The sequence below is a fragment of the Eptatretus burgeri genome, chromosome 6 (genome assembly GCF_056783735.1).
Source record: "Eptatretus burgeri isolate ZD-2024b chromosome 6, Ebu_testis_v1, whole genome shotgun sequence".
Classification (NCBI taxonomy): Eukaryota; Metazoa; Chordata; class Myxini; order Myxiniformes; family Myxinidae; genus Eptatretus; species Eptatretus burgeri.
In genome coordinates this window covers 33,771,609-33,843,697 of record NC_140966.1, presented here as the reverse complement: position 1 = coordinate 33,843,697, position 72,089 = coordinate 33,771,609, and the positions used below count along the sequence as shown (strand labels likewise).

The window sequence follows — 72,089 nt, the reverse complement described above, 5'->3', positions numbered from 1 at the left end:
AACCAGACACGGATTGTCATCATGCACTCTCTGATTTCGTGCCTTCCAAGTATGTGCGGTGGTGGTCGTATGGCATTTTAGCTGCCGGGGTAGCTATCGTTTCTTGAAGCGTGACTGTGTCGCTGATGTAGTGCCCCTCTTCCAGTACACACACTGGAACTGGTACTCATTTTGCCGACCTCGGAAGGATGACAGGCTGAGTCAACCCCCTGGTGTATTAATTCAGCGGCCGACGGGGCTTGAACTCAGGACCCTAGGATCCCAAGCCGCCACACTAACCACTGAGCCAACACCAGGCTCTCTGTGCGGTGATTAACACCAAACATCCTTTCAATAATCTGATCTAACCACAAACGTTTCAGCTGTATCTCTGAGCTGGCTGAGACTTTCGAAATGAAATTTTGCACCAATAATGGGAATACACCAATAATGGGTTCACAATTATTTTGGCATTGACCTAATTTTCAAGGTCATGATTTAATTGTACACAATTTAATATCTTTCACCATAACTCTAAGGCTTGTCCGATCAGAAGGAAATTGCCTTCTCTTGATAGCATGGAGTATAAGGAGCATTTATGCTTCATTTACATCATACCCCTCCGGGTTGAAGGTCAAGTTGAAATGATGGTCTGAAAAAATAACTTTTTTTTTGTCATCCCTCAATGTTGCCCATGCAGAATCTCAAAGTCCACTTGGCCTTCCAAGATTGACTGATTGACTCATTCATTCATTCATTCATTCATTCATTCATACACAACCTGTGGCTGCTTGGCTGCATCATTTTCTGGGGGCACAGCTGTGCTGCTGATGCGATGCCCACAATACCAGTAAGCTGGTACTCATTTTGCAACTTCAGAAGGATGAAGGGCCAAGTCAACCCTACCTGGTGTTAATTCAACAGTAAAACAGGGGCTTGAACTCAAGAGCCTACTGTAATATCTTAAGCCAGCCACCTTGATCATTAAGTCAACACAATGCTGCCTTCCAAGATATTCTTGTATCATAATAGTGTACCTGTACTGAAGTGTAATTGATAAGTGTCTTTGACCTAAAAAAAAATTGGATTGTGACCTAATTAACAAAAAACACTTTTTTGATCGTAACTTGAATAATTTTCCTCCGAATTTCATGATGTTGAGTTTTGTGGATAGATTGTAGATGGAGATGGATTTTCTATATTTACAATCTATCCCTAAATGTTGAAGGTGAAGGTCATATGACAGTTACAAAAAAAATATGGGCATCAATGAATCGCGGGTACTGGGCGAGGCTTGATCGCTAATTAATTGGCAATCGCTTTGTGATCGTAAATATCTAGTTATTGTTGCTGTTTTTGTTATTGTGCTTATTATTATTATTATTTATATTTGTTGAATTGCACACATTGCAGTCTCAGAAAAAATAAAACCTGGGTTGATATTGCATTCCAGATTATAGAATATGGTACATGTGAAAAATAATAATGAAGAGGGAATTTTAATTACTTCATTTGGTTCAGGTGATGTGGACAATGCTGCTTTCTTTAGGCATTATATTAGTTATTATGAAAGAGACCAGACCAGGCAGGAGAGCATACCATTAATGAATGAACCATATCGGTGGGTTTTTTTTTTCTTGGCAATCCTGTCACACCATGATAATTTTCATGCCTTTCAAAAGCTTTAATGTAAATTTTAACACTGCTATTTTCAGTTGGATTTCAAGCAACTATCTCAAGAATGAATAGCAAGTAGTGAAGTGTATTCATAACTGCTGCTAAACCAGACATGGATTCAGGAAATGAAAAGTGGGAGTGCTGGGAAAAAATATCAACACTCCCATTTTTCATATCGGTGTTGGGGAGGAGAGGGGGGAGGGTAATGGGGTGTAGAGCGGGGGATGGGAGGCTAAATCGATCCCAGTGTCTGAACACCAACTTGCAAGAAATTGCACACAAAAAAAATCCCATTGTACCTTATCCTGAAGAGCATACACAGAACCGCTAAAGACTCATTTTACGATAAAATAAGTTTGGTCCAAAGATAAAGAATGAACAATTTTTTGAAATGATTTATTTTCTTATTTTGCATGCATTGAGAAAGCCAACAAAGTAAATTGAACAATCTTACTGAAATACGCAATTTAGAGTCTGTCGGTCTGACGGTTTTTTGACTGAAATACATTCGGTGGTTACTTATCCAATCGCAACTAAACTTTACAGAAGGACCAAAGGTCACACGATGGAGGTTGTAGCTATTTATCATCACCATCACCATCCCCAAGGGGTGCACCTTGCACGAACTCCAAGTTGAGGTGTATAATTTATCATGGCTTTCACAGGGAACAGCTTCCGGACATAAAATGATTAAAACCACAAACGTTTTAGTCAATTCTGTCCAGCGTACAATTACATTTTTTTAAAGTCGCTATTAAACTGGAAGAAGTTTGGAGGAAACTCGATGTGATTAAAGCATTCTCTACTTATCACGTCTCCCTCAGATTAATGGATCAGAGCTGTCTCGACTTGCTAGGCCTCGAGGTAAGCGGCAACGATCTTTAGCTAACAGCTGCTTACATGAGTCTTTACGCATGAATGATGGAGGTTGTGGCGATTTAACTTGCCCCCCCTCCCCAAGGGTTTTTTGTAACGTGTGATATTGCCCCACTCGATACCCTCACGGAAGTAAATTATAGTTTGAGGAATTTAGAATGGTGACGCACAGTTTTCAAATCTTCACGGTGATTCTTTCAATGACCTGATCTAACATGTCATGCACCGTCTGATCCTTTCAATGACCTGATCTAACATGTCATGTCATCCTTTCAATGACCTGATCTAACATGTCATGTCATCCTTTCAATGACCTGATCTAACATCCATTATTATATGAAATGTTGGTGTGCGTCAGTCAGTCGTGTGTGTGTATATGTGTGTGTGTGTGTGTGTGTGTGTGTGTGTGTGTGTGTGTGTGTGTGTGTGTGTGTGTGTGTGTGTGTGTGTGTGTGTGTGTGTGTGTGTGTGTGTGTGTGTCCTCCATAACTCCAACACCATGAAACCGAGTGGCCCCAAACTTTGCATGCACACAAAGGGAACTCAAAGGTGGCGCATGAATGAAAACTTGGTGTTTGGGTTGTTTTAAACACCCCTTTTGGAGATAATTAATGGTCTTATTTAATTATATCCTTTATCAAGGTGCATCCTCACCCACCTCGCTCTCCCTCACTGGGCCTTTAAATCGGTATTTTCTTTGGCCTGCTCAATAACGCCTTGACTTGGAACAGTCTGCAATGGCTTATTAATGATAAAGCGCTCAAAATGTTTTTGTTTTTCACTTTCCTCACTCACATCATCGAATGCCTGATCGTCATACCTACGGATCGCTTTTGTGAGTGCTATAGTTTTCAAATTAGGAGCTTGGAGCGATTTCATGCATTATATCATGATTCAATTTTCCATGATCGACTCTCATGGACAAATTAAAGTATATCATCAAAATATAATTTGAGTTTGGAGGATCGGATCTGTGGATTAAATAACTCAATATCTGGAGTGAAATCTGAACATTTTAACAAATTCACAATTTTTATAACTAAATGTATTTATTCAAGAAAAACATTCAACTTAACTTTTTCTACTGTTCAGGCAATTACATTGAGTGAAGAAAAGCTTAAGGAATGTGCAGAAAGTGGTGTTTTGGGTTTTGTGGGTATGTGCCATTACCAATCGGCTTGCTATCGCTTGCCAAGCTAGCCGTTCCTTGTCAACCATTTAATTGGAGTGCTTGCTTGAATGCCTAAGCCACTTGCTGAGCACCCTACAGGTGATAGCAGTACAGTTTGTGTCCCAATCAGGATGTGCAGTCGGCAGTTGCAACAAGGTAGAGGTATGTAGACAGCACACACAAACGTGGTACAAAGGGTAGATGTGGATCTACAAAGGTACTCTCTGCAGGAGTGTGGGCTTGCCTGCATGTTTGGTTATGGGCGCCATGGTGGCAGAGTTTTGAAGTAGTGAAGTGTGTGGTGTACCACACACTCCCGTATCTTATGATGATGATGGGTGGTGAAGGTTTTAACTTTTAACTTCAGCAGTATAAGAGCAATCACGTTTTCCTTTGTTCTCGTGGCTGTTTCTAAAGTAATTGCTTATTTTATTTTATATGACTCAGGTGTGCTTTAGAAATGTTATATGGTTTCCCTTTGTGAGTTTCAAAATAAAATACCTTTGGTAACACCAGATTTCTGAGCCATTTGCCATCTTAACATATTTTCTAAATTACTGAGCCCAAATTTTTTTTCCACCCATCACATGCAACTGGTGATTAAGAATAATGTTTATGCACATCTCCTTGAAGCGTTTATAATGCAATGTTGTTTTTAAATTTATTTTTTGAAATTTCCACAAAACAAGGGTGAAAGCTCCTTCAGGTTTTTGTGTTGTATACAGTACATACTATAGTCGGTCATCTGACCTTCCAAGATCTACTATAAATGGATGAGAGGTGTGTGTGTGTGTGTGTGTGTGTGTGTGTGTGTGTGTGTGTGTGTGTGTGTGTGTGTGTGTGTGTGTGTGTGTGTGTGTGTGTTGCTCATAAAAGCATATTTTCTCTCTGTGAATTCCCCTACCCCCCACACCTCTCTCTCTTTGTTCCATCCTCGCTCCGCCCCCTCCTATCCCCCCACCCCAACCCGGACGTGTCCAGGTGGTCATTATGTCTGGACGGTGTTTGTCTCCATGCGGTGTTTGTCTCCAGATGTGTTAGGCTGGTGTTTGTCTCCACACATGTCGGCTGGTGTTTGTTTCTGGACGTGTCCGGACAGTGTTTCTCTCCGGACATGACATGTCCTGGCGGTGTTTGTCTCTGGGCAGCATTTATAGTATGACCATTAGAAAATGGATTTCAGACATTATATTGTTTAGGCAGAATTATTTTGATGAGACAGTATGAATCGTAATTAATGTTCCATGGACTTCCACCGCATGTCTGCCTTCCCTTCCCCTCACCTCACCTCACGCTGCCTTTTTCAATATATCCATCTTCTCAGTTGACACGATTTTAATAATTTTTAGGTTTTTGAGGTTTAAATAAAGACCAGCCTTTTCACTTTTCTTTTCCTGTCTGCAGCAGTTTCATCAAGTCCTCTTTATTTTCTGCTAACAGAGCGATATCATCAGCATACCTTTGGTTGTTGATATATCTTCCTCGATGTCATCCACATTATATTTCCGTCAAAATTATTTTAACCACAAATTAATCGATCAATTCCATCCAATGATAATGGCATAATGATATTATTAACACAAGGCTGGCAGGATGACCTCGAGCACTCTCCTGTAAAGTGTCTCGCCTGGGTTTGAATCCTGAACCAGCTGTCATCCTGGTGTTTCACAGGCAGGGTGATTCATAAATCTGTGCCATTTTTGGATGGATATTAAGTTGGTGTCCCATCTACCAGCATTAGTTGATGGACTTTAAAGATCCCACTACAGTGTCCTTCACGAAAAGTAGGTGAGCTATCAGTGGCACCCTGAACAAATTGCATACAAATTCCTGCGTTAAACTTGATCGAATGTCAGGCCTGGCCAGCCAGTTCGTTAAAGACTTCGGCCAAGCTTCCCCCAGCCAACGCCACAATAACGTGGGAATAATTGTGGCTATTAAACAATAAGGATATTAACAAACCGCCATCTGGTAACATATGCCTCGTGTTGGCTTAATGGTTAGGGTGGTGGACTTGGGATCCTATGGTCCTGATTTCAATTCCTGCTCAGCTGTTGAATTAATAGCAGATGGGGTTGACTCAACCTGTCATCCTTCAGAAGTGGGAAAAATGAGTCCCAGCCTGCTGGGATGATTGAGCCATTTAAGTATCCTGTGTCCGAGTGGCGACCTGACAAGGAAAGGATTGTGCCCAATAGCCGAGGAGACTGCTTTGGCAGCACCAACGCTCTGTACAGAGAATGGTCCCAATGGAATTGGAATGGAATGTATCTGGTAACTTCTGTTGATAATGCCACTCATTTGCAGTGAACCTCCAATGCATTCAACTATAATGATAAAAAGGTTAAGTGTAACAATTTTGGTTGAATATTTATTCGGTTTACCCTCATTCAAAAGCATTTTGGTACGAACGAGTGAGTTCCCTCATTATGGCTGTTATAAAATACCACCCCTCACCAAAACAGCTTGCAACTACTTACCAACATCCTAGTGCACTGATATAGTGAATTGAAAAAAGTATGATGTCAGATTTCAACATTTGAGGAAGCATAATGAGGAGTTACAATCACACCTATGCAATATAGTTTATATAAGCAGTATTCTGTTGTAAAACAACTGACTCATGCTTATTGGAAATAAGGTCCTTATTATAGCAAATGGGTTTCCATTAGTGGCAGCTTTTTCGTTTCTTCTCTGAGTGATCTGTCTGCAAAGCTCAATAAACTATTCTGGATTGGTGTCTGTTGTCTTCCATTATTGCATGTACTCTTGTTTGTGTCAAATGTTGTTCATAATTGTGTACTCATTGCTGTGTTTTTTTTTGTTTGCCTGTTTGGTAATTTTGATTTTATCTGTATACCTCCACTAGTTGGGCTTACTCACCCCCTACCCTGACTCGCACACCCGCTTATCATGCCCCCTCCAATCGTCTCTCTGTTCCAATTCCCACTATTGCTCATACTTCTTCCACACACCATCTTTTTTATTTTATTGAAAAAGGACCCTTGCCTCATGTTTTGATGTTCCATCTCATTCCTTGGTGGCCATGTGGTCAACAAGCCTGTTTCTTTGCTAAACTTTTCTTTTGTCAAATTTGTCCGTTTCCATACTTTTTCAAAACCACTCCCTCATTTCCTTCTTTCTTCCAAAAACGACCACAAATATATAACAAAAATGTCTGTCACTATTACTCATGAGTTCATTCCTTAAGTAATCCAGTTATAAAGCAATTTCTCTCATCACTTCCCCTTTTCTTGCTCCTCCACTCTCACTCCATCAACTCCACTCTTTCAAATGAAAATGTTAAAATGTTTTATTTTCCAATGCTCCACTCCGTTTCAAATGTCCTCATCTCTGATCTTATTCTTATAACGCTGTCTTTCTTCATGCCTTTAATAACCTTCCCACTATCCCAATCCTAATGTCAGTCTTTGTCCTTCCCTTGCAATAATCAAATCAAACCTGCTTTTACCTGAAATTCCAGATAAGGTATTGTCAATCGTACACTGTCCCTCCGTCCATCTCCTATTTTGACTTCTCCGGCCAAACTGCTGGGTCAGTCTGGCTGAAAACTGGCAGCAATGTTCTGCTCCTGACTGGTAATGAGGATTGCAAAGCTCCTTCCGGTCACGTGACTTTAAGTAGGTCAAAATGGCCGACCAAGTAAATTTCTTTTATTCGTAGGTCAAAATGGCCGACCTAGTAAATTTCTTCAAAAATCTTCTTCTCCAGACCCACCAGTCAAAATTCTACCAAATTTGGGTTACAACATTAGGCCAGGGTAGGGATGTTAATTGCGGAGGTCATTCTGATCACGTGACCAGCAGTGTGTCAACATGGCCATTGCGTAAATTCCTTCAAAAATCTTCTTCTCCAGACTCACCAGTCAGAATATCGCCACATTTGGGTTACGCCATTAGGCCTGGGTAGGGATGTTAACCTGTGGAGGTCATGCCAATCACATGACCCGAAGTGTGTCAAAATGGACGACTTGGTCAATTTTGGGGAAAATCATGTAAATTCTTTCAAAAAATTTCTTCTCCAGCCCCACCATTCAGAAAACAACCAAATTTGGGATACAACATTTGGACAGGCTCCTGATGTTAAATTGCGGAGACCATGCCGATTACGTGACCGGAAATGTGTCGAAATGGCGGTCATGTAAATTGCTTCAAAAATCTTCTTATCCAGACCCACCAGTCAGAATGCTACCAAATTTGGGTACAACATTAGGCCTGGGTAGTGATGTTAAATTCTGGAGGTCATTCTGATCATGTTCCCGGAATGTGTCAAAATGGCCGCCTGAATCAAATGTTTGGAAAAATTGTGTAAATTCCTTCAAACATCTTCTCCAGACCCACCAGTCAGAATGCTACCAAATTTGGGTTCCAACATTAGGTGATTGAAAGTGTGTCAAAATGGTGGAACGAGTAAATTTTGGGGAAAATTGGGTAAATTCCTTCAAAAATCTTCTCCACACCCACCAGTTAGAATGCTACCAAATTTGGGTTACAACATTAGGCCAGGGCTCAGATAAGCTCCAGGTCCAGTGGTCCTATTTTTTAAGAGTGCAGTGCAGGATCCCTTCATGTCAGTAACCTCCCACACATCATGTCCTTCATGCCCAGGTCCACTGACACCCGCTAAAAGAACCCACCCACCCCCCACTTAAATGTTCCTCCACCTTATGTCCTACATCTGTGCATCCCCTAAATCCCACTTTTGCTGACCCATGCCTGCCTCCTCTCTCTCCACCCCCCCACCCCATCCTCCACCCCCCCTGAATACCAAGTCCACTCTCTGCTGTCCCCAACCCTACAACCCACCCAGCCTCTTTTCACATTCCCCCACACCTATTCCTATGTCCACATTCCACCCTTTCTCCATGCTTCTCCACCCAGTTCCCACATTCCCAAAGGCCAACAGTGCCTTCCCTGTCCCTAACTGTGTGAACCACAAATATTTTACGCCTCTGCTCCAATCTGACAGGTCTCCCAATCCAGCCCACCACTGCTATACCTGACATTGTCTGCTTAACAGAATCCTTCCTCCCATACAGGATGTCCCTGATTCATCTGTGTCTCTGGCTGGCGAAATCAAAAACTCCATTTGTCAATGTACTGCTCTCATCCATCCAAATCCCCACAAGTACCCTTGGCTTCCCCTTTCTCTCTGAAACCACATTTTGTTTGCCTGGCACTGTACCATCCTCGTAACAGTGATAACTCCATTTACATCTTTCTCTCCCTGTGTGTACCTACATGGATCAACTTATAACCACCCATCCCAACTATCTCTTCCTCAAATGCAGCAATTTCAACTGTTACCATGCCATTTGGCTGGGTGTTGTTACCTTTTCAACCAGTCACTACAGTGAAGCAAAATACTTCAGTGACTCCATGGGCCTGACACAATCCGTGAACTTTCTGACCTGGATTTCTGTCAATGTCAAATCCTCCCTTCTAGACTTGGTAAAAACCAAAGTTACTGATAATATCTCCTCTTCTCCACTAGTTCAATTTATTCATCTTGTCAACTGCTTGTGGGAGTCAATGCCACCCTGGCTATTATCAGAGAGCTGCCTCAGCACAGGAGAGTTTGGCAGTTAACTCAGGCTGACTGGAAAGGACTACATATGCTGCCCTCTCACTTCAGAATGGGTCTTTCATCTCCACCTCCCCTGATATTAATACAACCTGGGAAATCTTCCACAAAAGCCTGCTTTCTATTACGCACAGATTAATCCCATATCTTCTGTAGGTAGGTATCGTACCCATTTTCTCACCCCTGGTATATTGAGCCCTGTGGTTGGTACAATACACACTTGCCTTCAAACAACTTTTCTTATCTTCCTGGAAGGCAATTCTGACCAAAGGCAACCTCACACTATTCCACCAAGCCTGCAAAAAGTGAGAGTCACTATTGGGAAAGCCAGAAAACAATATCTGGCCATCTCAGGCCTGAACTTTCAAACCTCTGTCTTTCCGAAAATTACCTTGAAGTACCACACACTGAGCTTCAGGATTTTTAGTTCAGCAAGCTTATGGTGTATCCTTGTGTTAAGAATGATATTTGTATCCCTTTATAAACCCACTTGCATTGATAGTTCTTTCTTAAAGGATCGTACTGATTTGGCAGTTACTGTCTTTCTGCTCTGTTCACGCTATCATTTTATGCAGTCACCTTCTGTCTATGTGGAAGTTGGTCAACGTCACTGCAATACACAAACATATTGCAAAAACAGATCATCTTAAATGCAGGCCTATTAACTTATTTCCAAACCAGGAGAACATATCCGGGCTAAGAATTTTTTGTAATATCATGCTATATCTTGTTTTTGGTGCCATCTCTCCATGGTGAAGAATCACTTTAGAAATTTAAAAAACTTCGTGTATCCGGATCTGGATTGGTATCTTCACTAAAATCGAATAAAATTGTCCTCATCACATACCCAACCAGTGCACCAAGTTTTGTCCAAATCTGTCCACAACTTTTTGAGATATGCTATTTATCGTTTTTGGCCCCATCTCTCAATGGTGAAGAATCACTTAAAAATTTGAGGAGCCGGATCCGGATTTTCGCCAAAATCTAATCAGTTCGTCGTTGTCACAAACCCAACCTGCCCATCAAATTTCATCACAATCCGTCCACAACTTTTTGAGATATCCCACACATAAACAAACAAGAAAAAGACATCGTGCAGAGCATGATACTTGCAAAATCCACCCCATGGATACATCTAATTTTCCATTTCATTAAGATTAAAATTGACAATCTCAATCAAAGCTCAGGTCAATCAGATGAAAATTGATTCTTTTTCAGATTGAAATTTAAGATTTTAGAAGTTTAACCTTGAGTTGACCTTTTGACCTCAAAAATAGTTGGCTTCCCAATTCAGTAATGCACTATGCAATTGCTGTTTAATTTCCAAGTCAATTGGATGAAAACTGATGATTTTTCAGATAAAAAGTGATTTTAGAAATGTGACTGAGTTGACCTTTGACCTTTGGACCTCAAATAGTTGGTTGCCCAATTCAGTGACGCAATATGCAAATCCTGTTCAACTTTCAAGTCAATCGGATGAAAATTGATGATGTTAGAAATTCCACCTCAAGATGACCTTTGACCTCAAAATCAATAGACTTCTCAGTTGAGACTACCTCTTCAACTTAGTAAAGTTTCATGATGATTGGTTGAGAATTGTGACCTGTAGATGATTGACAAACAGACAGAATAACAAAATCGACTGACCAATATACTTGATTTTGCAAGTTACAAACAAATCAAAAATCACTCGTAAAGCGATACTTGGCACAACAGAACAAAGTGGAACGGCACTCGGTAGAGCGCATACCTCCGCCGGGCTGAACAGTTTGTTTTGTATCCCACTGATGAGCTGGATCTGAACCAAAATGTAATCGGCTTGTTCTTGTCATCGAACCAACTCATCCACTGAATTTTGTCATAACTCGTCCACAACTTTTTGATATATTTCTACAGTTTATATATATATATATATATATATATATATATATACATACATTGCCCGATCTCTCAATTTTAGAAATTAGGATTGTTGAATCTTGACCTTAAAACTAATTTGCAGTTGAATTCATTGACCTGATAAGTCGTTCGGATGAAAATTGAGGATTTCAGAAACTACACCTATTGTTGACCTTTGGTCTCCGTTGACCTTTTGGCTTATGCTGACCTCAAAAATACATTGATGGTTGTATCCAGTGGGCTATGAAAATCCTGTTCAAATTTAAAGTCATTCAATGAAAATTGTCAATTTAACAATTTTGTTGACCTCAAAAATAGTTGGTGGTTATATTCAAATGCTCTTGAAATTTCAAGTTAATCAGATTAAAATTTAGCATTTTCGAAAATTGGCCTATGTTGACCTCAAGCATTGGTCATTGAATTCAGTGACCTGATATGCATATCCTCTTCAAATTTGAAGTCAATCAGCTGAAAATTGATGATTTTAGAAATCTGGAAAATTTGTTGACCTTTGGCTTCTGATGATCATTTGACCTTTTGACCTAAAAAAAAAATGATTCTGTCAGACCATTAACTCTGCCATGAGGTGAAGTTTTGTGAAGATCAGTTTAAAATTGTGACAGAAACAAATGGAAGCAATGAACATACTTGTCAAAAAAAAATTGCCAAGTTAACAGATGGGTGAAAACAACCTCCTTCCACCTTCAGTGCCGGAGGTAATAAATGTAACGTCGTGGAATCCATCATCCCAGTTGACATCAAATCATTCCCCCCTGCCTCCCCCCCCCCACCAAGTCAGATCTAATCTAATATTTTCGATTCAGACAAAGTCACTCAAACCTGGAAATGCTGCTTTTATTCTCCCAACAATGGATTGAGGTTCTCTATGCCAGACATGAGATCAGAGCCATCTCTGGACACATCTCAAATTTTACGGTTCAGCACACCACCTTGCTCTTCAAACTTTCTGCCTACAGCATCAAAAACCACCTCCTCTCATGGCTCTTACTGATTTCATCCACTTTCTTAGCACATGGCTCTCAATGGAATCTTCTCATCTCCTCTCCCTGTCAACGCTGGAGTGCCTGAAGTCAGTATCTTGGGCCCAGCCCCAGTCTTATTGCTCATATTCATCAACAATCTTTCGGATTCTCTGGAAAATTCTACTTATCTCTTTGCCGATGACTCCACAGTCTGGAATAACATTTCTCCTTCTTCAGGTAAATAGGCAGCAGTCTCTTCCCTCTCAGTAGATCTTGTATTGGTCAAATCACTTATTCTTCCTCCAAAGGTCCCTGTGTTGCATCCCATGCTACCATGCTGTTAGCCACCCCTCCCCCCTCCCCCTTTTCCACTATGCTCTTGTTCTGTTTCATTCCCGTCTGTTCTGTATTCCAGCTCTTCCAAGAGCCTCAACTTCGTTTACAAAAATAAATGAAGTACAAATTGTAAAATGTGCACATCTGTCAATAGTAATCTTCTGGAGTTTTTGACAATTCTCAACTTACTGAAACATCTTTCTACCTAAAATGATGTTGGAGGCAGTGTTACACTAATACTGAGCAACTTTTCTCCCCATTTTGCCCATGTTCTAGCTGGCTATTCATCAAATACAAGTTAATAAGCGCATACTAGTATCTTGCTACAGTTTGTAATGTGGTCGCTTGGTAAATCAACATAAATTGTCAAGTTATTGGTAAATCAAGATATGCTAAAAATCTCCTTTCCCGCATTTTGGCATTTAAACATGATTAGGATTTGGAATCATCAACTCCTTTTAAAAGAAGTATGATTGGAATTGCAATGATTGTCAGAAAATATTCCGGTTTGTTGGTTTTGTTACCAGAATATGGTTTATTTCTATCTTCTGTTTTTTTATTTTTATTTATTTATTTGGAAAACGGTTTAGCTTTAGGCAATACCATACATGGAATAATTCTGAACTTCCTTAGAGAATGGTTTCGGGGGAGTGGGGGGGGGAGGTAGAGTACATAATGTAGTAATTATTTTGATGACCGGAGAGGGGGCAGTAGCTACCAAGCCAAAATAGGGGATTGATCGTGCTTGTGTTAAATCCATATTCTTGGAGAATGATTTTGATTTGAAACTTGCTATTTTTGGAGACCTGACAAATACGTTTTTGTGCAAAGGACACCACTTCTCTGTTGATAGCAAATAGCAATGCTAGTTCGATAGGACATGGGATGTTGAACATGATATGGGCACATGCCACCTCTGAATTTGATGTTGAAGGTCATTTTCAAGGTCAAAAAGGTCAAATGAGGTCGAATTTGACATTTCATTTACAATAGATTGACAGACTTATTGAATGATTTAAAAAAATATATAAGTGCATCGAATGCGGTTTAAGGGTTGCTAAAGCCATTGCACACACTTAAGTGATGGAAATCTGACAGCCTAAAAAATCACAAATAACATCATCATTAGCCAAAAATAGACTTTTTTTTTTCTAAATATGTTAATTTATCATCTAACCAAAACTAATGGATTCAAACTTCCTCATGCATTCTTCTTTTCATGGTACAATCAAACTTGAAAATCGGCCTAAGAATAACAGATATTCATGTTTGAATTGACAAGCAAGATTATTAATTTTGCAATTGACTGGCTTTGACACCAATACAATTTTTTTTATTCCAGACCCGAGGCATCAAAAAGCTACATATATGCATTTTTGCATTTTTGCCTCCTTCATCCCTATCCCGTTTAAAATCCCATGCCGCTACGGGCAACTTGTTAGTATTTCTTTATAAACCACCACCTCTTGGTAGGAAATGGAAATTTATGAGATCGTGAATTTGTCATGTAACTTTCGCCATTCGTGACTGTATTGAGGGCTATCGTGATTGTGAGGCTGTTGTGATTTTGTGAAAGGTATGATGCATTTGATATTGCTTAAGCTTGTAGTAGTGGTAGCAGCAGGTAACTGTATCGTTGTATGTTTGTTTTTCCAAACGTTTGGCCTTATAGTCTAGGCAATATGTGACTCAACCTAGAACAAATTGCAACAGTTTCGCAATAACGTGTTTTTGGTACCTATACATATTATGAAAGACATACTAAAAGTATAGGTGAATATATTTAGTGGAACAATATTTAGCAGCCATTTTAAAAATGGCCGCTGTCGAAAATTTCAATATTTTTCATATTCTTATATTTGCTTTTGTAGGTCATTAAAAGGCCATATATGATTAATTTTGCACTGCAGCCTATGAACTTGGGTAATTATCTTATAGTTAGAATAATAAAATTTCATATTTGATATTCCCTTCATCAGCATAAATCCAATATGGCAGCCAATTTTTGCCATTTTTCATGATTTTGCTCATAATTTTGCAACCTAATCATTTATAATGTTACTTTTATCACTACTTCTAGGGTTTCATGGAAGGTGAATATATCTAGATCAAAATTAACCCATTTCAGAACTTCCTTACAGTACAGTTGGCCCATTCAAGGGTGGCCGAAGTACGGCAGTACTCGTGAGCAAAATCCAGCTTTTTGGACGACCGCTTTGAAGATATGTGAAAAATTCTGGTAAAACACCAAATTTGCCACAAATGAGCTTGAGGAATTGCCTAGTGATTATTGATATAGTACCAAGCGTGATTTTTTTTTCCAAGAAACCCTTAAGCGCGAGAATCCAAAATGGCCGCCACGCAGATCAATTATTGTCATAACTTTGTAAATATTTGTCGCAACGACATAAATGAGGTGTCCTTCTGTATGTTTTCAGACCGAAGGAATCTCATGAGACCAATGTTTACTTCATAAAATATATGTAAAGCCAGATTATATATATATATATATATATATATATATATATATATATATATATATATATATATATATATATATATATATATATATATATATATATATATATATATATATATATATATATATATACACACACTGTACATGTTATATCAAACATTTTATTATCACACCTGTTGTATATTTTAAACTATACAGTGCAGTGTCAAGTTCAACCAAGAAAAGCAAATGCAAAAAGCTTCCCAATAAGACTTTTTTGTTCATAAACATGTTGTGAAAACATACTTTAAGAAGTATAGGTAAATATATTTAATGGAACACTGATTGCTATCCACTTAAGTATGAGTGCCGTTTGATCAGGTTTATGATGAAATACTGTTATACTATGATAAGTAAAGTCAAAACAAATAACGCCACACGCTGTGGTAATGTTTACTACACATAAACACCTTTTCTGATATAGATGTTTATATTGATGTTCTGGGAAAAGGGTGGTAGTGCAACCGAACATGTGGTGTTGGCATAGGAAGATGGTTTGCCTTTGACAGTCTTGCAATAATCTATTCTTCCTCAGAGTCAGTGTCCGTGGCTGAGTGCGTAATATTGGCGCATACACCTCTACATTCGCCACATGCCATAGAACAGTCCAGTCCATTTTTGCGGCATGTACATCGCCTTGCAGTTGCACCTCATTATTTCGATTAGATCTTGGGGAGCAGGCATCATGTCGGTGAGGATAGGCATCATTTGCCCATTGTTGACTTTCCAGCCCCACTGTTCAGCAGGTAAATGACTTGTATCATCGGTCCATTCTTGTACTTGGTGATAAACCTACAGACTGTGATATTTGATGGACCCTGATGTAGGTGGCAAGGATTGAGGCTGTACCATCTCTTTTCGAGAAATGGTTTTGTCATAGAATTTGCGGAGTCTCAGATCATTGAGAGGTTCTCCTTGGCGTCCTTTGTACAGCGAGACCATTGTGTGTTCTCCTGCTACTACAATTTATTCTTTTTTGGCATCTTTTTTCATGAAGACAGATGCTTGTTTTGCAAAGTATGAGCCTTTCTTGATTTCTAATAATGGCACCTTTTTTCCAACGCTGAACACTCGAGACGTTGTGTCTCAACCAGCGATGGCATGTACAAAAGGTAGATAGTCACATACAACATCACCGAGCAACGATCTTGTTTCTCTGATATTCCAGCAGCGTTGAACTTTTTGTGAGTGTGTCTTTTGCTCTGGCCTAAAGAAGATATTGTGTGACGTGTTGATTGCATGATGACAAAAGTACCAACAGATCTGTGTCATCACCAATTAGTACCATGTCCATTCTTGCAGATGATGCGATAGCTGTTTTGACAATGAGGAGGTCGGCAAAATATGGCAGCATGTCATATAGGCTTTGTAGGTGTAGGGCCCAATTCCCTGTTCTCTCCCCTGCGAGGAAGCCTCGTAGCAGCTTAATCATATGGAGATACTGGAGCCAAAGCTTTGATGTCCACAGAGATTGAAGATTTTCCTTTTTGCTTGCAATGGTATCCTCAAACCTGACCAGTACTTCGTCTGTTTCAACTTCAGAAGCTGGTATGGATCCCGTGAGCAAACGTTTCATCAGCTCGGTTAACATGGACATCTCGTCTTGCTCTGACTGCTCCTCCCTGCTGATTCCCGCTGAATTGTTGTCACAGGGTTGGTCACCAACTGACATGGTGTCTCTGGATGTAGATGGCTCCTGTGTTGATTCGTCTGTGGGGATGTCAAGGCTGAGTGCTTGAGCTATCAGAAGTGCATTGAGACCAGCATCTACCAGGAGATGCCCCCTCACAGCTCGAGATACTGCTTTGCCAGAGAGTATATGTCCTACTGCATTGTCAGCATAGATTACCTGAAGAACTTCACGCAGCCCGGACCCTCCCATTAAATGACCAATACAACCCAAGAAGCTCATTTCAATGTGGAAACCTCCAAGACGAACGACCACCGAGTTTAGTGGACTTGTTTCGGGCTCGCTTTCCACAATCATGTTCGCTTTCCACCACAGAGGCTGGTCAAATGTTATTATTGGGGTGGAGTTGTATCTTGCTGCATGCAAACAGACAAACTTGAGGGTTGAATTTCTGCAAGACAAATCATTCGGATCCATGTCTATCATGGGCAGGAACATGACGGATGATTCTCCAGGGTGTTCACCTTTGTACACCATCTGCATCAATCCGGACCACAAAGGTGTTGCAGTCTTTAGCATCAGTGATGCTTCCCACAGTAGATCAAGCTTTGCATAGGGTTTCTCCAAGTCTGGATTTGTAAGGTGTTCGTAGTGCATTGATTCCATATTTCTGTTGTAGGTAAAGTGCTCCATGTTGATACACCAACAGCTTTGATGTCTTCGTTGGTTACATTGATCCTTCTGACTGGTTTGGTGGTGGTCGTTTTTGGTGTAATTCCTATAATAATGCCCATGCCATGGAATGTGTTTTTACCGTCAATGGTTCTGATGTTGTGATCAACATTATCTGCTGCATACTGAAGGAAATGCTCCGGAGTGCAGTTTTGTATATCTGTTCCCTGCATCATTGCTGCGCTCCTTTCAAACTTCTTTACTTCGGAATAGGAAAGGCAAATTCCATGTCGATGGAGCGTATCAATCAAAAATTTGGACTGGAAATGATGATGCAACTGGACGCCTAGACCAACCTGAAGGGGTACTAAAAGCACACGTGGACGCGTGGCTTGCATTATAGCCTGCCCGATTGATGCCAGCTTGGGTTCATTGTGCTGTCCAACGAACAATGTGCTGAGAAAAGTTTGTAAAGACCTAGGAAGGTAATCCATCCCCTCCTCGGCAGATGATATTTCGCGACAAGTTAGATAGGTATCATTGGACTGCTTCACATCCTTGATATCCTGTTTAATTAGCTTTGCTGCGGTCTCAATGATGTGGATTGTTTCATCCAACACACGGTGTTTCTGTTGGTAATGGAAGTCCTATAGGATCCGTGCAGCAGTGCTTACAAATGTGACTACATTGGGTTTTCCATTTATCTCTGTGAAGACAATCTTATCACCAAAGTGTTGCTTTATCTTAGTTTTCATGTATTTGCAGCTGTACGGGTCGCATTCGCATTCTTCTGGTTCTGTGTATTCTTTCATTTTCTCAACCAGGTCGTTGACAGTTATCTGTTCATCATGGTTTCGCTCCAAATAGTCGACTACTTTCAGAAAAGCTTCATTTTTGATCACATCCTTGGGTCGACCGCTCATTCGAGTGTATTTCGATGCTCGTGGACCATCCTTTAGCACAAAGATTTGAGGAACGTGTTTTCCCGTTCTAAAGTTGACACTGCACAGTTGGTGATAGGACTGCATCTGCTGCTGGTAAGTCTATTGCATACAGCACACGGGCACGAACCGTATCCACCCAGTCATTAGTGAAGCTGTCACATGCTGTAAGAACTTTGGCCGAAAAATCCATCGACCTGACTGGAATGAGCTTCCATTCTTGTTTGCGACCATCATATGGATCCGAACAACCGCAAAATAAACAGTCAGTCTTGTAGTCGAAGGGTGTCTCAGTTGATCGAAGGGCAGATTTTGGATCATCTTTACGAGGTAGACTGCCAGCTTGTTTTCTTTTCTTTGCACTGATCACATGGGGGTTTATATATTCTCTTCTGCATTTAATGTGGACAATGTCTCCAGGGTTTACTGTAATGTCACTTTGATGACTTTCGCTTGCTCTGAGAATACTTTCACACCATTTTGCTCCCAATGTCACAATGGGCTTTTCATCTGTCACTGACTCCTTGCAAAATACACATGTGCTCATCATCCTGCAATACAAGTAAGCATAGCATAATATTATGCATATTGTGCAAGTCGATCTTAAGATTTAGTATCTTAACAGCTCTTAATTATAACAACAGTAAAATGTTGAAAATACAAAATAGTACCTTAAGTATTCTTAACTATGTCGCGCTTTGCTCCACGTGGTTGGATCAGACTTCAGCACTCCATGAATTCAGTATGTCTTCTTGCACTCATTGTTATTGAGTAAATAATAAGTGAAGTAAAAAAAAATGTGAGATGGTTGTTGGTTTACATAAATTTTATCAAGTAAACAATGGTTCCATGAGGTTCCTTGTGTCTGAAAACATACAGAAGGACACCTCATTTATGATGTTGCGACAAATATTTACAAAATTATAACAATAATTGATCTGCGTGGCGTCCATTTTGGATTTTCACACGCTTGTTACGATATCAAAATTCACTAAGCCTCTCCTCAAACTTGTTTGTGGCTAATTTGGTGTTTTACTACAATTTTTCACATATCTTTACAGCGGTTGTGGTGAATTGAAGGACGTGACGTGTGATCACATGTCGCACGGCTCGAGCACGGAATAGATAAAGCTAAGATTCCGCTCGGTCGGGGGGATTGTCCCAGGGGCATTGTCGTTTACGGCGGCGGTTCACTTGGTGCTCGTTGAATGGTGAGAATTGAGAGTATATCGGACTCCGTGCTTATACTGATTTATTTTGCGGTGATTAATTGCACGTGTATACATTACTGCTTATGTACTCCTTGCTGCACCTGTATTCCCTGATGTGCCCGTAGAAGTGGCTTCAATCAAAAGGAATAAAGCCTACACTCTGAAGGTTCTTCTCTCGCTTTCATTTCAATTTATTCCATTTGGTTTTCTCGGCTCTCTCAACCAACGATGGACAAGATCTACAAACCGGAGAGGTTCGACGCAGACCCAAACGCGACTGACTCAGAAACGAAATGGTCGCATTGGTTCCGTTCCTTCTCACACTATCTGACCATCATCGAAGAGGGAGCCGACAAATTGGCCGCCCTTGTGAATCATGTCTCGCCCAGCGTATACAGGCTCTTCTCGGAGTGTGACACCTACGAAGCAGCGATCGACGTGCTGCAGGCGCTCTACGTGAAGCGCAAGAACGAGGTGTACATACGACATCTTCTCAACACACGCAAGCAAGCAGCCGGGGAGACAATCGATCAGTTCCTGCAAGCTCTGAAACAGCTGGGAAAAGACGGCAGCTTCCGGGCCGTAAACGCCGAGGAACACCGAAATGAAGCGACCCGAGAGGCATTCATCCAAGGACTCAGGTCAGCCCACATACGGCAACGCTTACTGGAGAAAGCGCAACCCACTCTTGAAAAGGTAGTCGACCAGGCTCGAGCGATGGATACGGCTCAGCAGCAATCTGAGTCATTTGGGACACCGATGCTGCTAATGAACGCCGCTACGGTGGAAACTCAAGGAACCCCACAGACACAGACACAGCCTGACACAGGGGGTGGAGAAAAACCCGAGGAGTCGGATACCCAGACCTCGACAAACTCCACAGCAACTACTTCGGTTGGTAAATGCTTCTTTTGTGGGTACAAAAGACATCCCGCCACAAATGCCCCGCCAGAGATGCCACATGCATGAATTGTGACAAGAAAGGGCATTATGCCAGGGTATGTAAATCTACTCTAAGGAGAAATAAACCCACTTCTGCGGCTCTCTACTCACAAAAGAAACTAACTGCAGCCTCACCGGGGAATCTATCCAAGGCTATCATCAACGTACGAATTAGCGGGCATATGGCTGAGGCTCTGATTGATACCGGTAGCTCTGAAAGTTTCGTCAACAGCTCGCTAGTGAAGGGCAGGAAATGGAAGATCCACCCGACAGACAATACGGTATGCATGGCCGCTACATCACTACAGTCCCACGTACGAGGGTACTGCAATGTTTAATTGGACGTAAAAGGGTACACGCATCGGGATGTAAGGGTACTGGTGCTTCGTGATTTATGCGCAGACGTAATTCTGGGTCATAATGTCCTCAAGCAGCACACTAGCGTCGAAATACCCTTTGGAGGAAGCAAACCTCGTCTAATTTTAAATGCTTTGACCACCGCAGAGGTAACGTCCCCCCAGCTGTTTGCTAACTTGTCGCCGGTATGTAAACCGATAGCGATCAAATCGCGGCGATATACCACTGCTGATATGAACTTCATCACTTCAGAGACCAAGTGATTACTGGAAGATGGAATTATAGAACCGAGCGATTCGCCATGGCGCGCACAGGTGTTGGTCACCGCCAATCAGAATCATAAGAAACGAATGGTTGTCGATTATTCCCAAACGGTCAATCGTTTCACCCAACTCGATGCCTACCCTTTGCCGCGCATAGACGAGATGGTCGAACGCGTGGCCAATTATAAGATATTCAGCACCATCGATTTGCGAAGCGCCTATCATCAAATTCCCATCCGAGAGGAAGACAAACCTTACACCGCATTCCAGGCAGGTAGACGCCTCTACCAATTCAGGAGGATTCCGTTCGGTGTCACGAATGGAGTAGCTTGCTTCCAACGAGTTATGGACGACATCATCTCAGATGAAAACCTCAAAGACACTTTTGTTTACGTGGACAATGTCACAGTGTGCGGTAGGGATCAGGGGGAACATGATATGAATCTGGACAGATTCTTGAGCATTGCTAGAAAATATAATCTGACCCTCAACTACGAGAAATGCATATTCTCGGCAAGGTCAATTGAACTTCTCGGCTACACAATAGCCGACGGCACGATTAAGCCTGATCCTGAACGATTGCGCCCACTTCGTGAGCTACCCCCACCTCAGGACCTGCAGACTGCGCCGGGTGATCGGCATGTTCGCTTACTATGCAAGATGGATTTCCCAATACTCCGAGAAAATACATCCCCTAGTGCATTGCAAAAACTTCCCACCAGATGCCGCTGTTGTAAAAGCTTTCCACAGCCTCAAATATGATATCAGTAATTCCGTGGTATTATCGATCGATAGCTCGGTGCCCTTCGTGGTGGAAACAGATGCTTCTGATCACGCGATAGCTGCGACGCTTAATCAGTCTGGGTGACCCGTCGCGTTCTTCTCGAGAACTCTCTCTGGAAGCGAGCAGAGACACTCAGCAATAGAGAAGGAAGCGTACACTATTGTCGAAGCCCTACGTAAATGGAGACACTATTTACTGGGAAACCATTTCACGCTCGTCACGGACCAACGATCCGTGGCATTCATGTTTGATGGGAAAAATAACGGGAAAATTAAGAATGAAAAAATTATGAGATGGCGGATAGACCTAACCTGCTATAGTTACGACATTGTTTACCGGCCCGGGAGGGAAAACCCTGCTGCAGACACCTTCTCTCGGGTCAACTGTTCGGCGACAATCAGTCGGGCTTTGCAAGACCTCCATGTGTCTCTGTGCCACCCGGGGGTAACCAGAATGGCACATTTCGTGCGCAGACAAAACCTTCCCTATTCTATCGAAGATATTAAACAAATGAATGCTTCATGCCCTGTTTGAGCTGAACTAAAACCCAGATTCTATGGCGCGGCTTCTGGCAGATTGATCAAGGCCACTTCTCCCTTCGAGAGACTAAAAATTGACTTCAAAGGGCCCCTGCCGACCGAGACAGACAACAGATACATATTCACTGTTGTTGATGAATATTCAAGGTTCCCTTTCGCATTTCCGTGCTCTGATATGACCTCGGGCACTGTCGTGAAATGTCTCTCTGACCTCTTCGCTATGTTTGGGAAACCTTCGTAGATACATTCAGACAGAGGGCCGTGTTTCATGTCGGCCGGGCTAAAACAGTTCCTATTAGAGCACGGCATAGCAACTAGTCGAACGACGGGTTACAACCCACAGGGTAATGGGCAGGTGGAACGATATAATGGAGTTATTTGGAAAGCCGTAACTCTGGCGTTGAAATCAAGAGGACTGGGGCCCGAGCGGTGGGAGGTTACCCTTCTCGACGCTCTGAATTCCATACGCTCTTTGCTCTGCACGTCCACCAATGCAACTCCTCACGAACGAATGTTTACTCACCAGCGACGTTATGTTGACGGCCAATCGGTGCCCAACTGGCTAACCCATCCCGGAACGGTGTTCATGAAACGCCCGGTACGACAAAGCAAGTATGAACCCATGGTGGAGGGGGTCGAACTCATCGATACTAATCCAGAGTATGCTCATGTCAGGCTCCCGGATGGCAGGGAGACCACTGTGTCGGTTCGCCATTTGGCTCCCTCAGGTACTCCTCCCGCAGGTACACCACCATCTGGCACTCCTCCCTCTGACATCCCCTCCCCAGGTGTTCCCCCCCCAGGAACTCCACCCGAGAATGGTGGCGACGGAGCTGCCGCGTTCCACCCGAGAGCGATCGGGGAGTTATCCCCGGCACGAGTCGAGGCTCACCAAGAGGATCGGAAGCCTCCCTCAAGTGAAACCGCCATTTACTCCCGGAGAGGTCGACGGATAATACCCCCTCGCCGACTCAATCTGTAAAGGGGATTATCGGCATCCTCGATGCTCATGCTCCTATATGCTTGTTACATAATATATCGATGCTCATTACCATGCTCCTACAACTCAAAATAATCCTCACTGCTTGGCATGTATGCTTCTGTAGTTTAGATAGTTCGCGTTGCTTGAAATGTATACTCCTATAGTGCTGAAGTAATCATGGTGCGTTAGTTGGGCCTCTAGTTACATTTTAAAGACGGGGAAAATGTGGTGAATTGAAGGACGTGACGTGTGATCACATGTCGCACGGCTCGAGCACGGAATAGATAAAGCTAAGATTCAGCTCGGTCGGGGGGATTGTCCCAGGGGCATTGTCGTTTACGGCGGCGGCTCACTTGGTGCTCGTTGAATGGTGAGAATTGAGAGTATATCGGACTCCGTGCTTATACTGATTTATTTTGCGGTGATTAGTTGCACGTGTATACATTACTGCTTATGTACTCCTTGCTGCACCTGTATTCCCTGATGTGCCCGTAGAAGCGGCTTCAATCAAATGGAATAAAGCCTACACTCTGAAGGTTCTTCTCTCGCTTTCATTTCAGCGGTCGTCCAAAAAGCTGGTTTTCACTCGCGAGTACTGCCGTACTTCAGCACCCCCTAAATGGGCCAACTTTACAGAAATGAAGGTCTGAAATGGAATAATATTGATCTAAATATATTCTCCTTCCATGAACACCTAGAAATAGAGATAAAAAGCAAGATTATATATGATTTGGTTGCAAAATTATGAGCAAAATCCTGAAAATTGGAAAAAAAATTGGCAGCCATATTGGATTTATGCTAATGAAGGGAAGATCAAATATGAAATTTTATTATGCTAACTATAAGATAACCAAAGTTCATAGGCTGCAGTACAAATTTAATCATATATGGCCATTTAATGACGTAAAATAGCAAATATAAGAACATAAAAAATATTGAAATTTTCGACGGCGGCCATTTTTAGGTTATCTCTACCGAGATGACCTAATAAAGCCGGACCAAATGTCCGTCCGTACGTCCGTCAACAATTTTTCTTTCCGATCTTGATGAAACTTAGTATGTGGGTAGAGGTCGATGAGTGTTGCACAACGATATAACTTTTGTCCGGGTTCAAGGTCAGGGACGAGGTCACGTAAGTTATAAAAATCGCCATTTTCAAAACCTATCTCGTCTGCCATTCCACAAGATATTCGGCAACTGTTTATTGATTATGATAGTAAAAAATATTATCTTGTATCTAACCGAACAGATTTTTGAATTTCCTTCCCGTTTGATCGTCACGTGATCTGGACGATGGCCTAAAACGCCGATGCGATTTGCAAAGAAGGAAGGAAGGAGAAATGAAATATAAATATTAAACACATTTTTAGCCTTTTATATTTCTACATTTTCCGCCGAAGGTGCAAAAGTTTCAAAACCAGAAATGGGTAAACGTCGGCATTTATTTTCAAAATGTAATTTTGTGCGCGCGTGCCAAAATGCCGAGTCATCTTTAACCAAACTGCGCAGTAGAACTGCGCAGTAGTCTGGTCATGGCGTCTGAGCAGTGGCCAGCGTGGTTCAGATTGACTGGTTTCTGGGGCGAAGGTGATTGTTAAGAAGAATGTCGGCGGTATAAATTTGAGTGGCTGTTTTGGTGATTTAATCACGCAACATCTTGACAACGAATATTCTGGCCGAACGATTGCATCAATTCAGTGCATCAGCAGGGATAATTCGCAGGCTCCTCTCGATCGTGCCGATATCTAACATAATCACCGGCGGACATAGGGCTGCAGGCTGTGGGGCGAGGCCACGGATCCCGGATGAGGGGATAAGTGATAAATTATGCTGCATGCTTCGGGCTTTCTGATTAATATATCAATGAGTACATTCCATAATTAATGAATTAATAATTAATGAATCTGGCACACAAAATGTTTTTTCATACCTGACGTGTTACTTTGTGCAGTGTCACAAAACTTCTGTGGAATTAATAATTAATGAATTTGCGAGCTCTAACGATTTTTCAAACCTTAATATCTCTATAAATACTTGACCAATTTTCATTCTGAAAGTTACATTATAATCAGTGAAGAATAATCTACAGGATTATCATAATCTCCGAGAGCTAAGCCTATTTTTTCGTTTTTTTTTCTACAACCGGAAGTGAAATGTCCCCAGAGAGTGGACGGACCGGAAAACCACGTATTGCACCAACTGGTGATTCTGATGTGTTAATCCGGGTACTAAATGAACAATACATGCTTATTAATTATGTCATTAGTAGTATTATCCTAGTGTATCTCTGTGAACTACTTCAATCTAAACGGTTAATTTGGACTGTTTCGCGGTTACCTGAACTGAACATTGAGAACTTGTGGTATTGTAGAGATGACCGTCACCCCCACACGGGGGTAATTTTTATTTCCATTTCCTCCTGGCTTTTCGTCTCTGTTTCCTGTTCTATTCACCGTGGCTCTGGTGTTCCTTCCTTTGTCTCCTGCGTCTCCGTGAATTTCTCCGTCACCTCCACGTGTCTCGTCCTGCATGTCTCAGTCACCTCTTTTAATTCTTCTGTCGTCCCGTTGTGTCTCAGTTCACACGTCTCAGTCACCTCTTTCAATTTTTCCGTGGTCCCGTTAATTATCGTGGCGTCGCTCGTTCCCTTGACCTCACCGGAAACCAGCACGAACCGAACACATTCCGCACTCCCCCTCGTTGGTTCGGTGTCTCCGCCACGTGGCGCCGCCATCTTGTGCTCCGCTGTCCGCCTCCCCTCTCTCCATGCCTGCCTGTCTGTGTTCATCGCATCCACCCTGGCATTCATGTTTTCCACAAATCGCCCCATAAACTCTATGCGGCCTCCCATGTTTTGCGCATTTGATGTCATTTCGTTCACATCCTGCATCATCCGTCCCAAAACTTCCAACATCTGGTCCATGCTGGAAATCGCACATGGGGGGCGCTCATGCGCCGCCCCAGCCACTGCGCCCATTACAACCTCTGGGTCGGATCGCGGGGGATCTTGCATGGTGGTGGGGTCCTGGACCATGGATCCTACTACATCAACACCATTATCTCTACCCACCTGCCTCAGCTCACCATGGCTGGCCATGTCACGTGTTGGGAATAAAATTTGAAAGCTCATAATTTAATGGGAACGGAGGGTCGCTCTACACACCCTTGATCCGGTTCCCGTTAATTTAATTTGGAGACGGATGGGTTTGAATCCCACTCCTGACACCAGTGTTGTAGATTCTTGCCTGTCCGGCATGCGCATGACCTTTTCAATCCAATCCAGGCCGCGCATCCAGTCGTAGCTTCCGGATCAACGCCGAAACCCAGCTACGGGTGTTGTTAACCACACCATAAACCAGCCAACTTTTCTGTCCACGCGCGACAGGGTCAATCGCCGAATTGTCGATATACCTAACTATTCGCGCGGACAAAAATTCCGGGAGTTTATACCTCAACAGGACCTGCACGAAAATGAACCGCTTAAGCAGCTCTTTCCGTATGCAATTGCTGAGCAGTTATATATCGCCATGCCCCGTCGGACCAGATGTACGTTTTATCGGCTAATAATCAGCCAGCTAACATTCCGAACGCTCCATGGCAGTCAATGTGAGGAAGGGACGCAACGAGCAGGTGACATTTAACAATGGGGACATTTATTTCCACACAGGCAATGCAATGAATGGGGGATGGGGAAAAAGACATGAGCAAAAACCTACAGCCGAGTACTACTATGAAATGTCAAGCAAATAAAACACAGGCTCTTAACAGTTTCCTACTTATTAGAAGGGCCCAGAAACACGCGTACGCACACCCACACACACCCAAGAAATGGTGGCTGATGTCTTTAATAAGGACTTCAACTCGGAGGGACAGATGAGCTGAAACCCAGAACCTATCTCGAACCTCTCCACCTCGTGTGGTCTTCAAGCTGTTCGGACCCGGGCTCCAGCGAGAGCGAGCTGGATCCAATCGCCGTGAGCCGAGATCCTTCCCGAGCTCCAGCGAATCCTCTCGCGCTTCTGAACATGTGCCGGTGAGACGAGGTGCCGATCCTTCCCATCGATGCGTCGCTTCCTCGAAGAACCACCTCCAAGGAGTCTCATCAAGCCGGGAACCAAGCGGAGAACAAAGACTAAAAAGCTCCACGAACTAAGAAGAGCCAGCCGAACCGGGCGACGAAGTAGAGCGCAAAACACGCATGACTCTCGCAACTGGCGCTCTCCTCTCTGAACAACAACCAACAAGCTCGAGCCGAGCAACCAGCTCAACTCTCTTTCGATGAACAAAGCAGCCGACTCTCTTCGACGAACCAAGCAGAGCCCAAAAAGCGAACCAAGCCAAGCAGAACCCGAAGGCCTGCTGAAAAGCCAAGCCGAAGCAAAAAGCTCTCCAAAAAGCCTCCCCTAACCCGAGCCAAGCAGAAGCCGAAGGCCTTCTGAACCAAGCAGAAGCAAAAAGCCCTTCGACCCAGAACCAAGCAGAGGATCTCATCCTTATTAGTCCATGGGCCCAGGCATATATCGGTACCATCTGAGGAAACCAAACTTTAGGGCTACTAAGTTATTGGTAGGGACTATATGATTATTTCAATATGTGATAACCGTTCCAGAAGAGCAACTTAGTGTATGTATTTTGCATTTTTACCATTTTACCATTCTGAGATATTGACGTTTTGGGGGTAAATAAAAAAAAACCCCCAAAAAAACCAAGGACCACTGGGAGGAAGTGGCAGAGCTGAAGTCCACGCAGGAGGAAGCAGACACCCGAATGCTTCTGCATGCAGCAGAGGCTGGGTACAAGGCTGTGGTGATCACTACCGAAGATACAGATGTCCTTGTGCTGTCTTGCCTTCAATAAGGACATCCCATGCCCCGTGTATCAGAAGTGTGGTACGCAAACCCGCACACGGTTCCTAGGCATTGACAAGCTTGCTAGATCGATGGGAGACAGTGCCTGTGATGCCCTGGTTGGACCGCATGTGTTCTCCGGTTGTGATACAGTCAGTGCCTTTGCAGGCTGGGGAAAGATGGGCGCCTTGAAGCAAATGAAGTCGGATAAGACCTTCCAAGAGGCCTTCAGTCAGCTCGGTCATTCACGGGAAGTATCCACCGAGCTCTTTCAGAAGCTGCAAGAGGTCACCTGCCACATGTACGTGCCGTCTACCAACACCACGAAAGTCAATGAACTCCGACATCAACTCTTCTGTGCCAGACGGGGAGAGATAGAGTCCATTCAGCTTCCACCATGTGAAGACTGCCTCTTCATGCACGTCCTCCGTGCAAACTACCAGGCTGCTATTTGGAGGCGCTGTCTGCAATGCCAACCCTATGTTCCAAGTCCCAAGAGTTGTGGATGGACCACTGATGATGACGGGAAGCTGGCCATCGAGTGGATGCAGGGTTCTCCAGCACCGGATGCAGTGTTGCAACTGCTTTCCTGTAAGTGTGGACGGTCGTGCAAACTCCCAGACTGCACGTGCCTTGCCAATAGCCTGAAGTGCAAGTTGCGAACCTGCAGCAACCAGCCCGCTGATGTCGAGGAAGAGGTTGTAGACCTCGAGGACTCTGATGCTGAAAACAGTGATGAAGACTAGACTACTGATCCATGGTGTGAATGTTTTGGCACAATCACAAGGACATTCATGGCTACAAATATGCATGAGTAAAACATAGTACATAAACATGCCACAGTAGCGTGGTGAAATTTGGGTTATCCGTAAATTTCACATTTTGGACGCTTGTTGGAACAAGGGTAGGGGAAGGGCAATTCCTTTAACTGTGGTAAAAACTTGTAAAATGTTCATAAATGTTTTCCTCATACAACATGTGCATGTTGTAGGCTACTGCGGTTCAGTAGCACTACCCAGGGAACTTGTATGACAATATTATAAATAATATGTACTGAAAATCACTAATCAGCAACATTTTGATAGGCCCTATTGTTCGCTCCTTTCTGCCATAAAACAAATTCTGCCTTCAGGAATGACAGAAAGGATTATTCGGATGGTATAAATAAAGCATTTCAGACATGTATTTGTGGTTTGCAGTTCATTCTAGCCCCATGTGGAAACAGCAATTGCATCATGAGTGAATGTTTCTGAGTTTGCCTTTTCGCTTTCATTATGCGGAGGGTGGGTACATTCTAGAGATGATAACTACCAATAAGCTGCCAGTCTGCAATGGTTATCACATCAAAATATGATATATATATATATATATATATATATATATATATATATATATATATATATATATATATATATATATATATATATATATATATATATATATATATATATATACACCAATTCAAAAATCATAACTTGGATTGGTTTCCTTAGAATCATAGATGGTACCGCCAAGTGGAATTTCTGGCCTGGGCCCATGGACTATATCCCTCTCCGCCCTTCCCCCACTCCCGGCGTGACTCATCCCCTCGGCGTGACTCATCCCCTCGTGCCCGCACAACCGCGGATGGGAGGGAGTTGTTTACGTCATGAATCATGACGGAAGGGTTCTTCTTCCTCTTCACAGAAGAGGGGGAGGGGCGTCTTCCTTTGTGTTGTGATCGCTCCCTAACTATTAAATTAGTTATGGTAAAATAGTAATCACAATAATGGTAAAGTAAGCAATGGTAAAATAAAATCACAGCGCATTTAATCAATTTCTGCCCATTAAACAATGGAAGGTGAGCTCTCTTGGGAACATGCACTTATTGACATAACTGAGCTAAAGGAACCTGTATGTTGAGTGTGATCGAATTCCAAATTTGTAACAATATATATATATATATATATATATATATATATATATATATATATATATATATATATATATATATATATATGTAAATAAATAAACATACACACACCACCGGTCTAAAGTTTTAGAACACCCCAATTTTTCCAGTTTTTACTGAAATTTAAGCAGTTTAAGTCCAGTGAATAACCTGAAATGGTACAAAGCTAAGCGTTAAACTGCCAGAGGTTAAGAAAAAAAAGTTTAGGTGACCAAAAACTGAAAAATAATGTAAATTTCAGAGTTGTTAAAAAGGCCCTTTTCAGGGAGCAAGTAATGGGTTAGCAACTGCAGCTGTTCTGCAGCAATGGAAGTAAATTAAACCTTGAAATTTGCTGCAAACAATTCCTCCAGGTGTCCCAACAAAAGTTGGTTGGTTGCAAACCTTATGTCTGCATAAAAGCAGTGTTGGAACAGACTGTGTTTCTCCACCCTCTGAAGCATTATTTGGACAATATTGCACTGCAGGAAGTAGTATATTGCTATCATAATGGGAGAAAAAGACAATTAACAAAGGAAGAGGGACAGACCATTCTAACCCTTAAAAGTGTAGGTCTTTCCTTTTGAGAAATTGCAAAGAAGCCAAGGTGTTAGTGTGTAGTTTCCTACACCATCAAAAGGCACTTGGAAACTGGAGGAAACTCTGACAGGAAGAGGTCTGGCAGACCCAAAGCCACAAGACAATCGGAAGACAAGTTTCTGAGAGTCAACTGCTTGCGTGATCGGCAGCTCACAGGAGAGCAGCTCACAGCAAAGAACTCTTTGTCAGCCTTCCTATTTTAGACAGGTCTAGCTTTGAGAAAAATTGAATGTTGTAGGCATTTCATGTTAAAAGTGGGCAAACAAGTTTCTTAGGATAATTTGAGGTAGCTGAAAACAAAAAAATTGTTTGCCAGACTGAATTTTGAGATTTTGATCCTCTAATTTGAAAAAAACAAAATGGCCACCATTTTTCTTCTTTTTGGCCTTGTAACTCAGCTTCTAAGCATTATTGAAGTTTTAATATGGTGGCAATACTGTTGTTTGTGATCCCAAGGATTCCAAATATGTTGTCACCTAAGTTGTATCTAGTTTGGTTTGTCTGCCATCTTGAATTCCAAGATTGCTGCCATTATTCACCTTATGCATTAATCAGCCCATATGCATAAATAACACATGTTTAAAATGATGACACCTATCATTAGCTTAAGAAACATGTACAAACTATCTGGTACACATGTAATAGCTTCCTCTTCACTGACATTAACTCCTTCATGAGCTGGGTGTGAAAGGATGTCACTTCTAAGCTTGAGGGCAATGTGGATCATGGACAGGAACTCATTTTCTTCTTCTTGTGGTCGGTAGGTAGGAATGGTGAGTGTAGCTGCTGCCTCTTCATCTGTTTGTGTCATCTTTGAAACAGGTATGTGGCCAAACTTCAGCAGAACCAGAACAGAACGTCGCTCACTCAGTGCATTGTCATGGAGTACAATTACCTCGTAGAATTCTGAAATCTGAGGAGCTAACTTATCCTTGAATGTGCCCATTCGACTGGTAAATGAGGGTGGAATATCCAAATTGGATTCTTTGACAATGGTACGATACCGGTTCCACACTTCCCTAAGCTTGAATATATGGCCTTGGTCAGCAGAGTACTGCAGCTCATTGCATCGCCAAATCTTCGCAATATCTGTATGCTGAGAGTTGTCTTTGGTTTGGGATGTCCTTCTGATAAACTGAACATAGCAGGAGAGATTATACTTTCCTTCTGCTGCAATAAGGTAACTGACAGCTCAACACAAACACTCATTTATTGGTCAAACATTGCAGCTTCCAATATTTCTTGGCTCTTGTTAAAGGTTGTTATGGAAATTAACTTCTGCTTGGTTTTTTTATGTTGTCAGATCAAGCATAATTCCCAATTAGTGGGCTGTGCGCTACTAAGTCGATTTGGGCAGGAAGGCTGGGATTCTGCTGGTCTTGATGTTGACGGAGAGTCAGAAGAAGAATAGGGACCACTTTCTTTCAAGGATGCATTCTTAAGTCTACTAAGTCTTTCTTTGCTTGTGTATGTAGCATAGCACGTTTTGTGCCAATGGATCTTCTTTTTGGAGTCTTCATTCAGGAACTTCAAGAGTCTATCAACCGTATCATTGTACTTGACATCTCGTAACTTTTGTCGTTCGTGCGTAATCTTCGACAATGTGCCCAGGCCTTTTTCTGACGCATCGTACAGGATGTCTCGTCTCTCTTGACATATTATGCACAGATTGAGGGAAACTGGGGTGGATCTCTTCAAGTTAACTAGCGCATCCATGATCTTGCGGAGGTGTCACATATCTGTAATGATAGAAAGAAAAATAGTTTGTGGTTAAATATTGATTAACATTAAGTTAGACTGCTCTAATTATAATTCTCTTTAAATACTCTTGGAATTTCATATTTCACCTTGTATGTTATTTCCAAAGTAACAGTATCATAACTAAAATAAACATACTTCATTTATCAAGCATCACAATAATTCAGATGGAAAAACAGATTCAAGCCATTGATTTCAGCATGACCACTGCCTTTATTTCTAATATAAAAAAAAATCAAAAATTATCAAACACGTAATTCGTAATGTCAATTTTTAAACTATTATAATCAATAGTAGCTTCAGCATATATTAAGTAATATCGTGTGTGTGTGGTCTGTGGAGGGGGGGGGTGGGGGCTGTAGATGTGGATGGTGTGTGGTGTGTGGATGTGCTTGGTTGTGTATTCATGTATGCCAATTATGTATTTACAGTACAGATGTTTGATAATCTGTCTTTTTGGCCTGATTACATTCAATACAAAGAAACCGAGAAATGACGGCCGTCTTGGAATTCAAAATGGCGAGCAAGCCAAACTGGTTATAACTTAGATTTACGCAACATATTAGAATTCTTGATATCACAAACCTGTGTATTACCATACACTTTTCAACTTCCTCTATTGCTTATTCCTCTAGGCTGGGCTCATTTATTACTGAATTGGGCTAAACTATGGCGGCCATCTTGGAATTCAAGATGACGCACAAACCAAACTAGTCGTAAGTTATGTAACAGTATGTCTCAGTATCACAAACGTGGGTATTGTCATAATTTTTAACCTCCTGTGATACATATAAGCCGAGCTATAGTGCAAAATATGGTAAAATGGCGGCCATTTTGTTTTATGGAATTTGAGGGTCAAAACCCCAAAATTCAGCCTGGCAAACAATTTTTTTTCTATTCAGCAGCCTCAAATTACCCTCAAAAAACTTGTTTGCCAACTTTTAGCACAAAATGCCTATAACACTTTTTTTGAAGCACAAATATTGAAATCTGGACCTGCCTATGTCTAAGGTTTTACAGACCTTGAGTCCAAGGAATCAAGCAAGGTCTGTGAAAGCTTGGAAATGGGAAGGTAAACAAAGAGTTCTTTATTGTGGTACCAGGTATAATACATTCTGAACAAGCAAGGCTGAAAAGTGACTAAAAGGCAATCATGTGTAGATTTAGAAAGCATGTTCCACACAAAGCAAAGAGAAAGACAAAAGAATAGGGATGAAAACTCCAATACCACTCTTCCATCCATTCCTTATAGGTGGCAGATCATCCCTGTGATGTTGTGCTCCATTCTTACTCACAAACAATTTTACTTTTGATACCTTGTTGATTTGTATACTTATGTCTTATGGTTGTCTCTTCTCTATCAGTCTATTCTTTAGATGTTTGCCATGTACTTCTTATTGATAGACTCATTAAATGGGATTCGTAACCACAGAATAGAAAAATCTGTATTGGAAAAATATAACTACCAAGGAGAAGCTTGTGCATGCATCACATGTTGGAAAAGTATATCAGGAGACATCAGCTTTCTTTTACTTGAAGACAAGAGAAGAGAGTAGAGAAAATGGACAGATAAATATGGCATGTGGGATTTGACCTTGGAATCTGTGTATAAATGTGAACACTGTACTGGGCAACAGAAAAGAAGTAAATTGTTGAGTTAATATAGCAAGCATGTCTTGAATAGGGTGGAAACAAATATCTTTTCATGAAGGATTAAACACGAAACAGTTTTAGCGAGATTGATTCAAACGTAAAGCTTTAATAACCTTTTTTAAATATTCCCATTGCTCTGTCTATTTGTTTGCCATCAATTAATGGTTGACAAGCAAACACCATCACATGCTTGCCAAAAATGATAACCTGTTTGGTGTTATACTCTGAGCACTTGCCGATTGTGGGCAATGCATCACTTGCTTCCTAATGCTATCTTCCATGTATGAGGTAAACCTCTGTTCTAATGTTCTTGTCACTTCAAAGATTATAAATATTGTTGCACACAAATTCAAAAACAATATCAAATTCCTCTTCTGTAGTTGTTCCAAAAACCCAGAGTGAACAAAAAGTTCAGCAATTTAATATTTCCCAGAACATGTAATATAGTGATAGTTCTCATCAGGGAGAATATTGTATTTGTGGCAATATATTTTTGTGTGTCCAGTTTGGAATTCATGTTTCAAATCGCACATAATATTGCCCTGAGCAGCAGTATTGGAAATTGCAAAGGGAATAGAGCACCTCATAAACATTGTTTTTGTTGGGAATACGAATGTGCTCAAATCGTATTTCATTTCTCCTCAATGGAGTGGAAAATTTAAACCATGGTAGTTTTGATGTGCCTGCAATTGCTCTGACCTGAATTGCATTGCTTTTGTTGCAGCACTTTTCAAAAAATGTCTGAAAGTGCTTCCGTGACACATTGAACGTTTGTTCTAACTGGCAAAAAAGATTCTCAGGTCTGAGATAAGTTGTGGAAATCAGAAAAGATTGAGAAAACTTTTTTTTAACTTGATATCGAACAAAATTTATTTGCAGACTATCACATTGCTGTCGATTGCATAAAAGGGTCATCTATACACTTTAAAAGGTTAAACAACGATAAAATATACATGGATATGTGGAAGCTTCGAGACACAAAAGGAGGTTTACCCCTCATTCCTGCATGTGCTTTATCAACAGACAATTAACTTCAATGTTATAATCTCCAATTATGTTACATTAAGTTTACATTGATTGTTTAACCCATTCTTACCATCAACCTAATCTAACTCGGCATCCCTTGAATGTTTCCCTATCTCAGCATTTACCCTTGGACGGTCACTCCTCAATCACTGGCTGCTTCTGAAATAGCAGTCAACCTTGAGCAACAATTTCCAATTTTCAAAAGGTACCGTGGAATCTTTAGCATACACAAGTGAATGTAGTAGATGGGAGAGCCTGATTAATGCCTTCTTCGATTGACTGCCCCCAAAAAGGATAAAAATGACAGTTTATCGGTGGGCCTGGAATAAAACCCAGACTAGACAGCTCAAAGGAGAGTATGATGCAGATTGCTTCTGTCAACTCATCTTCACCCTTATCTATATGCTGTTGCCTTTTTTGTAGTTGGTAAATCCATTTGCCCATCTTCCTCTTATTGACCAGCCTCCAGTGAACACCAATGGATTTTATATGAATGTTGTCATAACAAATGTTATTTTGTCACACTGTTGTTGTCTATATTATTGACAATCCTTAGTACAGTAAATAATGGGAATCATTCTGTTTGTAGTGTCGTGTGTTACAAAAAAGTGTAACCATGTGAAATGTGGAAAATAATAACAACATGAATACAAGGATTTTATTCCAATAGTCACATAAATCAGATGCAAAAACCATAATTCCACAGATACATGCACATACGTGATTAAATCAATAGTAGACCGAGATCGAATAAAGCAGGAGTGGAGGCCATCTAAAAGTACTCTTACATACATTTCTGATGGAATCCAATGAGATTCTCATCAGATTTATACCTATTATCATGAGAAACAAGAGTTGTTCTGAGAATAGTGTGTTCTCAAAATGGCAGGGTTTTGATCCCACTGCTGTCACAAATGTTCCATACATCCTTTTCCCTTCCAATATTCCTTCCTCATAAGACTGCATTGGCCTGTTTCGCATCTGAACCCATGGTGCTTTGTGCTATGATCGTGGGATCAAATTCCATTTATTATGTTGCTTTATCTATTGTCTGCTAACGTTCATGTAAATGCACACCAATATCTCCTCATGTCCTTTTCTTGTTGATTAAATGTCAAAGGCTCATGGAGGAGCTAGAACATGTAACGCATCAGGATATAACAGAACAAAAGGAATGAGAGAGACAGAGACAGCCCGAGCCCAAACATCTTTCTGCATAGATTCACATCCTTGTTCCATCATGAATCTGAATCCTACCTAAGAAATATGAAAGACAGGGAAAACAGACAACTGCCTTGCCAATAAAGCCACTTGGCAGGTAGTAACATTAGCCACAAGGAGAAATTGACAAATTGGATACTAAAAGAAGAAAACTACTAACCATTCAAAAAAGGTTCAACAAAAACCATCACCGACAAAGACCAGACCTGCCAAGATGTGCATAGAAGAGGTGGTAACCTGTTTTAGTTTAATATGGCTGGAGGAGTACACATGGGTGACAACTCATATATGAGAGCAGGGAGGGTGGTGGAAGCATTATTTGTTTTGTATCCAAAAATAAATATATTGTTCACACCCTTTTTTAGTATCGTGCAACTTAATTAATGCGCAGTGCTACCGCACTGTTGGAGGCCAGTAATAACTAACTATAAGCCTGAAAAAGCATGAATGCTGTCATGTTACTCCACAATTAGTTTTTAAAACAACCATATACTTATTTAACGTCAGTACCAATTGCACAATTAATCGACTGCTTTTGTGGCTTACAGATCAGCAACAGATGTTATATAATTCTTTTTTTGAGAATATCGACATTTTTTGTGATTTTAAAGACTCTGCACTGCCTCAATCTTTACTATCTCCTACTTATATGCTCCACACACTCACAGAAATATTGATACTCACATGTTTTTTCATGAGATTATATGAAATGCTATTTACTGTTCATGAACCTGATATGCTAGGACCTGATATGTTCATGAACCTGATATGTTCATGAACCTGATATGCTTTCCACACATGCTAGGAATTCCACGTTCCCATACCACGTCATCATTATTGCAACTACAACCAGCAGATTTGATGCTACAATTTTTCAAATTACTTATATTGATGCAGCACGTACCTTAGAATGTGATTGCCACGAAAGCCACCTTTTTATATTTTTCCCCCAAATTAATACACTACCAAATAAAGACTTTGCTTCCATTTTTCTGAGTATGGCATTGAAGACTCATGGATGAACTTATTTAGTGTATTCAGAAGGAAAGTACATTGGTTGACAAATCGATTAGTCAATGCAGTGCAGGGCAATTCCACTGTAACTAACATAACGTTCAAATGATTTTTTTTTCCAGATATTTTCTCAATATTCTAGGCAGTCTGGGTTTTTTTATTAGAGTGCTACTGCTGATCTTTTGACTTGATTCTTACTCATTTGATGCATAAACACTTGACAGATGCTGGAGATCCCAGCTCTGCTGAATTATCATCCATATTGTTGGAACTGACGTAATATCAAATGTTACTCCATCTGGGACACCACAAGTTACATTGGAAAATTCTCTGAATTTAACATGATTGATTAATAATGACAAGGACAATGCCTTAGTCGATAGCCTTATTAATACCTACTTATGAGCTGGAATCAATTAAAACCCAGTGAAGTATTATGGGACAAAAACCATAATGTAACTTGCAAGGATATTTGATGTAACTGGACATCCATAATGGACAAAAAAACATAATGTAACTCAAGTAACTTACAAATCTATAATAACATTTGAATGAACTTTGACCAAAAAGTACTTTTTAAATTAACTTCAAATTGAACAAGTAAAAAAGACATAAAATGTCATAGCCCCATGTTGTTTTAGTAATTTTGCTGATGGAGTTAAAAGACGAGCCCATATTTATGTACAACTAAAATGGCCAGTCTACCAGTCAGCCATCTTTGACCAGATCACAAAATAAATTGAGGGGCATGTGTATGCCATCATGTACTGTGCTTGTACGAAGTTTGAACAAAATCATACCATGCATGTCTGAGAAATGGTTGGGTACACATTTAAGTAACAAAATGGCCACCAGTCGGCCATATTGGATCTAATCTCAAAAAAAAGTTCCGTACATATGTAAGCCATCATTATCTGATGCCAAGATTGAACAACATTGGTAAATGCATGTCCGATAAATTGTTGAGGACATGTTCGACACCGTTTTTTTTTTTTTTTTTTTACAACTAAAAAGGCCGCCAGTCAGCCATACTGGATCTGATGTCGGAAATAATGACAAGCTTATGTAAGCCATTATTCATTTTCTGTGTACCAAGTTTGAACAACATTGATAAATGTTGTCTGAGAAATGGTTGAGGACGTGTTCAACATCAGGTTTTTTACAACTAAAATGGCCACCAGCCTACCAGCCGGCCACCTTTGAGCAGATCACAAAATAAAGTGAGGTGCATGTGCATGGGTGCATGTGTATGGGTCCTGGGTAAAAATTAAGATCGAGGCTTTCAATGACATCTTGGATGCTGCTGTCCTGTCTGTGCCTGTTTCTGGTGAGGATGTTGAGGCCGTGGAGAGATTCACTTACCTTGACAGTGATATTCATGTCTCTGCTGGCTGTGAGTCAAAAGTCAATAGACGTCTGGGTCAGGCCTGGGGAGTCATGGATTCACTGGATAATGGGGTGTGGCGCTGCCGGTACCTGTGCGGGAGGACGAAAGTCCGAGTCTTAAGGTTCTTGGTACTTCCAGTCTTGCTCTATGGATGCGAGACTTGGACTCTGACCAAGGATCTGAGACGGAGACTTAATTCCTTTGGTCCCAGGTCTCTTCGTAGAATCCTTGGCTATCGCTGGTTGGACTTTGTGTCCAACCAGCGGTTACTGAGAGAGACTCAAATGAGATTTGTTACCTGCATAATCCGTGAGCGTCAGCTGCGGCTGTATGGACATGTGGCTCGTTTTCCTGATGCTGATCCTGCTCACCAGATTCTTTCAGCGAGGGAGTCTCGTGAGTGGAGGAGGCCAATTGGCCGACCAGGTGCCTCATGGTTGCAGCAGGTTGATCTGCATCTCAAGGAGATGGGGATGGGCCAGGCATCTGCCTGGGGGATGGCCAGACGGAAGCCCCTGGAGTACCGGTGGAAAATGGACGCAGCGACGCGCTGCTCTGGCACATGCTCCCATACCTGACCTGACCTGATGTGTATGCCGTCATGTATTGCGCTTGTGCCAAGCTTGAACAAAATTGGACCATGCATGTCAGAGAAATGGTTGAGGTCGTGTTCGACACCGGGTGTTTTTTTTTAATAACTAAAATGGCTGCCAGGTGGCCATCTTGGATCTGATGGAAAAAAAATGATGTGCATATGTATTCCATCATGTGTTGCCTTTGTGTCAAGTAGGAATAAAATCGGTTCATACGTGTCCGAGGGATGGTTGTGGACGCATGCACGCACACATGCACATACACGAAAATCGAGACCAAATCCATATGCCCCCATTTCAGATTAAGTACAGCAGGGGCTAATAAACTCTGCCAGATAATAACAATGAAACAGCACCTGAACTAGGCCATACCTAACAATTTCTCTGTTATGCCACAACTGACCCAGCTGACAAGAAAAGAATTCTGAAATATTTTCAGCAAACTTGTGCAGGGCATTGCTTCACAGTTGTGGAGCTTCAGGGAACATGCTGTTCCGGCACATGCTCTCATACCTGACCTCAGGGTGTATCAGTTTTGGAATTGCCTCCCTCTGCCATCAGAAAAAATTTGTAAGGTCTTGATGTTTCCCTCTCCATTAGCAAGTGCCATGATTTTGCCGGTTGAACGTCACCACAGCATATTTATCACGAGCAAATGCAACCTGTTGCTTTGCTGACGGGGAAAATAAATAGTGGGGGGTGGGGGGAGGGGGGGAGAAAGAGAGTGAGAGAGAAAGGAGGCAGGTGTAGGGTGAGAAGAGGGAGGAGAGTCAGAGAGGATAGAGAAGGGGTAGCTAGGAAGGGAGAGAGAAGAGCGAGAGGTTGGGGGGGGGGAGATTGGGAAAGTGACACCTCACCAAACGTTGCTTTCCACTGCGGGTAGGAAGGGGCATGAGAGAGAGACACACACACAGAAGACAGAAAGGCAGAGACAGTGAGAGAGCAACAGAGTTGTGGGAGGAGAGTGCTTGGTGGTGGTCATATGGCAGCTCAGTTGCCGGGGTAGCTATCATTTCTTGAATCGCGACTGTGTCGCTGATGCAGTGCCCCTCTACCAGTGCACACACTGGAACTGGTACTCATTTCGCCGACCTCAGAAGGATGACAGGCTGAGTCAACCCCCTGGTGTATTAATTCAGCAGCCGACGGGGCTTGAACTCAGGACCTGAGGATCCCAAGCCGCCACACCAACCACTGAGCCAACACCAGGCTAGGGGAGTGCTGCATTTTATTAGGAGGGGGGAGTGAGGAGGGGACAGAGTGAGAGAGAAGGGTGGGGGGGGGAGAGGAAAAAATTAAACGGGACAGGTGAGGGAGGGTGGAGGTGGGTTGAGCAAAGAGAATGATATGTGATGCGACATGACTGAACATGAAAAAAAATTAAAATGTCAGAACAGTTGTACACACAACACAACAGAGTTTGCAAAGTTATCTGCTGGCACATCTGCAAAAACTTTGATATTCCAGTTCCAGAAAATTTGTGGGAAAATTAACCAAAAGCAATCACTGAAAGCATGGTAGTACCCACCGCTCATGTACGACCTTATGATCCCATCGGGCATGAACATCGAAAACAAAGTGTTATGACCAGATATCATAGTTAGGTGCAAAGAAAAGAGAAGAAGGCATTGCTTATTGAGGTGTTTATAGCAGTGATTTTGGACTAACGATGCAGAAATCAAGAAAATGACCAAATCCCAAGACCTCAAGAATGAAGTGAAAAGATCCTGGAAGTTGAAGAATTCCATAGTTGTACTAGTGATGATGAAAAACCACAGGGGAATGATGACAAAGGACCTCACAGAAATACTAAAAACCATCCCTGGGAATATTACTACAAACATACTACAGTTTGAAGCTGTCCTGGGCTGAGTTACGATCCTGAAGAGAACCCTCGGCACAAAACTTTGAGAACAAAACTTCATAGCTTGGGCCGTGAATCCTGACCCCTTACCAAAATGAAGGTGGTTTTTTGAGCCCACCCTGGGAGGACTCCATTCCACATTCTGTATCCCGCATATGTAGATACCAATCAACCACACACACACACACACACACACACACACACACACACACACACACACACACACACACACACACAGACACACACACACACACACACACACACACACACACACAAAAACACACACACACACACACACACACACACGCTTCTTTCACTAAACGATGCAAAAATCTAGTATGATTTTTCTTGTGCCCCTCAACCAAACAAGAAAAATGTACTTACCCTGTGCATCGACAAGACAAGCCACAGATATGACCTCCCATTGGTGTGAAGAAACACAAAGATTTGGGTATAATGCCCCCAGGCCCACATCATTGGGAGTTTTGCAGTACAGACTGCAACTTATTATTATGGTCCCCAGTCGATCTGGATAACTCCGGTCTGAACTTGGTGAGTTGCGAAGCGACCACGACAGTCCCTCATTTCAGAGACCTCCTGTCAGATCCCTTGTCCAGAGGCTCGTTACCGTGCAGATTGACATCCTTGGACAAGCGACTACTGTGCTGATAGGCAGTCACATGATAGCTTATCTTTGGCCAATCTTACCAAGTCATGTGATGTGATCTTATCAAAGCTGTATGTAACTGTGCCAAACTCTATCATACAGATTCCCCCAGAGCTGCTATATGGCAGCATCATAACAAGCAGGATGAGTCAGAGACCAAATCAGATTTATACACCGACTGAGAAATGACACATATGGACAAAACAAGCAACCATTCAATAATTCCCCAAGTACCCACAATGCAACACTCTCGCCCTCACAATGATCGGATATATACAGTCAACTCAGCCAAATAACTAGGGCCCGCATTCGCTGTGCAGGCTCTATGGGAAGAATCCATTCCACATTCTGAATCCCGCATATGTAGATACCAATCAACGACACACACACACACACACACACACACACACACACACACACACACACACACACACACACACACACACACACACACACACACACACACACACACACACACACACACACCGTTGCATATTTTGAAACCTGGGAGGGATCCGCTCCAACTTCCGAAACCGGCATACTTGCTCAGGGCGACGGAGCACGACCCACTCGCTGAGAGCGACAGAGCACGATCCACTCACTCAGGGCGACGGAGCACGATCCACTCGTTCAGGGCGACGGAGCACGATCCATTCGCTCAGGGCGACGGAGCACGAACCACTCGCTCAGGGCGACGGAGCACGAACCACTCGCTCAGGGCGACGGAGCACGAACCACTCGCTCAGGGCGACGGAGCACGAACCACTCGCTCAGGGCGACGGAGCACGAACCACTCGCTCAGGGCGACGGAGCACGAACCACTCGCTCAGGGCGACGGAGCACGAACCACTCGCTCAGGGCGACGGAGCACGAACCACTCGCTCAGGGCGATGGAGCACGAACCACTCGCTCAGGGCGACGGAGCACGAACCACTCGCTCAGGGCGACGGAGCACGAACCACTCGCTCAGGGCGACGGAGCACGAACCACTCGCTCAGGGCGACGGAGCACGAACCACTCGCTCAGGGCGACGGAGCACGAACCACTCGCTCAGGGCGACGGAGCACGAACCACTCGCTCAGGGCGACGGAGCACAAACCACTCGCTGTGATTGACATGGCGGACAAAAGTGTCTGTCGAGAGTGAACAATTCGCTCAGAAGGATGTAGTATGGTACCAAGATCGACTGTAAGGCGTTCGGCATGTCGCTTAAGCACTCATGCAAGCACTCCAATTAAATGATTGATAAACAACAGTTGGCCAGGCTTTCACTGCATATCATACAGGATCCCTTTCACTTTAATGAAGGTCTTCACCGTGCATGCAGCACTTCATGAAATAAAATGAATTTGTCCACAAAAGAGTTGCAGCTTGGTGCAGAACAACTCTGGAGACATCACAAAATTAAATCGCCCATGAAAAAACACATTGCAGATAATCCGCCATCTTGCTTGCTCGTCTGTGCATGCATCACGTGGTACATCGGTTCGGGGTCCACGCAAACATTATGACTGTTTTTTTAAAACGTCCGTTTTCTTGGTTTTTTTAAAACCAGATTTGCTTTGATACCCTGTAGGGCACCTCACGAAATCTCCAAAAATATAGACAGATCTGGCAGATGCTATGGATAGGCAGTCCCTCTGGGGGACAGGGCATGAGGTCGAGCATTGAATGCATTTAATCATAGAGCTCAATGTAACTCGTTAATTTTGGCACGTTTCTAAAAAATTTTTCACTCAATATCATTCTTCAAACAGTAAAAAAAGGTGTTTAATGCTTTGGAAATTTCACATTTTGTTGTGTATCTATGGAGAAGGAGGGAACATAGCCTTGCTTGCTTAAAGTAAATAGGTATATCAGCTTACTTATAAGACTCATTATTTCTTTGAATTATCAGATTTCACAACAGCTTTCGACACTTATTTAGTCCGGACGATATCCGATCCTCAAAACCGAAATAATATTTTGATGTTATACTTTAATTAGTCCATGAGAGTGGATCATAGAAAATCGTATCACATAATGCATAAAATCGCTCCAAGCTCCTAATTTGAAAAGTATTGAACTTAGGAAAGTGATGTGGACAGCGATTCGGAGCTATGATGAAGAGGCATTTGATAATATGAGTGGGGAAAGTGAAAATAAAAACTTTGTCGTGAAGAAATCGTTGCAACCTGTTCCAAGTCATGGTGGTTGAGCAGGCCAAAAAAACATGGCAGCTTCTGACCCCAGCGAGGTTACCCAGGAAGCGCCTTTAGACCCCTGAGAGTGAGGTGGCCGAGGATCGCCTGATGAAGGATATGATTAAATAATGCCATTATTTATCTTCATAAGGGATGTTTTAATTAATGCAAACACCCAATTTTCACTCTTGCACTTCCTTAGAGTTTTATTCATACCAATGAAAAGTTTCAGGCTGCTAGGTTTTATGGTTTTGGAGATATAGAGGAGACACACTGACGCGTGTGTGCGTGCGCGCGCGCACACACACACACACTGACATTTATTTGTATAGTTCATCACTCACCATCATGAGAGATGTACTGCTTTCTGTCATATTCAGGAGAGCTGTGATGAGTGTCACCCAATTTGACACCGAGTGTGCTAACATGATCTCATTCTGCTACCTGATGTTAAAGTTCTGTGAAAAGTCCTCTGCAGTATCCCTTCATATTCGGCCAGCTGCCTCTTTGCAGGAGTCCCAACTGCTTTATGACTTCCACTTTTGCTTCACTCATGAATACAATCACGGCCTCTTTTTGGTATTTGTCATTACATTTGAAATACTTGTTCGGTATTTCAGCATCACCTCCGATGATAAACAGATCATGATTAATCAGGCCAAAGTATTTGCAGTCACAACACTCCCATGTAGAACAATTAACGTTCCAGCCGCACATACCGAGTTAAATCAATGCTTAGGCATTTGGCAAATCGGGGAGATATTTGCAAATGCCATTCAAGAGCATCTCAAAGTTCTCATGGCATTGGCAACAACAGTCATTATGGTTCTTGTCTGAGACAAACAACATTTTCTGACCATGGTGCAGCGAATTTAGACTTGCCAATTTTCAGACGAGGATATTCATTTTTTAACTGCTTGAATGCTTCCATAACTGTCGTGATTGGGACTTTCTTTTGCAATTTTACTCGCGTGTGATCTGTCTTCACAGTGATTTAATTTACCTCCCAGGCATCTGATGAGATATTTTGTCACTGGAAAAATTTCCAGATAGCTCCCTCAGTTTCTGCCATCTCTGGGTTTGTGCATTTTGAATGTCCTCATTTTACACTGATCCGAAACTTATCTGCCAGCTTGTTGACAATGCACGCTTGTCTCCGGGGACCTATTTGTAATGCATTTCCGATACGTCACATTGCTTTTCCCAGACCTTGCACCGGTGGAAATGCTTTTGAAGGGGTAGCGACACCAGCATTCCCTGCGTGAAGAGCTGGATTTGAGTTGACATGAACATTGAACAGCTGCTGCTTTTTTTCGAGTTCTCATTTTTTGCATTCTCATTTTCATCTTGGCACAATGATATTTCCTTTCTTGCCGTCCTATGTTGCTCGGCTACTTTTTGTTTGTTCTGTATTCTTCCGACGAACTTAATTTCGGTTTTCATCTGATATCTCTGCCTTGTATCTTTTCATCTTTTCTCTGGCAAGTTGCCCAATCTGGAAAGGGGTTTCCACACCTCAGAAATCACCATGAAGTTACATCATCAGCCAACGTTTCTGACGTAACATCATCAAATTGATGATGTTACGTCAGTTCTTGTTTCATCAGTTTCAGAAATTTCTCATTAATTAAGAGTTAAAGATGGTTCTTTCCAATGTATACACACTGGTTGCACCTCAAATGCAGAGAATACTGAAAAGGACATTGTGTGAATGCCTATTTCAATGCGCTGAGTGAAAATTGTTCAATTCCGTAACTGACGTAACAACACCTTGAGTTGTTTTTTTATCTCCTGATTGAGAAAAGTCCACCAAAGTTTCCCAAACAAATTTTGTGCTTAAATGATCTCCAATATTTCCTAATCATCAAACATAATTAATCAATCCAGTTCAGCATTTAATAGAAACTCAAGTTTTTCAGCATCTTTCTTTGAGAGAAAATGACTCACCTCTGATAGAGCCTAGTGTTGACTTAGTGGTTAGGGTGGCTGGCTTGGGATCTTAGGGTCCTGAGTTTGAGCCTTGTTGGCCATTGAATTAACACCAGGTAGGGTTGACTCAGCTTGTCATCCTTCCAAGGTTGATGAAATGAGTATCCAATGTACTGGTATAGGGGCACAGCATCAGTGGCATCATCATTCCCCAACAAAATGATAGCTACCCAGCAGCCAAGCTGCCATACACAAGAAGTAGACCTCTGATAGACATTGCCAAGGTCAAAAGAAAATGGCCACCAAGTCACAGGACATCAGATCTGCAAAGAAGTTTCACATAAATTATAAATTGAGACATTGCACAATGACTCCACATTTAAATGTTGTTCCAATACAGATTTTCATTTTTTAACCCTGAGGTAACATTTTTGGTGGAATTTCATGGGATTTCAACCTGGAACAACAGAATGGGAATGCATTATACAAGTGGGTTCAGATAGGAACACCATACGAGACAGCTCATCCAACAGTTCCATTAAAAACAAAAAAGTGCAAACAGATTGCACACCCTCACCAGGACTTGTTTTGTGTGCTATATTTTGTGGCAAATAAATAGAAGAATGTACTAAATGAAAGGTTGTTGCTTGCAAATGAAAGGCCCAAATTGTTAAGTTGTAAAGGTCAAAGGTCGAAAGGTGTAACAGTTGAAAGATCTGAAAAGGTCTAAATGGTTTAAAGTGTGAAAAGGGTCTTAAAAGGTTGAAGGAGTCTTAAGGGTGTAATTTAAGGTCTGAAGAGTCTTAAAATGTCTAAAAATGGTTTAACAGTCAAAGGGGTCTACTGGGTATTAAAAGGTCTGAAAGTTGTGAAGGTCTCAAGGGTAGAAAGGATTGTAAGGTTCTTCAGAGTTGTAAAGGGGATTATGGGAATTAATAGGTCTTAGGGTCGTAAAGTTCTAAAGGGTCTAATGTAATTAAAACACAAACTCACGTTCTGTACAGACAGACACAGACAGACAGACAAATAAACAAGAAGGCCTCAGACAATAGCCTGATGGGTATGATGAAAATCATGCAGATGACGTCACTCTCACCTTGATCTTTGAACATGGCTGCAATTTTATACCTGCATCTTGAAGCATTTGAGTTATCGTCTTTTTTTGTCCTGAAAAAAACACTATACTTTAACATGTGCGACTTTGTTGCAATGGAAGCAATGCTATATGTCAACGGATTGCTGCCATTTTGGAAATGCGTCATCTGTCCCCCAGCCCTGACAGAAATCTTAATAATGATCCAATAGTCAAATCTGCTCAGAATTTGTAGGTGATGCTTTCCAACTCGTTTTTGTCAAGTTTGATGTCACGCAGTGCAAACACTTTTGTTTATATCTGTTTTATGCAAATAACGTCACTGTCACCTTGACCTTTGACGTATATAGTCAAAATACATTGACAGCCTCACTTTTGTCCTTCAGAATCCTCTGGTAAAGTTTGACAAAGATATCTGAAGGTGTGTCACACTCACAGACAAACATACAAATGAGACAGACTGAAATGTTTTGTCATAAGAAAGATGTGTGCATAGCACAACACTTGCGAAATCCTTAAAACAAATTTGACCTTAAAAATAATTGGTGGTTGAATTCAGTGAGTGACCTGATATGCAAATCCTGTTCAAATTTCAAGTCAATCAGATGAAAATTGAGGATTTTAGGAATTATACCGAAGTTGTTGACCTTTAGTCTTTGTTGACCTTTTGACTTTTTTGACCTCAAAATCAATAGGCTGCTTGACCAACTCTACCATTTCATGAAGATCAGTTAAAAAATATTTAAAATTGTGACCTGTAGGTGAATGACAGACACTGAGACAGACAGACTTACAGACCAGACCAACCAATATACTGCACAGCACTTGCAAATCTTAGATTTTGCAAGTAGCAAACAGAATCACAGACCAGACAAACCAATATACTTGTGAATCTTCAATTTCACAAGTAACAAATGGACCCAAATGCAATACCCTCTCAACTGGTGAGGGTAACGAGAATGGCACTCGGTAGAGGGCATACTTCTGGCAGGCTGAATAATTACCTCTGCTACCGAAGGTGGATGCTTATGTTTTCACCCCTGTTGGTCTGTATGTTTGTTTGTTTGTGAACAAAATATCTGAAAAAGTTGTGGACGGATTCAGATGGAATTTGGTGTAGCGCTTAGGTATGTGAGAAGGCCGAAATGATTTGATTTTGGTGAAGATCTGAATCCAGATTTGGATCCAAGAATTTTTAAAGTGATTTTTCACCATTGAGTGATAGGACTAAAAACGATATATAATATAGCATGATTTCTCCAAAAATTATGTTCGGATTTGGATGAAACTTGGTGGATGAGTTGGTTAGGTGACAAGAAGAAGCTGCCAAAATCTAATAAATTTGTCCTTGTCATGTACCCAACCTGTCCACCAAGTTTTGTTGAAATCCACCCACAACGTTTTGAAATATCATGATGCATATCGTTTTTGGCCCCATCTCTTAATGGTGAAGAATCACTTTGAAGTTTTAAAAATTCTCGTATCCAGATCCGGATCTTCATTGAAATTGAGTCAATTTGTCCTTGTCACACACCCAACCTGCCCATCAAGTTTCATCTGAATTCATCCATAACTTTTGAGATATCCTGCTTACAGACAAACAGAGAGACAAACGTGGATTAAAACAATCTCCATCCACTTTCAGTGGCAGAGCTGAAGATATTGTTGTGGATCCGGGGTTTGAGGCTTGCCACGAGGGGAAGCACTCGGGTCCCTCCCAAACGCCCGGTCTTGAGGCCGCCAGATACACACAACTCTGTGCGCCAGCAGGTTGCTAGGCAACCACGAACACCAATTGGTACCACTAATCATTTATGTACACTACACTACCTCGCGTGATACCTTACGTGTGGACCACCGCACCAAGGGGAGTCGTGCACTCCATGCCTACTTGCTTTAACTGACCGTATCATGTGCAGCTGAGTGGAGCTGCCAAATACGCACCAGCTAATAAGAGCCAATTAGTGGGGTAGAACTTCCCAGGTACTACGTAAGGACCATGCTGGACCAATGGAGGAAAAGACAGAACGAGCTGGATACATTTATAATACAAGCAATTTATAAAGCGAGGGCAAGGAAAGGTCAAGTGGCATAATAATAAAAGGTTTTATTATAAGCAATGTGTACAGCAGGGGAAAGCAAGCATTTGTGGGGTGTGGCAAAAGAAATGAAATTATTCACAAAAGAAGATTGTGCAGAGATAACCCTACATATGATTTAGTCTCATACCACAGAGCCACCACTTTTGTCTTCTGCTTCACTGTCAATGGCATAGTTAAGTTACTGAGCTAGAAATCCCAGTACAGGGAAAACATACCACGATAACACCACCAAACCCTGAAAAGGAAAACTGTAAAGGTCAAAAAACAAAGAAATGGCAGGAAGTTAAAGTTGTATCAATCTTCTTGAAACACCCTGTAAATCAAATAAAGGAATAGCAAATGGAATTAAAGACCTAACTAAAAGCCTTCACAACATGTTTTGCCCCATCAACCCACGAGACATAAGGGAAGGGCTATCGAAAACAGATATTAACGACATAACTGTCTCAGAACTGCTATATGTTGTGTGCATTTGCCTTGAGCAGCGGTTTCGCAGAACCGCAACAATATTTAACCACACGAAGGCCTAAGTCACATTTCCTCTACGGTGAGGATACGGCGGCCGTACGCCCTCTGAATTGACAGAAACGTGGGTGGCCACAGAGTTTCTGCGGTGGCCTCAGGGTGGCCCTACGCCGTTTGGCTATATTTTACAGGCCGTAAGGTCGCCGTGGAATTATAACGCAGAGTTATAACTTTTTTCATTCCTACGTTCGCCGTAGCAATTCGACAAGCCGAAACAAAAGAAATGGTAATTATAAATTAACCCATTCGTTACCGTCCGTCTGGCTGCACGTTCGCCTTAGGGCCCCCTGCGGTCACCGTGCAACATCAAATCAAAGACCGTATGGCAACCCCACGTTTTCGGTCTCCACAATGTCTAAGACCTAAGGCCTAAGTCACATTTGCTCTACGGCGAGGATACGGCGGCCGTACGCCCTCTGAATTGACAGAAACGTGCGGCGGCCGCAGAGTTTCTGAGGTGGCCTCAGGGTGGCCCTACGCCGTATGGCTATATTTTACAGGTCGTAAGGTCGCCGTGGATTTATAACGCGGAGTTATAACTTTTTTCATTTCTACATTCGCCGGAGGAATTCGACAAGCCGAAAAAAAAAAAACTGGTTAAAAAAAAAATATATTTTTTTTTAACCCATTCGTTACCGTCCATCTGGCCGCACGTTCGCCTTAGGGCCCCTCTGCGGTCCCCCTGCGGTCGCCTTGCGGGCACCTTGCGTCTGCCTTAAATTCTATGGCCGCTGCAAGAACGCCCTAAGGTCACCGTGCGACATCAAATCAAGGACCGTACGGCAACCCCATGTTTTCGGTCTCCACAATTTATAAATACGCCGTGCAGCTCCCCGAAAACTAAAAACATGTGTGACCGTGGAAATACTGCGGCCGCCCTATAATTGCTAGTGGCCGTAGATTTTGGAGACCCCACGGTCGCCGTGGCAAATGTGACTTAGGCCTAAATACGCCGTGCGGCTCCCCGAAAAATAAAAACATATGTGACTGCTACATTGTGTGACCGTGGAAATACTGCGGCCTCCGTATAATTGCTAGTGGCCATAGATTTTGGAGACCCCACGGCCGCCGTGGCAAATGTGACCTCGGCCAAAGGAATTTAATTCACAGTTAGGTCGCTTCTCATAAAAAAAAAAAATCATTATTATTCTCTTGGCTTGTGCTAAATTCACAACTGCAGAACTTTTTTACCTTGTTTATTTTTCCAGCTTGATAAACCTTGCAACATGAAAAAGTGTTTACGAACTTGACTTGGAGAAATATAGACTAATCTTCTGAGCCAAATACTCAGACTTTTGTATGTTGTTTTATTTTCCTCATGGTGCGGTCCCAAACGTACAAATCTATTGCTGTCATTCAGTTCTCAAAACTGAACTTTGTATGCTTTCAAGCTTCCCAACTGCTTTGACATTTTCTTGATTAATTCCTGTTCTCACTGACTCAAGGAGGTGGCAAAAGTTAAGGTAATAGGAACAAATAAAAGTTTGTCACTGCCCATCAGACATAAGAATCAATTATGAAATGGAACCCAGAAAATGAGCTGTGAAAATAAGTCATTGTGATTGTAATGACGATGTCCTCAGCTTGCACGAGGCAGCCTTCGCGCCGGGAATGGCAATTTGAGTGTTTGTGATGAGAATCGCCATCAATGGTCCCTCGTCCATGCAATTTTATAGGCAGATTGAAAATGAGGGGTAAAGTACGTGCAACATGCACACCGAGACGTGAAATATCATGTTGAGCGGCATGACCATCAGCACAGTGTGATTCCTCGTGAGAATGGAGCCAACACAGCATGTGAGCAATGACACTTGCACCTTGTGTGATGAGAAAGGGATTCTTGCAGTTGGAATCATGATGTGAATTGTGTATGTGAATGAAAAATACGTGGGTCATGAATCGTAACGAATGAAAAGCACATTGAATCGAGCATTATGAAATGAAGGCATTTTTTCGTAGCTCTTTGAAAATGTGAATATATGAAAAGGGAGGATTATGGGTAAAAAAAAAGGGGGGGTGAGAGAGAGAGAGAGTGTGAGATATATATATATATATATATATATATATATATATATATATATATATATATATATATATATATATATATATATATATATATATATATATATATATATAACAGAGGAAGGTGAGAAAGGGAAGGTGTAGTGGGGAGAGAAGGGGAAGCATTTAAGCTCATAAAGGAAATATTTGATAAAGGGCAGCAGGTTCACAAACCCCCATAGGGTATGGGGGACATGGAAAGTGGACTAACACAAAAACGAGTAACATTGGCCCACAGAGGAATAGAAAGGGAAAGAATCAGCGTGTGTAGAAGAGATTGCGGATGTGCATGGGTGAGTGAATGAAATAGTGACTGAAGTGGACAGCCCATTCGAAAAAGACGAGGCAATGGAAACAGGGAGACATTCCACAATCAGATGAAGAAAGGGGTGAATTAATGTAGTTTGGCAGCCAGTTTGGACTTTGGGAAGGTGAGCAGGTGAGGTTTTCTTGAGGATTGTGTGTGGGGTAGATTGGAGATGGCAGAGGCAGAAGAGGGTAAGAAGACCAGATGTAAGCTTGTAGGTAATATAAAGCCCACAAACTTGCCATTGGCAGCTGAGTCTTTGGGAGGGAATCTGCCTCCTATCTTAAGACGTCAATGGTGTGGAATGTCTTCTTTTTGACAGCCTCTAAAGGAGCAAGGTGAGAAGCAAGAGTTCCAGCCCAGAATGAGCAGCTATACTTTATGAAGCTTCATAATCAAAGCCTTGTACCTTGTGATGAGCTCAGTGTGGCCCAGGAATCTGTTAACTCCATGGAGAATACCTAGATGGTGACTATCCTTTTATGCAAGCTTAATGATATTATCCTCCCATGGAATGTTATCTCAGATAGTGATATGAAGGAGTTTCAGTGACTGTGCCTCTTCCATTGACTGTCCAGAGAAGTGGATTGGATAGTTCAATTGCCTATCCTTGTGGAGTAACAATGTAAGAGCATGTTAACTTCCCAGCATTTTGTGTCATGTTCCAAGTAACTGAACAGGTGATTATCCTGTTCAGGTCTAACGAAAACGACTAAGTAGTGACTGGCCTTTCACAAGTGTGATGTAGATCAATAATAATGTAGTTCCTAACGTGCTGCCTTGATCTTTACCCCAGCCTGAAGGGAAATATCATGCAAAAGGACACCATCAAGGACCACTCATGGTTTCCATTCATGTAGGAAATCAGACAACCCTCAATTCCAAAGGAAGAACACTTAGAAATAGAAGCTGGAACTTTAATTTCTAACTTTGGAAGGAAATAGAAGTAAGAGGAAATGTAAAGAGAATGGCACACATGGGGATAATTAGGGAAGGGTTGGGGAGATCATTAGGATTTGGGAGCATAGGACATTTACCATTGTGTATGGGATTTTGCAAAGCACAGAAGCCTCATTTACTCCAATGATGGCCCAAGACATCAGATTTACTTGTTTCCCATGACAGTTAGAATACCTTTGTCGACCTTCAGTTGAGGTTACATAATAGGTTTTGTCAACTTTCAATTTACAAAACCTATTATATATCCTGTCTTGGGAAGATCAGATCTTCAACTGGCTATCAAAGCATGCCGCTGCCTCCGCATTCTTTACATGGATGCAATGGGGAATAAAGAGTCCTTTCACCAGAGTGTTTCTTTTTATCAGGAAATATACCCAGGCAATATTCATTGTCCAACAACAATGGCAGTGACACATGTCTTTCTGTTCAATTGACTGACCAATCGACCAGACAGTTCCCATATGTCATTGCAAGCGTCTGAGCGGAAGTACAGACACGTGATGTGTGGGTCAGATCACGTGACATTTAGGTCAGATCACGTGACATCTGAGTCAAATCATGTGATGTCTGGGTCAGATTAAGTGACCTGGCATCCAGTTTAACGAATTATGATACAGTGTAACGGAAACAATTCAACTCTAACTGCATTACTGTCATTTTACCAGTTCACATTCCTACTTTCTTGAAGTGACAATGTTCCGATGTCAACACGAATAAGTTGGAGAAAACCATTTTCTGACCCTGTCAAAGATCCCTTTCGTGAGTTTAGGAGTATCTATTTTTGGTTGGTTGGCAAGAAGAAATCTTTGACGTGGAATTCCTCTGGTAGTTCGAGTTGATCTTCTTAAGGCTACGGGATTATCAAAGAGAACCAGGTTGGTCCCGCGATCAATGACTTGCTCTGATACATCGTCCCGCATCCTTGGACTAGCAACGTCACTGGGATGTGTGTGATCCTAGAAGGCACATAGGATCGAACATTTGATTATTCAGTTACCAGACATCCCGTGTTGAGCTCTTTGACTGGTCTGTTGACCCTTCTTACAGGAGGCTCCATGGGAAAGGTACACAGCTTCTGCTGATTCTGAAGAACCACTTTAAATGTTTTTCCACCTCTCTCACGATGTGTCCTGAATGCGGAAAGTTCAGGGTTACTTTGATCGACCACCCTGTAAAGGTCAGGTTCCCAATGGTGTTGCATCTTGGTACTCCCTCGGGGCTGATGATTTCTCAGCAGCACGTGATCCCCTGGTTTGATTAATGCACTTGGTGAAACCTGCTCAGACACCCATTTCCTGGCTTGTCCATCTTCCTTTGACCACTCTTTAGCTATCCCACATGCTACCTTCATCCGTTTGTGGTGGACACTGACTCACTAACCCATGGTTGCAGCTTCTGATTCTGGTGAGGTGCCAGGTCCTAGTATTATGTCCATAGATAGTTGTGCATCCCCTAGATTGACCTCTGGAAGTGCGCTGTCCCTGGTTTGACTCTTACTCACCTCATTAGTATTCTGTCTGGTGAGGCTTACTTCAACATCGTAACCATGGATTCAGATGTCAACATCCATACTTTCTTCCTCCCCACCAGCATGCAGCACAGCGGCATGGGTACGAGGGTGCAGTCCAAAAGGTGAGTCCCCAAAGTTTAACATTCTAAGAGGGACTACTCCCTTTTCTTCAGTGGCACAAACTCTCGCCACCAATAAATTTGCAGGTAAGTTACTACCTTGGGTAGGCTCAACGACAGCCTCATAACAACTACCCCACTGACTGGCTCTACACAGCCCCTGAACAATGACTTCACTTTTGGTTGGGACACATACTGGGGTTTCCGATGACAATTTTATGTACCCTGTTTTGCAACTGCAGCAATTGTGCTTGTTGACTTTACTGGTTTCTTTGACTCCTTGTCTAACTCTTTCAGCTATAAGCCAAACGATACCTGGTTTTGTTCCTGAGTTTGTCATCCCCTGTAAAGACATCTTCATTGTGCTTCACAATATTCATATCAAATATTGCAGTCACATCTTTTTTTGAAAAGGATTGTCCTGAACTACAAACACCGCTTGACTCTTGAATGTCTTCACAAGCACAGAAACATCAACCTCCAGGCAACCAACATCAGGAATTTCTAAACCATTAGCAGCTCTCAGACACAAAAACCTTACCTCCCTTGGCACAAGTCCCCAAAGCTTAAAGTACAAATTAAAAATTGTTTTGATGATGGTCGTTACTTGGGACCCTGTGTCCATCGAGCACTCCATCAGCACACTGCCGATCTCCACCATCATGACGGGACACTTTCCACTTGCTCTGTCTGGAAAGTAATCTGTGCTCTCGGTATGCATGGAGCCTGGTATATCCCCAACTGTTCAGCTCTCCACAGTAGGGTTGATTAAACAAAAAATCCTGTGGCTTCCTCCCAAGTGGACTGTCCCTCTGGATGTGCCCAGGATTTGAACATCTCCAGCACAGTATTGTCCCTTGCTCATCTCTGGCCGGTCTCTGTCAGTCGGACAGTCGACCCCCCATTCCCTTGTTTGAGCAGATTAATTATTTCACCCTGCTGCTGGACAAGTTGCTTTCGTACATTCGAGTTTTCGTTAGCCGCTTTCCCCATTTTCTGCACCATGCTATCAATTGGGGTGGAAAATGGTGTCTGACCTGTCCAAGATTTAGCACCACTTTCTTCTTCTTCAGACCACATTATAGCCACCTGCATGAGGTCCACAAATGTTATTCCGGAAAGTTTGCGCAATTTCATTTTTGCCTCTCTTCGGACAGCTGAATCCCTCAGACCAGCAACAAATTGTTATTGTAGGGCCAATTCTGTGTTTGGAACTCATCGTTCATACCGCCACACAACACGCTGCATTCTCTCTTGCAAGTCGTAACCATAGGCACGGATCTTTTCTTTGAATTGCTGGGTCTTCACATAAAAGTCTTTCAGCAGGTCTCCCACGGTTTACAGCATCCCCATATACCCTCTGCAGCGTCTTAAATAGTTTCAAGATGTTCGCTTGGTCACGTTCCAGCATGAACTTTACCGTTTGCTTGGCCTGGGCCCCAAGGTACTGTAGTCCAGCACGACATATGCTTGATCACGGACAGGAACATGCCACATTCCGAAGGCACTCTTCACTGAATCCACCCATTCCTCCACAATGGTTTTCCTGGGTTTCTCTGGAAATCCTGTGAAGATTGGTACTTTGCATTCCCTGGGGACATAAACAGCTTGTGGTGTACATATCTGGGCCTCCTGCTGTTTCAACTGATTTGCCTACTGTGTCACCATCAGGGTTAGCTCTTGTAGCTTGGCTTGCAGGCTCTTGGTTTTACTGGTTTTAAAACAGCAGTGACACACGTCTTTCTGTTCAATCCACCGACCAATCGACCATTTTCCATGTCGTGACAAATATCTGAGCAGAAGTACATATCATGTGACGTCTGTGGAAGATCACATGACCTGGCATGCAGTTTAATGAATTATGATGAGGTGTAATGGAAACAATTCAGCTCTAAATGCATTACTGTCGTTTTAATAGGCAATAACCCATTGTAAATTATAAGGGCACTCGGAAGAGCGCATACCTTCGCCACATAATGCCTGATCCACGACAACATATCGGGCCCATTACATTTTTGAAATGTCATGCTATACAATACTATATCCTTTTTGGCCCTTTCAATGATGAAGAATCACTTTGAAAATTAAATAATTCTCGTATCCAGATCCGGATTCGGATCTTCACCAAAATTGGATATATTTTTCCTTGCCACACACCAAACCTGTCCACGAAGTTTCATCTGAATCTGTCCACAACTATTTGAGATATTGTGCTATATATTAGTTTAGCCCTTTCTCTCAATGGTGAAGAATCACTTTACGAGCCTCAACAATGTATACAAAAAAAACAGACAAACAAGAAGAAGACGTTGTGCAGAGCACGATACTTGCAAAATCCATAAAACAAATTTGACCTAAAAAGAATTGACCAGTGCAATTCAGTGACATGAAATATATATTCTCTTCAAATTTCAAGTCAATTGGATGAAAATTGAGGATTTTTGAAATACCACTGAAGTTGTTGACCTTGGGCCTATGTTGACCTTTTGATCAATGTTGACCTCAAAAATAATTGGCAAGTTGAATTCAGTGACCTGAAATATAAATCCTCTTCAAATGTCAAGTCAATCGGATGAAATTTGAGGATTTTAGAAATATCACCTTATTGTTGACCTTGGGCCTATGTTGTCCTTTTGGTCAATGTTGACCTCAAAAACAATAGGCTTCTTCCTTATGACAAACTACACCATGTGGTGAAGTTTCATGACGATTGGTTTAAAATTGTGACCTGTAGGCGACAGACAGACAGACAAAGAGACAAACAGACAGACAGACAGACAGACAGACAGACAGACAGACAGACAGACAGAATAACAAAATCGACTAACCAATATACTTGGAAAAATTTCGATTTTGCAAGTAACAAACAGACAGAAAGTAAAAAGCATAACATAACCTCCTTTACCTTCGGGGTAAAAACATAACCTCCTTCACCTTCGGTGGCAGAGGTAAATATTACCATTCACAGGGACAATCCCCTAAGTTTGCTGACTTCAGCATATTATAGTGTGCAAAGCATTCCATTTCTCCCCACAAGTGTCATGGAATACAGCTTCCCACTGTTAACTGCTGCTGCAACCTCACATCTTGCTCACCCTTGAGGACCTGGAATCTCAGGCCATACATATCACTGAAATCTCCTGTTAGGAAGCGAGGTTTCAGGATCTGCTTCTCGCTCACTGGAGGCATGATGTCCTTGCAGTTCTTTTTTTATGGCTCTATTCTGATCTTGTTTGTCTTGACCCCATCACCACTCTACCCAACCCATGCCACTCCAGGTCACACACATTCTGCCAGAAACCATTTCCATGGTACTTTTCCCAAAATTAATGCTCACTTAATTTATTTCACATTTCTCTATTTTCACCTGTGGAATTGCCTTCCTGAGTCCTTCTTTTTGACCCTCCTACATTTCAAGTATCTGCCCACCTTCTTGCTTATGGTTTCTTCAATTCCCACTATTGAGCTTTACTGCTCTCACTGTGACATATTTCCCTTCGGTCACCTTCATTTCCTCCCATTTGTGCTGTGATGCATCCATGTGTTGTTTTCCCTTTGCCCCCATTTTGTTTGTTGAACCATTCTGCTCTTACATGACCATTACCATTTATACCTGCATTTAAAGAAATCTAGGATCTATAATAATCTATAATTGTGTGTGTGTGTGTGTGTGTGTGTGTGTGTGTGTGTGTGTGTGTGTGTGTGTGTGTGTGTGTGTGTGTGTGTGTGTGTGTGTGTGTGTCCTCCATAACTCAAAAACCATGAAACCTAGCAGCCCAAAACTTTACATGCACACAAAGTAGGCTTGGGTGAAATAACCAATTACCCAGTTAGAATTGACTCCTTCCATCGGAACCGTGAACCGAACCCTAAATTCTGCAGTACTGATTACCCACTTGTAATGGTTCCAAGTCTCTGGAGTCGATGTCTACTATGCCTCATTTCACTTCGTCCATAAAGAATCCGTTTGTTGGTTCAGCAAATTATATCAAAAGCTTCTCCAGTCATTCTTTACAAACCAGCCAAAGACACGTCTGTTTTTAGATCCTCGTGGAGGATCTCTAAGTCTTACGTTGTTGTTCTTCATCTTCTTCTTGTGGACTTTTTTGTTTCACAGCCTACAGTTTTCATCGAAACTTCCTAAAACTTGGCATACATATGTAAAAATACCCTGCACAGACAGTAACCATCTCCGATTTTGAAAATTCCTCCTAGAAAAAAAGTTGTGATGTCAAAATATCTTCGCTAATGGAAATCGCCTAAAAAAAATCTCAAACTCGGCAAGCTTTTTGAATTCTGTTTGCTGGAATCGAAGAGGGCATTAGCAGAGATGAATTACTGCACATATGATACATCACTATGACGTCATTCCTATTTTTTGACATTTTTTGTTTCACAACCCAGAGTTTTCATCGGATCTTCGTGAAACTTGCCATGTATATGCAGAAAGCCCATGCGCAGGCAGTAACCATCTCCGATTTTGGAAATTCTTCCGAGAAAAAAAGTTGATGTCATAATATCGCCGCTAATGGAAATCGCCTATACAATTATCTCCGAAACTAGGCAAGCTGTTTGAATTTTGTTTGTGGGAATCAAGCCGGGCATTAGCAGAGATAATTTATCACAAACCTGATACATCACAATGACGTCATATTCGTTTTTATGACGTCATCATTAAGAGGACGAGGATCTTAGCTCATTTGAGCTTGTTCTGTGTCTCGTTTGTCCAAGTTGTGAAGAAAATGAGCAGTTATGTACTCACGAACTATGTGTATGTGTGTCAGACTTCTTCCGGGATCCCACAGAGAGCATAAGACTTATGTCTGATATAGAGTTTTGTGAAATTCCAAAATCATATTTCTTTACGCAAATATATCGTGGCATATTTATTAACAGCAAAAAAAATGTTCAGGTCATCTGTTGCCTTATAACACCGCCTTGGTAAACTTGTCTAATTGAAAAAATTACAATTTTCCTGGAGGTTTGGATTAATTTGAAGCAACTTGTACTTCTTTGGCATGATTTATATAATGTAAATTATGACACTGGTTTTATTTACTCATAAACATATATTTTACACTTAAGTTCTTTTTCTTTATTCCCTCCACCACCAAAGATGGATGGAGGTTGTTTTTCAACCCTGTTTGTCTGTGTGCAGGATATCTCAAAAAGTTATAGACTGATTCAGACAAAACTAGATGAGCAGGTTGGGTGTGTGACGAGGACGAATTGATTAGATTTTGGTGAAGAATGGGAATCGATTCCTTTCAGAATCAGAATCGATTCTCAAATTTTAAGAATCATCCAAGCCTCATACTAAGGGAAGTAAGTCTAAGGGAGTGCCGGTATTGTGAAAATTTTGTTGGTATAGTAAAAATAGAGAAATTAAAACTGGGTATTTGGGTCATTTTATATACCCCTTTTGACGATAATTTTCAAGGTGCTCATCATAAAAATAAAAATAAAAGAAGCCTTACCTAGATGACAGCCCACCATCTTGGTCAGCCTACTGTCACCTCACAGGGGTCTTAAGCCATCATTTTGTTTTTGGCCTGCTCAAAAATGCTTGGACTGGAACAGGCTGCAACGGTTTCTGAAAAGTGCTCAACATTTCTTTTTTCACTTTCCTCACTCGTGCGATCACAAAAATGGGGATTTAATCTATATTTTAATTAATCAGACCAGAATTGTGGCATTTGTATTTCCAGGAAAAGGGAACTTCATGAAAAGGAGGGCCTGTGTGTTGACTTATGTGCTGATGGATTCCTGTGTACATTCTGTGGTGGTAAGGTTAGAAGTAGTAAGGTATTTCTGGTGTGTGTGTGTGTGTGTGTGTGTTTTCTCTTGGTGTGCATAGTTTCTTTTTGTCCGCCATCTCTTTCTTTTTATTCGTCTATGGAGGGGTGAATCTTGCAAATAATTTTTGTAAGGTTCACCCGGCTGCGCTTGGATGGATTTGAGGATAGAGGAGAAGCTGCAAAAACCAGAATCCTCTCCAGGTTCCTCCTACTGACTTCAACTTTGTCTATTTGGGTTCCTCTTAATACTCCAGTGCAGTATTTGGTCAGCTATGTGATCATATCATCGAATGACTGATCTATATACCTACAAACCACTATACATCGCTTTTGGCAGTGCGATAGTTTTCAAATTTGGAGCTTGGAGCAATTTTATGCATTGTCTGATGCGATTTTCCATGATGGCCTCTCACGGACTAATTAAAGTATATAATCAAATTCTGTTTTCGGATTTGAAGGTTGGAGCTAATTAAGTGTCGAAATCTGAAAATTTAAAGAATTTAGAAATTCTTATATCTAACTGTATAACTTTAGCAAGGCAATGCTCTCCCCTTCTCCATATTTACACAAGAAAATGTGAAATTGCCAAAAGCATTAAACTTAACTTTTTCTGCTGTTCAGACAATTATATTGAGTGAAAAAAAGATTAAGGAATGTGCCCAAAGTGTGACTTCATTGATTGCAATGAGAATAATGAAGCAGTGGGACAAGTTTGGCTGAGGGATAGCTTTGTCAGCTCCCGTGGTGTGAGCAATGGGCGTGACGACTGTGGATAATTTCTCCGTGGGGAAATCCCCAGTTAGGAAGGCAAATATAATTAAATTAAAGATCAAATTAAAAGAACGATTAACATAACGGGAGGATTAGAATGAGTAAAGCAATGGGGCAAGTGAACGATGAGTTAAAGAGAGAAACTGGAAAATGGCCTGTGTTCATTTAAGCCATTATGTCATTATCACAATTGTGATTATGTAAATTGTTCCTACAGTAGTTTATTTTATGAGGGAGAGTGTCTCTGTCCATGGCAATGGCATTCCGGGAAATCACGCCTGAGTGGCTTTGAGGGAGACACAAAATATAGTTGCTCCCAGTGTTTTAAAATCACAATCATAAGATGAAACAAAAAATTGAAGAAATAATTACGGGCCCCTGTTAGGTTTGGGCACCGGGGTAGTTGCCCCACTTGTTGCCCCCCTCTCTGCACCCCTGCTCACATCAAGTCCTTCTCAAGACTGCTTGGGGTAAGTATTCCATGAATACCATCTAGTTAATTATTGCAATCCAGCCACTCAGTTCAAGGCGACATCATGGCGTTGGGTGCAAACCATGTGGAGCACTCAGTCATTTAAAATATGGAGCAATCGGATTGAGCCAGCACCGCTATACTGCTGCGCAAACACCAAAGCAGCAGGCTACTTGTGTATAGGCCAAGGTTGCACATAAGGCACAAACTGTTCACCATACAGTACAGTTGATACCCCATGGCTCATTCAACTCCACAGGTGCACAAAAGCAATCTCTTTGCTTCAACCCATGGTTACACCTCCTGACACAACAAGCAGCAATAATGTAAAAAAAAACAAAAAAAATTTAACCCGACCATGTTTATGACGGTCTGCACACGCTACTTCGTGTTGATACAAATCCCTGATGGTTGAAATAAAAAGTTTAGCTCTTTGTTCTTTTCATTTAGTCGTGGCTAAGATGTAGTCAAAAAGCTGACTTCTCTCATCAGAGATAAGCTTGACCACTGCTGCTGTTGCCACAGTTCACCTGATACCATCTCAGCACTTTTTTTTTAAATGCAAATAGTTCTCAATTGTATTTCATTTTTACCAAAATTCCTAAATCACTCCAGACGTTGATCACAGTCACCACATGCATTAATTAACCATAAAATCCTTAACCAGTCTATTTCAATCCACTGCAGGATGAAGGCTGCTCTCACCTTTTGCTGAGGGGTTTTGTTTACTTCCCATGCTTTCCAGACGTGTTTCAGTGAGACTGTACAGTCAGGGAAATAAAGCCCACACCAGCTAGTGGAGAAAGAAATGAGTATTTAACCACTCGGCCAAACTGCCAACTCTGCAATAATGCATAACAATCATAAAACATTCTAAACAACGCTAATTTTGTGTTGAAAGTCGCGATTACATTTGATCTGCATGAGCGGCAAGAGAAGTCGAAAACAAATAAGAAATAAAATACCTCAAAGGTCCCCTGACATGAAAAAGTACTTAAATTTCATTTATATATGTCCTGGAGGAGTTTTTCATCGTGATTTCAGATCTGACAATATTTTTTTCACAACACTCATTCAGTAAAATGTAAAATTAAAAAAACAAACGTCTTCGGGAACGACCCTAAAAATTCTCCTGAAAGGGGCGTAACCCACATGACGTCACGTACAGTATGTCAAAGGCTCCACGTAAATTACTCGGGTTGGTGGTCTACGTGATTCTATTGGCTTGCTGTGTGTTTCCACATTCTATTGGTCGACTCAATCGCTTCGGTCGTTTCTGCTTTAAAAAAATCGAACATTTGGTTTTGACTAATGGATGACATGGACTTTCACTTGTCTGGTAGTGACAGTGAGTGTGAGAGAAATGCAGGATTTTGGTCTGAATCAGATGGAGAATTGTCGGATAACGTAGTCGCGGGAGGTGACGTTCAGGCAGCTGGAAATGAAATACGGCCTTACCAGTTCGAGCCCGAAGCAGGACAAGCAGAGGAAAATGGCGATGAAATTCCCGGAGTTCATGACGATAGGGAGGACATCGAAGGAAGACTCGGAAATAACAACTGGTTGGACTAAATCCTATTCGTAATTCAATAATGTAAATTCGACTTGCATACTTCTCGATATCAGAAATATTTTCGTGAGGTGACGTGACCAGCGCAGCGGACATGTTGCTTCGCGGCGAATTAATCACAAACAAGGCCGGCGCATGTCATCGGCCGTATCTCTCCGTGCATAAAACGAACCAATCTCGCTGTCCGGATACAATGAAAACTTGTGTGCAGAACACACCTTGCGATACAATTGTCTCGAGTAGTCTGATAAATCTGACGTTCTGTTGCATTTTTATTTATTTTATTCCTACTGTCGTCATGTAGCGCCAATAGAAAACAATGAAGAAAAGAGAGTAATAAAATAAAGCTACAGCACGTCAGATTTATCGGACTAGTCGGACGGACGACGGATTTATCGGCCTAGTCGGATGGACGATGGATTTATCGGACTAGTCTAGACTCTAGAGTTGACAAGTCACTTGTATTAGCTTGCACACAATGTATAAGTCAATGTGTAAGAGTCCCGAGGCTATGAGGCCTTGTAATAGGACAGATAAATTTGTCTTTCATAGTTGTGCAAACATTTTTTCCCCTTTTCTTTTATTGCAGCATTTTGGCTCAATATTAATGATGGATGACATGGACTGCTCTGCTCACATTAAGTCCTTCTCAAGACTGCTCGGGGTAAGTATTCCATGAATACCATCTAGTATTTATATATCATCTAATATCATCTAGATGTGAGCATGCCAATGGAAGCAGTACCTTCACGTTAGAATAAACCCATGTATGTGGAGTGCAGCCATACCTGGCTTGCATGTATGTGGAATCGTACCTATCCCAGCAGGCTGGTTTCAACGAACAATTCAATAAGCTGCAAAATGTTGGTGCAGGTTTTTCACATTGTTTGATTTTAAAATTATCTCCTTGTGCCTTGAAATGATGCAATATTAATCTTTGGTATTTTACTTGTATGTCCCTGTAAGTTTTTTTTTTTAATGGAAAGGTTCAACAGTCACATTTTATATTTTGTGTACATGGTATAGCCCTTTATTGTGCATACATGTATTGGATTTGTACACGACTACGACAAGGTAGTAAAGGGATAAATAATTGCCTCGTGATTGTTGTGCAGACATGGCTCAAAAGCATAATTTATTGTCTCTGTGTGTGAGGAATGAGGTGTTGGGATGAATAGAGGGATAAATAGAGCCCGTGCTCAAAGTCACTGTCTTTGAAGTGGGCGTTGCAAATGACGCTCATGTCACTGGGGCCTTTCCAGTTTCCCCTCGTCAACTTAACTTTAGATGTCCATATTCTCCGACGATTATAATCTTTTGGGAATACATGAAGGCTTTCACCGTCTTTGCTTGTATTGCTACATCCTGCTACGATCCTGCTACATCCTGCTACATCCTGCAGGCATTTTCGAAAGTACGGCTAAAACTATTTAAAACTTTCGCGAAACAATCACTGGAATTAAGACGATCACAGAGTTTGCACTAACATGTGCAAAATGCATTTGTACGTACTTTATAAAGCGCGCGACATCTCGACTCTCGAGTCGATCCACTCTGTGCGAGTAACTGTATGTGACGTCACACTGCGATTCGCTGTCGTCCATTTTTTTTTTAGGGTCAGGGCATAGCACCTTGTGAAAGGCTCCAGAAATGATCGAAATATTGCTCTAATTATCCCATTTTTAATTAAAAAAAAAAAAAACATGGGCGATTTCTTCACTTGGAAGGTCAAGTTAATATATAAATAACAAGTTTATTTTTCATGTCAGGGGACCTTTAAATGCTAATTGATCTGCTATGATTAAAAGAAATGCTGACATTTTGGCCCTTACCCTTCATCAGAGCAAAAGAGAAAAACAATAGGGTGAGGTTGAAATGAGAAGACCTCCGCAAATGATGTCATCAACGATGTGCTTGGAATGGGGAATGCTGATTGGACAGAGGTGTGCATGTCATATGTGATGTATGACTCAGAGAAAGACATCATGGACGACTTTGTGGAGAGGAGAAAGAAGAAGAAGGGAGATATCATGAGAAGACAAAGAAAGGGAGAAAAGGGGAGGGGATATGGAGAAAGGGAGGGAGAGGTGGGAAGGGGGATGAAGAGATGGAGGACAGAGTGGGGTAGAGGGGAGAGTGAGAATGGGGGGGGGGAGATATTGGGAACTGAAGAGGAAAAGAGGAAGTTGAAGACAAGGAATGAGAAAATATTATATTGATTGAAAAAGTAAAAGAAGAGAGAGGTGAAGGATGAGCCTAAATATCTTCTAATCTACCACTTGGAGCATTCAAATGCCTGCATAGCCATTGTGACTTCATCAACCCCATGACATCAACATCAAGGATAATCTTACCTGAACCACCTCTAATGTAATTTACTATATTTCATGCGCACTTTGCAAAAAAAAACGTTATACCTGTGAAACTGGATGACTGCTTGTAGACCACTTTTGAGAACACCTCTATGATGTCACAACTAACAACGATGATATCCATAAACTGGTTTCTCATCACTTTAATCAGGCAGGACACAGAACTCATCATACAGGGTGTTCCAAAAAGACCTGGACAACTTTGGTTGTTTATATATTTTGTACCACAAGTGATACAATGATAGCCTTTGTTTTATATGATACGGAATCTCATAAGGTTTTCTTTATTTTCAGGTCTGGTGATTTCATGTAAAAGAAAATGGCGACAGTGCATTGAATGTTTCATCAAAATGAGATCCGACATGCAAGTTCAGCATAATTTCCGTACAAGGTATGGAAGGAATCCTCCATCATGGATTAGCATCAGAGAGTGAGAGGTACAAGAGGTTTAATGAGACTGGAAGTTCTCAGAAACAGAAAAGTCCTTGTCGACCAAGCACAGCACAAGTGCAGCAGATGTTGAATGAGTGCGTGAATCATTTCAACAAAGTCCCAGGAAATCAATTTGATGTGCATCCAGAGAACTGGGACTACCAACCACTACTGCACACAGGATTTTCCATAAAAGACTGAAGCTTTATGCCGATAAGGTGCAGGTTCTGCAGGAACTCTCCAAATGATGGACCCAAATGCAAGGTGTTTGCCTTGGAGATGCTCAGCTACATAGAGGATGACGAAGATTACCTGAAGTAGGTCAAGTTCACAGACAAAGCTTGCTTTCATGTATCGGGGAAGGTCAACTGGTGCAATGTGAGGATCTGGGGCTCTGAAAACCCCCACGTGGTCTTTGACCACATACACGATAGTTCAAAGGTCAATCTCCATGACCACTTGGTGTGTCCGGTTTTCTTTTGAGAGGGTACAGTGACCTCAAAACTTACATGAATATTTATGAAGTACTTGCCTTCCCACAGATTGAAGACCTGCAACCCGAGATCATTTTTCAACAGGACAGTGCTCCCCCTCATTGGGCCTTAGTCGTTCGAGCCGTCCTAAATGAAAAATTTCCAGGTCGCTGGTTTGGCCAAGACAGACCAACCACCTGGCCCCCACGATCACCAGACATAACCCCCCTTGATTTTTTTTCTGTGGGGGTTTGTAAAAGACGTGTACAACATCAAGGTGACAAACCTGCAGAATCTTTATTCTCGGATCACAGCTGCATGCATACTGGTGGACGCAAATATGCTGAGCCGATCATGGCAAGAACTCGTGGCTCGCCTTGATGTCCTGCATGTGACAAACGGAGCTCAAATTGAAGTGTATTGATGGTGTGCACAAAACTTTATGAGTTTCTGTATCAAATAAAATGAAGGGTATCATTTGTGGTTCTAAATATGCTAACAACCAAAGTTGTTCAGGTCTTTTTGGAACACCCTGTGCATCTGTTTTAGTTTGATAATCTATTCTGGAAGCAATGACTACCAGAAACTCAAAGAACAGCATTTCATCCACAACTTGGAACATGAGTACCAAACGGCTTGATTGAAAATTTTTCTTTCTCTGAGTCACTGTGCCTATTCAGGCTCATCCCTTACCTCTCTCTTCTTCTACTTTTTCAGTCCATTTCCTTTCAAATTTCCTCATCTTCCACTTTCTCTTCTCTCCGATTCCCCCATCTTCCTCCCCTCCGGATTCACGATGGAGGTGTTCATCTTTTCCTCTCCCTCCCTACTTTTTCCCACTCTTATCACCTCACCCCATCCCCACCTTTCTCCATACCTCCCCACTTTTCTCACTCTCCCCCCCTCCCCCTTTCTTTGTCTTCTCATTTTATTTCCCTTGTTCTTCCTCGCCTCTCATCAACACGTCACTCATGAGTCATGATGTTTCACTCCAAACAATACATCACACATGATGCACACACCCCTGCCTAATCTGCGTTCTCCATTCCCAGCACGTCACTGATGAAGTAATTTTTGGAAGTCTTATTTTACCAACCCCCACCCCATTGTCTTTCTCTTTTGCTCCGACAAAGAGTAAGGCCCAAAACGTCAGCATTGCTTTTATTCACGGCGGATCAATCACCATTCAAGGTATTTTTACTTCTTATTTGTTTTGACACATATTCTAAACTGAAACAATACACCACCCCTGTCTTGAATCAGCAGCAATAGGATCGGTGTTTATGGCTTTTTTCCAAGACCTGTATTAGTTGATGGATTACAAGGTAAAGAAAGGAAACTTGTAAGCTCCACATTCAGATGGCCTCATAAGTCGTTGAGGGGTGTGTTTTTTACCTGCCATGTTTGCCAGATATGAGGTAGCAAAGAGTATATCGCCATCAAAATACAACTCACACAAGCTAGTGGAGAAACAAATGAATATATAACTCAGCCAAACAGCCAACTCTGCTTTAATGAACAACAATTACAAATATTCTAAACTGAAACAATACAACATTCTTACAACATGAGGTCGTGCTGTTTTCACACTGTACGGAGTCGTCACTCCGGCGATAAATTGTGCAAATCCGAAAATCCCCTTTTTTTGCAACAATAGTTTTTGTCAGAAAACATTTTGATTGAGGGATTGTTTGCTGAAGGCAGAATATATTTTTCATGATTTATAGGTTTTGTTTTTCTTGTCCTCATATTTTGTTTGAGTGAAGAAATTGTTCCCAAGTCATATACATGCACCTGACAATTCAATCATTTATAAAGATCGACCTCTTGGATGTATGTCTGCTCTGCTACATCATGTGTGCCTCAAGCTGTTTCAGGCATTATCTCAGATATAATGAGTGCTTGAAGACTTCTCGAACTAATGTCTGTCAGATTAACTGCCATGATCTCGACACATTCAGACATCATTACTCCTTGATTGAACTAAAGGAAATCTTTTAACTTCACATTGTAAGAACATGGCAGGTAATTATACTCTGAACTATGTACTAAATTGCGTTAACACTAAAACTTCATCTCTGCCAAAGGAGAATCGGTGGCCAGAAAATTACCCTTTGAAATATGGGTACATTAAAAGATTGCACGGTTTTGGTTTTATAAGTACGAGAAGCACCCGCTCCCTACGGGAGCCGTCAAGGGGGTCATGTTATTATATTTATGCCGATTTTACTCCAAGGGGTCCCAGGATGATGCACCCAAAAAATGGTTGCGATCGGTTGAGCTGTTTTTGCTGTACTTGGGAACAGACAGACGGTGAATTATAGTAATTATAAGATTGTTTATAACTGCATCATATTACACAATATTTTTTTTTACTTTTAAAGACAGATCATGAAACTACTCCAAATATCAAGTTTTGAACATTGATTGTCATAATTGTTTTTACATGAATCCCCATGAGCTCAACCGAACCCAACCATCTTGCCAGTAACTGAGTTTTCTCCTCTGCTCACCCTCCTCTTATCTGCTCTTGTTTGATCATTCCCTTGCAAAAAGTGTCAAGCTGTGATTCCACTGCTCCTGTAATGCTTAGAGTGTCCACTCCAAGTCTGGGAGGTCGGATACCCCAGCAGAGTCAAACCAAAATCTTTTATAATGGTACGTGCTGCTTCCTTGCTTGACGTTCAGCATTTAAAAGGTTAACAGCACGGACAATCCCCATCAGTTGTCATACATAGGGAGGAGGAAATTCCTCTTCAGGAAATGTCCTGCTGAGTGTGGTGAGAAAAGCAGCACCATCGTTGTGACGTCACCAGTATCCAGAATGCCCTGGGAAATGATGGCACTTCCCCTTAGCCCAGTGGCTGTGCTTGTCTCGTCTGACAGTCGTGTGTGTGTGTGTGTGTGTGTGTGTGTGTGTGTGTGTGTGTGTGTGTGTGTGTGTGTGTGTGTGTGTGTGTGTGCGTGTGTGTTTTGCACTCGAAGCCTTAGATCATTTGAAAACAAAACAAAAAAAACACACATTTCAATATCTTTACCTCTGTCACTGAAGGTGGATGGTCATGTTTTCACCTTTTTGTTTGGCTGTGACCAGGATATCTCAAAACTTTATGGATGGATTCAGATGAAATCTGCTGGACAGATTGGGGGTTTGACAAGGAAGAATTGATTCATTTTGGTTGATGATCCAGATCCTGATTCAGATATGAGAATTTATTATTTTTTCAAAGTGATTCTTCACCATTGAGAGATGGGGCCAAAAACAATACACAGTGCAATATTTCAAACAGTTGTTGACTAGTTATGACAAAACTAGGTGGAGGAGTTGGATAGTTGAGAAGAACAAGCCGATTAGATTTTGGTTCAGGTCAGTCGATCCAGCCTCTCAGTGAGATACAAAATGTAAACTGTTTAGCCTGGTGGAGGTATGTGCTCTACCAAGTACTGTTCTAGTTCTTTATGAAGTAGACATTAGATTGAAAGGTGTTGAAGTTGAACAACAGAAGAAACATGCAAGGAAAGGAACACACACATGCAAAGCAACAGGAGGTCCATCAAACCCAGGGCAAGTCCAAGAATTCACACATGTTTCGTATGGAATGTTTAGAAAGTTTAACCCTCTGAAAAGCAATTAAGACAGTCTGACTTCAGGAATTTTTATTCTTATGTTGGGCATCTGCAAGGAGAATACCCACAATGATTTATATGTCATTAGTCCTTGGGATGATTATGTAATTAAAGAAAACATGGTGTGTTACTTATGGGACCACAAGAAACGATTTTTCAAAGAAATATGTTCAAGTTCAAAGTTCTCTGAAAGTATTTTATCATTCACCAGAATTTTCAGGGTGGATAAAGTTGAAACACTTATATAACTTGTCACAAATTATCTTGCAGAAAAAAATACACGGGAGAAAAGAGATTAATTATGGTTAATGAATTATGCGTTATGTATGGGACGCATTATGTATGGGACGCGTTGCGTATGGAGCGCGTTGCGTATGGAGCGCGTTGCGTATCGGGACGCGTTACGTATGGGGACGTGTTGCGCATGGGGACGCGTTGCGCATGGGAACCCGTTGTGCACGTGGACGCGTTGCGCATGGGGACGCATTGCGCATGGGACGTGATACGTATGGGATAAAATTCTCCATCGGCTTTACATGCGAGATATACATTGTTGGTGTAAATTGCCTTTCATAACACAATCAACAAGCTTGAGCATATTGTTACGAATTTGGAATTCGATTGCACACAACATACAGGTTCCGTTAGTCAGCTATGTCGATAAGTGCTTGTTCCCTAGATAGCTCACCTTCCATTGTTTAAATGTTCATAAATCGATTAGATGTGCTGCGAATCGATTTAATAGTTAAGGAACGAACAATGGAGACATCCCTCCCCCTCTTCTGCGAAGAGCAAGAAGAACCCTGCCGTCTCGTGACTCATTATGTCAACAACTCTCTCCCACCCGTGGCTGAGCGGGGGATGGAGCACAAGGGCATGAGGAATGAGTCATGAGTCATGCCCGGAGCGGGGGAAGGGCGGGAGAAGGATAAGAGGAGGTCTTTTCTTTGTTCGTGTGGGCAGAGTTGGAGAAGGGAGTTGAGGGGAGTCGTTCAGCAGACCGTCGGGTCCTGCTTGGCTTGCGTTAGGGTTGAGGCCTTCGGAAGCTTTTTGCTTCAGCTGGCTCAGTGAGCTTTGGCTGCGGCCTGGCTCGGGGGGAGGCTTTTATGCTTTGGTGGTTCAGTGAGCTTCGGCTTCTATTTGGCTCGGGAGAGCTTTTTGCTTCAAGCTGCCCTGTTTGGAAGAAAGTTAAGCCGGTCGCTCGGCTAGAGCTGCGAATGGTGGCTTCTTCTTCTTCTTGGTTTGTGGAGCTCTTTGTTCTCCATTTTGGTTCCCGGCTTGGTGCAACTCATCGACCTCTTCTTGGAGGTGGTTCCTCGGGGAAGCGACGCATCGACGGGAAGGATCGGCGCCTCGTCTCACCAGCACGTGTTGAGAAGCGCCGTTGGATTCCCGGGAGCTCGGGAAGGATCACGGCGATTGGGTCCAGCTCGCTCTCGCTGGAGCCCGGGTCCGAACAACTTGAAGACCACATGAGGTGGAGAGGTTCGAGATAGGCTCTGGGTTTCAGCTCACCTGTCCTCCGAGCTGGAGCTCGTTATTAAAGGCCTCTGCCACCATTTCGTGTGTGTGTGTGTGTGTGTGTGTGTGCGTGTGTGTGTTCGTGTGTGCACGCGCGCGTGCGTACGTGTGCCCGTGGGCATGTCTAATAAATAGGAACTGCTGTTAAGTGCAAGTGACTGTACATAATAAGTAGACGGTTGTCATTCTTTTGTCGTGCTTTTGTTGCTTGTATAATTGCATATGTGTTTTGCCTTGTTTAATTGCATAGCTGCTTTATTATAATAAATGTCCTTGTGTGAATGTAAACCTGTTCGTTGCATCCATTCCCTCATTGAACTGCCCCATCTTGCACTCGGAA

At 42.0% G+C, this 72,089-nt stretch overlaps 1 protein-coding gene and 1 pseudogene across 2 annotated transcripts; one reads left to right on the top strand and one right to left on the bottom strand.

Moving 5' to 3' along the window:
- The first annotated feature begins 17,586 nt into the window (after positions 1-17,586).
- LOC147024522 (uncharacterized) lies at positions 17,587-46,125 on the top strand. Its single transcript, XM_085884527.1, has 3 exons — positions 17,587-24,008; positions 35,297-35,383; positions 45,315-46,125. Exon 1 carries the CDS (start codon positions 19,726-19,728, stop codon positions 20,464-20,466), a length of 741 nt encoding a protein of 246 aa, XP_085740653.1. The 5' UTR covers positions 17,587-19,725; the 3' UTR covers positions 20,467-24,008; positions 35,297-35,383; positions 45,315-46,125.
- LOC147024521 (uncharacterized) lies at positions 30,239-46,188 on the bottom strand (annotated as a pseudogene). The gene is made up of 2 exons (XR_015059075.1): positions 46,055-46,188; positions 30,239-32,480 (listed from the first exon to the last, which is right to left on the bottom strand). The product of XR_015059075.1 is annotated as an uncharacterized LOC147024521 (transcript).
- Positions 46,189-72,089: the final 25,901 nt, after the last annotated feature.

Excerpts from the sequence above, each read along its gene's own strand:
- LOC147024522 (XM_085884527.1), top strand. The coding sequence starts at position 19,726 with ATGGACAAGATCTACAAACCGGAGAGGTTCGACGCAGACCCAAACGCG.